The 72,089-nt window shown below is 38.3% G+C and overlaps 1 protein-coding gene across 1 annotated transcript; it reads right to left on the bottom strand.

The window, feature by feature from the left end:
* Window positions 1–27,935: 27,935 nt before the first annotated feature.
* LOC121992371 (ABC transporter C family MRP4-like) lies at window positions 27,936–50,381 on the bottom strand. The gene is made up of 13 exons (XM_042546690.1): window positions 50,084–50,381; window positions 49,837–50,017; window positions 47,454–49,717; window positions 47,057–47,377; window positions 46,899–46,985; window positions 39,617–40,300; window positions 39,358–39,522; window positions 31,780–32,074; window positions 30,633–30,847; window positions 29,749–30,054; window positions 29,584–29,647; window positions 28,805–29,044; window positions 27,936–28,446 (listed from the first exon to the last, which is right to left on the bottom strand). The coding sequence occupies exons 3-13, from the start codon at window positions 49,497–49,499 to the stop codon at window positions 28,334–28,336; spliced, it is 4,536 nt and encodes a 1,511-aa protein (XP_042402624.1). The 5' UTR covers window positions 49,500–49,717; window positions 49,837–50,017; window positions 50,084–50,381; the 3' UTR covers window positions 27,936–28,333.
* Window positions 50,382–72,089: the final 21,708 nt, after the last annotated feature.

Here is a 72,089-nt window from a genome sequence, read left to right as displayed (position 1 = left end):
TTCTTTTCTTTCCTCTAGGTCCGGCACCACACTTCTTTTCTTCTTCCCTTTTCCTCCCCTCTAGGGCCGGCGCCCAATCTTCTCTTGGTGGTCGGAGCTTGGAGGAAAAGAAAACGAAGGGACGAAGCACCTTGGTGGCCGGCGGTTTGGAGGAGAAGAAGAAGAAGGAGGCATTCCTTTCTTTGTATCTTTTGGTGGTAGGCGGCTTGGAAACAAAAGGGGTTCGGGTGTTTTTGTCTTGGTAGATCGTCGACCACACGACGTACAAGAAGAGGAGAGGAATACGGTAGAAGATAAAGAGGTCTTTGCCTACGAAGAAAGGTACAACTAGTTATTTTTTCCGCAGCACAACTAGTTTTGTTTTCTTTGTATAGATCTTGAAATACCAACACAAGAGGCTAGTAATTTCCTATTTTCATTTTTGTGCTTTGATTTTGTGTTTTGATCTTGTGCTTTGATTGAGATTTCTGTAGTTAAACCTAAGGTTACTGTGAGAAGTATAAATATTTAATTTCTTTGAAAGGCTTTGTCTAGGAAGTGGTGGATGATCCCATAACCAAGAAGGTCTAGTGCCTCGCCAACAACCTGGAAGTCAATCCTTGAAATAAATATTTAATCAACTTCTGAATATGGTTTAACTTCTAAAGAACACAAGGGTTGAATTTAGAGTAAAAATGTTAAGTTTCATTTCCAATCCAAGTTTAACATTGAAGAACGAACTTGGAGTAAAAATGTTAAGTTTCGTTTCTAATCTAAGTTTAACTTTTGAAGAGTACATGGGTTGCTAGGAAATGTTCTGTGCTTGTACAAATTTTTGTATAGGCAAAACAGAATGGTATTCCGAGTAGCACCCAATATGACATGCATACAGGGACATGTTACTTTTGGTCTGATGACCTTATTATTTGAACAGAAACTGTACGTCCTAGAGCAGCCTATTCCTGAAGCACCCCTTGCTACTGTCACTAGAGCTGATAAGGATGCTTATAAGAAGTATCAAGATGATGCATTAGATGTGTCATGCCTAATGCTCGCCACCATGAACCCTGAGCTTTAGAAGCAACATAAGAACATGGATGCATATGATATGGTTGAACATCTTAGACAACTATATCAAGGTCAAGCAAGGCATGAGAGATTTAAGATCTCCAAAGCACTGTTTCAAAGCAGAATGCAAGAAGGAAGTCCCGTTGGGCCATATGTGCTCAAAATGATCGGGTATGTGGAGAATCTACAAAGGTTGGGATTTCTACTAGGCCAAGAATTGGCCACTTACCTTATCTTGCAGTCGTTTCCTGACAGTTATAGTCAGTTTGTCATGAACTACAACATGAATGAAATTGACAAACCACTGCTTGAGATGTTAAGCATGTTGAGAACTGCTGAAATCAATCTTAAGAAGGCAAAGCCTAGTTCCATTCTGATGGTATCTAAGGGCAAAGGCAAGTGGAAGCCTAAAGGTAAGGGTAGGACCCAAGCCAAAGGTAAAGGCAAGGCTCATGCACTGAAACCCAAAGGAGGGGTTACTAAGGAAGGGACCTGCTTCCACTGTGGTGAGACCAGACACTGGAAGAGGAACTGTAAAGGGTACCTAGAGGAAATGAAACGGAAGAGAAGTGAGACTTCTGCCTCAGGTATATATGTTATAGAAGCCAATCTATCTATTTCTTCTTCATGGGTATTAGATACCGGATGTGCATCTCACACTTGTACTAATATGCAGGCGCTGAGAAATAGTAGATTATTGACAAAGGGAGAAGTGGACCTACGAGTAGGCAATGGTGCAAGAGTTGCTGTTGTCGCTGTAGGAACCTACTCCTTATGTTTGCCCACTGGGCTTGTTTTAGAACTTGAAGAGTGTTGTTATGTGCCTGCTTTAACCAAAAACATAATCTCTGTTTCTTGTTTAGACAAGAAGAGGTTCTCATTTATAATAAAGGACAAATGTTGTTCTATTTATTTAAATGACATGTTTTATTGTAGTGCACCTCTGATAAATGGACACTATGTTCTAGACTTTGAAAACTCAATCTATAACATTAATACCAAGTGGTTCAAATCTAATGATCTGAACCAAACATATCTCTAGCATTGTCGCTTAGGTCACATAAATGAGAGTCGCATATCTCAACTCCATAAGGATGGACTTTTGGACTCATTTGATTTTTAATCATATGAGGTATGCGAATCTTGTCTTCGAGACAAGATGACAAAGACTCCATTTAGTGGGCATGGCGAAAGGGCTAATGATCTGTTAGAACTCATACATACTGATGTATGTGGCCCTTTCAGAATAGCAGCTAGAGGAGGCTATCATTACATCATTACCTTCATTGATAATTTCAGTAGATACGGCTATGTGTATCTGATGAGACACAAGTCAGAATCCTTTGAAAAGTTCAAAGAATTCAAGAATGAAGTACAAAACCAACTTGGTAAGAGTATTAAGATGCTTCGATTAGATCAAGGTGGGGAATACCTTAGCCAAGAGTTTCATGACCATCTCGTTGAGAGTAGGATCATATCTCTGTTGGTGCGGGAAGCATCCGACGATCGAACCTGAGTTTTGATAATGGCAAAGGATTCAAAGTTAAGGTTTGTAGTGATCTAACATGTTGAATAAGTGTTTCAGGAAAGTCCTAGCTGCGGTTAGGCAAAGGGAAAATCCTAAGGGGTGGTAACCTTGGGTCCTAGGGGACGGTAACCCTAGGTGAGGGAAAACCCTAAGGGGCGGCAACCTTAGGTCTTAGGGGGCGGTAACCCTAGGTAAAGGAAAACCCTAAGGGGCGGCAACCTTAGGTCCTAGGGGGTGGCAACCCTAGGTGGAGAAAAACCCTAGGGGGCGGTAACCCTAGGTCCTAGGGGGTGGTAACCCTAGGCGGAAAGTCCAGTCGGTCTGGAGGACCGGACTGGCATCAGGTAATCTCTCCTGAGGGGAGTAGTGAGGACGCGTTCCCCGTAGAGGGAATAGTAGGCGTCGGGTCGACCTAGGGTTTCCGGTTGGGAATCCGAAGTCAGACTCGGACAGTCCGAAGACTGTCAGTTCTTCTTTACTATGTTTTATCATATTCTAACACTGTCTTGCAGGGTATTTGCTCGGACTAACCTTGTTTTGCAGGAGATGAACCTGCTGGAAAAAGGTGGTCCGGGCGCCCGGAGGTCCAAGCGCCCGGAACAGGTCCGGGCGCCCGGGACCAAGTTTTATCCCTGCCGCGACTTCGCCACGTGGAGCATCCTGGTTGGATGTCCACGTCACACTCCAGGCGCCCGGAAGGGATCCAGGCGCCTAGAATGTCATATAAAAAGATGGTCGAGGGAGCAGCTAACACACAACAACAAATTCTAAGCTTTCTTCTGTGAAGTGTTGCCAACGAGACGACCTTGAAGTGCTACTACTCGACGTCGACGACCCGAAGCTCAGACTCTTCGATCTTTTGTTGTCGGTATCAGTTTACTTATTGCATTAATTGTAATTCAAATTGTAATCTTTCCGATATTATAGTTGTTGCCCACCGAAAGCGGTCAAGGACCGCGGGCCTTCGAGTAGGAGTCGCCAGAGGCTCCGAACGAAGTAAAACATCTGCGTCGTTCTGTTCTTGCTTTACTTTTTCCGCTGCGTTACTTAATTTTTACGATTCCGATATTTCGAAAAACAAAATAGCCACAAGCGCTATTCACCCCCCCCCTCTAGCGCTTTCGATCCATCAATTGGTATCAGAGCGGGGTCATTTTGAATCGGTGCAACCACCATTCAAAATACTTTTCGTGGTATTTTCAGATTTTTCGGAGTCGATTAGAATTTAGCTTCATAGCTATATTCTAATTCTTTTTTTTTTCTCGAATCGGTTTTCTGCTCGGAGTTGGTGCAGCACCACCCGAGTTCGTGATCCATTTTCTTCCTTCCGCACTACTAATCCAGGACCAAGTCTTGGGACATTTTGTCAGTTGTTTTCTTTTTAGATTAATCTGAAACGGCCCTTCAAGAAGGCTACAGTACAGCCCGCCCTCCGCTATTCACCGGAGACGACTTCGGGTACTGGAAGAGTCGGATGGAGGCATATCTCCAGACTCACTTTGAAGTCTGGATGATTGTCAAAACCGGACTCCAACTACCAACTGATAACGCCGGCAAACCTCTACCATACGAGGATTGGGACGCATCTCTGATTAAGAAGGTGGAAGCTAATGCCAAGGCAACCTGCACCCTCTAGTGCGGCCTATCAAAAGAAGAACTCAACCGCGTCGGCCCCTTCAACAGTGCCAAAGAGTTGTGGGAGAAGCTCATTGAACTTCACGAAGGGACATCCGACACCAAAGTAAGTAAAAGAGACTTAATTTTCAATAAATTATTTAACATCAAATTGCAGGAAGGTGAATCAGCTGCCCAACTCCATGCTCGGATTCAAGATCTGCTCAATGGTCTTCATGCATTTAGACAGAAGGTAGACAATCGGGACATCATAAGGTATTCTTTAAATGCTTTTCCAAGGAACACCTTGTGGGCATCTATGGTAGATGCCTACAAGGTCTCCAAGGACTTATCTACCATTAAGTTAGATGAACTTTTTGCAGAATTTGAACTTCACGAACAGACTAATGCACGCCCGACCGAGAAAGGGTTGGCTTTGGTTGCAGGAACAGGGAGAACGCGCGAATCAAAAATCAAGCGCAGAACCGAACCTAAGTCAGAAGAAGAACCAGATTCGGAAGACGACGATGAACTTACAACCGAAATAGTCAACTTGGTAAAGAAGCTCTGCAAAAAGAAGGGCTTCAACAAAAAGGATGTCAGAAAGGTCATCCAGTCTAAAGAAGCCCAACCAATCTCGAAGGTTAAATTCGAAGTGACCTGCTATGGGTGCAATCAGAAAGGTCACATCAAGGCAAACTGCCCGAACCAGAAGGATCCAAAGAAACCAAAGAGAAAGAAGGCATTGAAGGCAACATGGGACAAGTCTTCCTCCGAGGAATCCGACGACGAAGAACTAGAGCAGACTAATTTTCTCGCATTGACAGCCCGGGACTACACCAACGAATCCGGAAGCGAGGACGAATCGGAAGCCAAGTCCGAGAGAAGCCACGGATCCGCATCCGTTTCCGAAGGGCCAAACCCCTCTGTAAGTCAAAATAGGTTATATTGCATAATTAATTATTTAATGCATAAAGTAGCTAAGTCCAAAATTCGAATCAATTCGCTTCTAAAGGAGGTAACACTCCTTAAAGAGACGACTAATAACGAACCTTGACTGATCTAGTTCAGACTGGAACCTCAACTCAAGTTCAAAAACTTGAGGAAGAGAATTCCAACCTGAAAAGTCAAGTCAAGGATTTGAAGACAACCTTAGAACGATTTTCCTTGGGATCCAAGAATCTTAACTTGATTCTTGGAACACAAAGGGCAATCTACAATCGAACTGGACTAGGGTACAAAACGAAAAATAAAAATAGGTCATACCTATCTCTCATACAAAGAACAAATAGAAAAATGGTCCAAGCATGGGTTGCCAAGTCCAACCTGATCAATCAAGTTGGACTTGGACAGTATTGGGTCCCTAAGGATCAAATACATTACCTCAATAGACCTTATCGAGGCTATGATCCAGGGGGAGCTAAAACAATTCAAATTCGAAATTAATTATAAAATTCAAAATTAGAAATTAATTATTAATTATTAAAATTCAAAATTCAAATTCGAAATTAATTATTAAATTCAAAATTAGAAATTAATTATTAATTATTAAAATTCAAAATTAATTATTAAAATTCAAAATTTAAATTCAAAATTAATTATTAAAATTCAAAATTCAAATTCGAAATTAATTATTAAAATTCAAAATTCAAAATTAAAAATTCAAAATTCAAATTCGAAATTAATTATTTAAAATTCAAATTCGAAATTAATTATTAAAATTCAAAATTCAAAATTCAAAATTAATTATTAAAATTCAAAATTCAAAATTCAAAATTCAAAATTCAAAATTCAATTATTCAAAATTCAAATTCGAAATCAATTATTAAAATTCAATTTCAAAAATTCGAAATTAATTCAAAAACTCAAAAATCAAAATAGAAGGAGGGTCCAGAATAGCTGGCAACTCCAAAATCTATTTACCCGAATGGGTAACCGAACTTAATCTACCCGAAATGGGTAAACAAGAGTAGATTGTTGGAGCAATCTAGTGGCCCTAGGTTTTGATGTTTGGGCAAAGGTTTAAGTTAGGTTTATTGTTGTATTTGATATGCATTGTAAGTGTGCAGGATACAGGTACAACAAGGAAAGTCCAAGGGTGAGTATTGGCGGTGTAAGTCCAAGCATGTAGTCTTGGCAACGTAAGTCCAAGTGTGATCTTGGCAAAGGAGGAAAGTCCAAGGATGAGTCTTGGCGGTGTAAGTCCAAGCATGTAGTCTTGGCAACGTAAGTCCAAGTGTGACTTGGCAATGGATGAAGTCCCGGAGGCACGACCTCTTGGCAAAGGAAGACCCGACAACAATGACAAGGCCGATGGAAGCTCCAGAAGGCAAGACGTGAAGGATGGGGAGGCATCCAAGGGACGCAAAGCTGATGGAGGAGGCTAGAAGGCTAGGTCTAGGTTGGTCGGGTGAGAACGAGTGCTGAGTGAATGTACTCGGGGTAAAATCCCAAAAATTAGGGGGGGGGGGTACTGTAGCAGTACTGTAGCGTTACTGTAGCAGTACTGTAGCGTTACTGTAGCACTCGACTGCATGTTTTAGCAGTCGACTGGCAGCGAACAGAATGTGTGAAATCGAGCCGTTGAGGTGTAACGGTCAAATTTCCACAGAGGGCAGTCGACTGCATGTTTTAGCAGTCGACTGGTAGGCGGGGTTTTCAACCCGCGGGCTATAAAACCAAAGCTTGGGAGCTTGGTTTGAGCTTACGAAATTAGACTTGGTTAAGGTCTAATTAGTAGTCTACAAGTGCTCAAGAGTTTTCCTTGTGTCCAAGAGGTCTTGGTGAGTTTGTGGTGAGGTTTCTCCACCCACAAGGAGTTTGAGCTAGCCGGAGGTCTTCCGGGGAGTAATCCACCGACGGATAGGGATCGTCCACCTTACGGACACGCCGTGGAGTAGGAGCTTTATCTCCGAACCACGTAAATGATCGTGTAGCTTGGTTTGCATTCTTTCTTGTCTTGTATTTTGTTTAGCTTGTTTATTTTTGTATTATTCCGCTGCGCAAGCTAACAACGTAGGAAGCGAACGATTTGGGTTAGCCGCTATTCACCCCTCTCTAGCGGGCACATCGGTTCTAACAATTGGTATCAGAGCGAGGGCGCTCTTCTACGGACTAACCGCCAAGAGAGCAAGAAGCTAGAGGAAGAAGAAGATGGAGTCCGAAGGACCACTCGGATGGGATATCCGAATTCCACCTCCGTACGACAAAGAAGACTTCAATTATTGGAGGAAGCGGTTAGAGACATGGTTCCAAATGGATTGGAACCAATGGGTTGTCTTGAGTGACCCATTTGAAGCTCCTACGGACAAGAAGGGTAAACGCCTCCGACCTCGGCATTGGACCGAAGAGCAACGGGAACAAGCGGAGGCCGATAAGAAGGTAACAAAAATCTTGTTAAATATATTACCTTCTAACATCCTTTTGAGTGTAGGTGAATACACAAGTGCATGTGATCTTTGGAAAAAGATCATTGTCCATCATGAGAACCCTACACAAATCCAAGAAGAGGAGAAGCCCAAGGAGAAGGGCTCATTGGTCCAAGAAGAGAAGGACCAATCGAATGTTGACATAAGTTCAACATTCGAGGAGGAGAAGGAAGATGAGGAGGTATCATCCACATCTTCAAGGGAGGAAGAAGTGGAATCATCCACATCTTCAAGTGAAGAGGAAGAAGAGAAATCCGAGGAAGAGGAGATCTTGGAAGCTCAACCCTCCACCTCAACTACCAAGAAGAGCACAAAGGACCGCATCAAATGTTTTGAGTGTGGTAAGATAGGGCACTTCAAGAGTAGGTGTCTTTCACTCAAGAAGGTAAAGGAGGTAAACCCTAAACTCACTAAAGTTAATTTAGAAACTAATGTGAGTTGTAGGAAGAAGAAGAAGGAGAAGAAGCACATTAGGTGCTTTACATGCGGTGAGTGGGGTCACTACCACACAAAGTGCCCAAGGAAAGGAGAGCTCATGAAATTGGCGTACTTGAAGAAGTGGGAGAAGAAGGGAGCTTCCAAGGTAAAAACCAAGGTATCATTTAATGAATTCATTCCGTTGACACATGATAAAAAGCATGCTAGAAACAACTCTTATCATCTTAATGTTATTTATCATGAGAATAGGAGGCATGATAACCTTAAGGATAAATATATTCCTCCTCATGCTAGATTTGTCACACCTAAGGTTAGGAAGGTAAATAACAACTTAGGCAATAACACCAAGGATTTTAGATATATGCCTAAAAATATAAATGCTCAAGGATTCAATGAAAAACCAAAATCTAGGGATTTATGGGGTGAAAATCAAGTCTTGAGGACAAGACTTGATAATTTAGAAATGACCTTAACAAGAATGGAAAATATTCTTAGGGGTCAAAATGAGCATAACCTAGGAAAATCTAGACAAGAGCCATCCAATGGCTATAGAGGTTTGGGATACAAACCTAAAACCAAGAAGGATGTGACTTCCTTTCATAGGGTTCCATATAGTTATAGGACCAACCATAGGTTTAGAGGTCAAGTTAAAGATACTAGGGAAGGAATCCCTAAGAGTATTTTTGGCAAGACCAATGTGACTAAGACTTCTAAGAAGTCCAATAAAGTCACAAAGAAGGTCACAAGGGAGGCCATCCCTAAAGTTGATCTAATAAAGGTGACTAAGGCTCCAAAAAGGACTAATAAAGTCACAAATAAGGTTACAAAGGGAGTTAACCCTAGAAGTGACCTAGTGGAAGTGACCAAGGCTTCTAAGAAGCCAAGAAAGGTCCTTAGGAAGGTATCTAGGGAAGTCATCCCTAGTGAGTACCTAGAGCATCCAAGGAGCACCAATAGGTTTTGGGTTCCTAGGAGCATATTCTCTACACCCTAAATGGGTTTAGAGAGTGTCAACTCCAATTGGAATGGTAGTTAACCCAACCTTGTTAAAGTTGACACTTGAGAGCATTTTCAAGGTTATTGTTAACTTTTGAAAATTAAAAGGATTATGGGGTTACTCTTTGAAAGAGTAATATATGTGTCAAAGTTTGAGGAGTTGAATCTAATTTAAATTGACACACTTGAGAGAAGCAAAGTAATGCCAAATTTGGAATTCGACATTTTATTATGGAATTAAGGGAAATGTAAACCTCAATCCAAATTGTCACTCTTGGAAAGAGTAACACGTGCCAAATCTTAAGGAATTATGTGTGAATTAAATTGGCAAAATTAGGAGAATCATATGAACTACCAAGTTGGGATTTTGGTATGTTCCTAGGGAGCCAAGGGCAAATCCGGGACTCAAAATATAAGGTGATTATCTCTTTGGAAGGATAAATATGCCAAAATTTGAGGAATGTGCTTAATTTTAATTGGCATAAATAAATCAAGAGATCAAAGAAATGTCAAGTTGGGGTTTGGCATTTTCTTGATGAAATTGGGCAATCTAGGGTTAAATTTTGAGTTAGCTAGGATTAAGAATACTTAGATAGGTAATCTAGGTAAATTTTATTTATGCTAACTTGCCATGTTTTGTTTTCCCATCATATGTCATGACATCATATTTATATTTAGTATTCATATTTCATTATGAAAAATATAAAAATACCATGTCATGTCATACATACATCATGTAGCTATAGTTTGCTTTTCATTTTGAAAATTGCTTATTTTGATGTATGCCATGTAACATCATGCATTACTTTAATTTCCTTGTTATTTAAGGACAAATGGCATCTATTATAAATGGTAAATATCCCAACAAGAGGGATTATATCAAGTGGCATCCTAGATGGATGATCATGATTTTTACAATGCCTAGATAGAGATGCATGATCCCTTAGTTTAGGGCAAGACCAAAAATACATCTCACAAAGAACTATAAGGTGACTTGTATGTGTTTTAATACACGTTAGATACAAGTGAGATGTTAAGATGGTGAACTAAACTCAAGATGTTGATCTAGTGCATCTTGTTGAGTTTTAGGTTCATCAAAACACATAGTTATGTGTCTTCCAATCATTGGGAAAGCTAATGTACAAGTCATGTGCATTGAGCCCAAAGAACATGGTTGGATATTGGTTTTGAAAAAGATTTCAAAATACTTTTGAAAAACCTTGGTGAAGACTATCTTTTGATAGTAATCATCATTGGAAAGTTAGACACAAACTAGGAGAAAACATTGAAGTTTTCAAGAGTTTTCAAATTTGTGTCAATCTTTGAAAATAGGAAGTATTTTCATAGAAAATTATTTTTCCTTGATAAAGTATATCCTAAATAATGTCTACATGAGTTTTCATGATGAAAACAAGTATGGTTTGGTTAAGAAAAACCAAAGTGAAGTTTCGGTTGAGATTTAGTTTCATTATTGAACTTTGAACCTCAAAACTTCAAGTTTTGATTTTCCTAATTATTTAGGAACCCCAAGTCATTGTTGGTGCAATGATAGAAGTTTGACCATGTTTTTAGGGGGAGTTACTCTTTGAAAACATAAAAATCTTTTCAAAGACCAAAAGGAGGTCAAATGTTAAGGTAGCACATGACATTGGTATGGGAGGTGTTACCAAGGACAAGGAAGAGTCATCCAAGGCCAATAAGAAGGAATATGCTAGGATAGCATATTATTATAGCAAGGATGAGGTGTCCAAGGTTAAGAAGGTTAGATTTGTAGGCCAAGTGTCACCGGAGGTGTACCGATGTGGCATAGCGATTTTGGATGAGTCGCTTAGGGAGGTGGCTAAGGCTAAGAGCTCTAGGGGGAGCTCTAAGAGTCAATTTGGGACCCATGGACAATGGATCTCAAGTGAGTTTTACTTGGGAGTCTAGGGAAGTCATGGGTTATGCCAAATGGTTTGGAGACGGACTTGAGTCTCAAACCTAGGGATTTGACACAATTGGATTGTGTTTCATGCTTGGAAATATGACATTGGGGTCATATAGCATGATAATTGATTTTGGATGTATAGATGCCATATAAACCAATGCTAGAGATGCATTGTGGGTTAGTATGGGCAAATACATCAAGAGGAAGCCAAAACTAGGACTTTAGGTCAAGGTTCAATTGAACCATTTAGATAGTTTTGGATTTTGTGTCAATCTTGGGATCTGTGATAAATATATTTTTATATATATTTTTCCCAAGTAGACAAGGTTAAAATAGACCTCTCCACAAAATTTGGGAATTTTTGGAGGTCTGTGGAATTTCTGGCGCATTTCTGAAGTTGGCCAGAAAATGCTGATTTTTTCATGAATAGTGTACCAGTCGACTGGTACAGTTACCAGTCGACTGGTAACACTGTTCACGAGCACAGAATGTCTCTGTAAGCTCGTTTTCATGGGGGTAGTCGACTGGTACTTCTTGCAGTCGACTGATACGGTCTAAAAATATTTTTCAGCACTAGAAAATGCCTAAAAGAGAGGTGAACATGTATGTAATCTTATGGGAAATTAATACATGATGTCTATGGTCATTAGATGTCAAATAGTCTGATAATTGGGATATTGTTGGAGCTCTTTTTGATGTATGGCAAAGGGGGAGAAATTTAGGTTTAAGTGGGAAACCTACATACCTTTGCAAGAAATCCTAACTCAAGGGGAAGCTTAGGTGAAGGGGGAGCGATTGCTCATTTATTAGCAAAGGGGGAGAAGTTTACCTTTGCAAGAAATCCTAACTCAAGAGGGAGCTTAGGTGAAGGGGGAGCCTAGGATTAGGTTCCATGATTTATGCATGTGTAGATTGCATGTTTATTTGCATTATTATTGATATATTGTTTCCCTAACTTAAACGGTTTGCCAAATATCAAAAAGGGGGAGATTGTTGGAGCAATCTAGTGGCCCTAGGTTTTGATGTTTGAGCAAAGGTTTAAGTTAGGTTTATTGTTGTATTTGATATGCATTGTAAGTGTGCAGGATACAGGTACAATAAGGAAAGTCCAAGGGTGAGTATTGGCGGTGTAAGTCCAAGCATGTAGTCTTGGCAACGTAAGTCCAAGTGTGATCTTGGCAAAGGAGGAAAGTCCAAGGATGAGTCTTGGCGGTGTAAGTCCAAGCATGTAGTCTTGGCAACGTAAGTCCAAGTGTGACTTGGCAATGGATGAAGTCCCGGAGGCACGACCTCTTGGCAAAGGAAGACCCGACAACAATGACAAGGCCGATGGAAGCTCCAGAAGGCAAGACGTGAAGGATGGGGAGGCATCCGAGGGACGTAAAGCTGATGGAGGAGGCTAGAAGGCTAGGTCTAGGTTGGTCGGGTGAGAACGAGTGCTGAGTGAATGTACTCGGGGTAAAATCCCAAAAATTAGGGGGGTACTGTAGCAGTACTGTAGCGTTACTGTAGCAGTACTATAGCGTTACTGTAGCAGTACTATAGCGTTACTGTAGCAGTCGACTGGCAGCGAACAGAATGTGTGAAATCGAGCCGTTGAGGTGTAACGGTCAAATTTCCACAGAGGGCAGCCGACTGCATGTTTTAGCAGTCGACTGGTAGGCGGGGTTTTCAACCCGCGGGCTATAAAACCAAAGCTTGGGAGCTTGGCTTGAGCTGACGAAATTAGACTTGGTTAAGGTCTAATTAGTAGTCTACAAGTGCTCAAGAGTTTTCCTTGTGTCCAAGAGGTCTTGGTGAGTTTGTGGTGAGGTTTCTCCACCCACAAGGAGTTTGAGCTAGCCGGAGGTCTTCCGGGGAGTAATCCACCGACGGATAGGGATCGTCCACCTTACGGACACGCCGTGGAGTAGGAGCTTTATCTCCGAACCACGTAAATGATCGTGTAGCTTGGTTTGCATTCTTTCTTGTCTTGTATTTTGTTTAGCTTGTTTATTTTTGTATTATTCCGCTGCGCAAGCTAACAACGTAGGAAGCGAACGATTTGGGTGAGCCGCTATTCACCCCCCTCTAGCGGGCACATCGGTCCTAACATAGATTACCCGACAGGGTAAGTAAGGATAGATTAAAAGGGTCAGACTTAACTTGAAACACAGTACTGGTGAAGTTTTTGGATGATAGTACGTTGGGGAAGCTTGGGCATCGCATGTCTAGGAAGATATGGCTTCGACCTGGTGCATTTGGCCAAGTGGAACTAACCGAAGCTACCCTTAAATGGATCCTAACTAGTTAGACCAAGGTTCAGTATTAAGTTCAATGGGTAGAACTATTTAGAAAACCTCAAAGGCATGGTTACTTTAATGAGCTCCTTGTGACTCACCATAGCCCAGAAGTTTATCCAAAGAACGCTTACTTGTTGAACCCAAAGCTAAACCCGAATCTAACATAAAGTTAAAATAAACCCTAAAAATTGAACTATTTCATCTCACAAAATGATAGGATCCCCTGATTGAAAACATAGATCGGGTGAGATGACTAAAATTTAAATATTTTCAAAATTAATTTAACTTAAAATCAAAATCAAACTTAAATATCTCTCAATTAAACATCAAATCACCATACAAACACCAATAGAATTAACTCAGATTGGGTAAGATGCAAAATTAGGGACTTACTTCAATCAAACTGTCTTTTGATCCATCAACTACTTTATGTGTAGGAATTGGATCAATGGATGTTGGACAGTGGATGCTCCAGACATATGACTGGAGATATGTTGAAGTTCACTAAGTTAAAAAGAGCTGAATATATCACAACGAAAAATCTCCTCTAGCAAAATCAATGTTTTGTCTTGAAAAGTTAAGTTTTTTCAAAACTAGCTTATTTTTTATATATGGCAAAGGGAGAGAGTAGAGAAATTCAAAGAGAACAAAAATCCAAAGGGGAGGTCATATTAAGGGGGAGTTTGTAATGCCCATTTTTTCCCTTGTACTTATACCTTACTGCATATTATTACTTAACTTTGAATTTCGATTGTCATAATCAAAAAGGGGGAGATTGTTGGTGCGGGAAGCATCCGACGATCGAACCTGAGTTTTGATAATGGCAAAGGATTCAAAGTTAAGGTTTGTGGTGATCTAACATGTTGAATAAGTGTTTCAGGAAAGTCCTAGCTGCAGTTAGGCAAAGGGAAAATCCTAAGGGGTGGTAACCTTAGGTCCTAGGGGGCGGTAACCCTAGGTGAGGGAAAACCCTAAGGGGCGGCAACCTTAGGTCCTAGGGGGCGGTAACCCTAGGTGAAAGAAAACCCTAAGGGGCGGCAACCTTAGGTCCTAGGGGGTGACAACCCTAGGTGGAGAAAAACCCTAGGGGGCGGTAACCCTAGGTCCTAGGGAGTGGTAACCCTTGGCGGAAAGTACAGTCGGTCTGGAGGACCGGACTGGCATCAGGTAATCTCTCCTGAGGGGAGTAGTGAGGACGCGTTCCCCTTAGAGGGAACAGTAGGCGTCGGGTCGACCTAGAGTTTCCGGTTGGGAATCCGAAGTCAGACTCGGACAGTCTGAAGACTGTCAGTTCTTCTTTACTATGTTTTATCAAATTCTAACACTGTCTTGCAGGGTATTTGCTCGGACTAACCTTATTTTGCAGGAGAGGAACCTGCTGGAAAAAGGTGGTCCGGGCGCCCGGGACCAAGTTTTATCCCTGCCGCGACTTCGCCACGTGGAGCATCCTGGTTGGATGGCCACGTCACACTCCAAGCGTCCGGAAGGGATCCAGGCGGCCGGAATGTCATATAAAAAGAGGGTCGAGGGAGCAGCTAACACACAACAACAAATTCTAAGCTTTTTTTTGTGAAGTGATGCCAACGAGACGACCTTGAAGTGCTACTACTTGACGTCGACGACCCGAAGCTCAGACTCTTCGATCTTTTGTTGTCGATATCAGTTTACTTATTGCATTAATTGTAATTCAAATTGTAATCTTTCCGATATTATAGTTGTTGCCCACCGAAAGCGGTTAAGGACCGCGGGCCTTCGAGTAGGAGTCGCCAGAGGCTCCGAACGAAGTAAAACATCTGCGTCGTTCTATGCTTGCTTTACTTTTTCCGCTGTGTTACTTAATTTTTACGATTCCGATATTTCGAAAAATGAAATAGCCACAAGCGCTATTCACCCCCCCCCTCCCCCCTCTAGCGCTTTCGATCCATCAATCTCAACTCACTCCACCTGGAATGCCACAATGGAATAGTGTATCAAAAAGGAGGAACCATACTTTATTAGATATGGTACGATCGATGATGAGTCATATAGATCTTCTTACTCCCTTCTGGGGACATGCTCTAGAGACAGTCGCTTTCACACTTAACCGAGTTTCATCTAAGTCATCATAAAGACACCATATACGATATGGACAGGGAGGAGTCCCAATATGTCTTTTATGAAGATTTGGGGTTGTGAGACTTACGTTCAACGACAAGTCTCAGATAAACTAGGACCCAAATCCGATAAGTGCTACTTTGTTGGATATCCCAAGGAAACAAAGGGATATTACTTCTATAATCCCACACATGGTAAGGTGTTTGTTGCCAGAACTCGTGTATTTCTAGAAAGGGAATTGATTTCTAGAAAAACTAGTGGGAGTAAAGTCGATCTTAAAGAAGTTTAAGATACTAGCACTGACAATGTGATGGAAATTGAACAGGTATCACAAGATGTTGTGGATCAGGATTTTGTTGCACCACAAGAGGTTATGGAACAACAACCTGTTCAAGTAGCACAAGCTCTATGCAGATCTGATAGGATTCATCGTCAACCTAAGAGATATTCTTTTCTCTTGTCTGACCACGGTGATGTAGAGCTTATTGGTGTTGATTAGCCTACATCTTATCAAGAAGCTGTACAGGGCCCAGATTCTCAGAAATGGCTAGAGGCCATGAGGTCCGAAATAGAATCCATGTACACTAACCAAGTATGGACTTTGGTTGATCCACCTGAAGAGATCAAACCCATTGGGTGTAAGTGGGTCTTCAAGGTGAAGACTGACATGGATGGAAATAAGCATACCTATAAAGGTAGATTGGTGGCTAAAGGATTCAAGCAGATTCATGGTATAGACTATGATGAAATCTTTTCACCAGTTGCGATGTTCAAGTCCATTCGGATCATGCTTGCTATTGCTGCTTACTATGATTATGAGATCTGACATATGGATGTCAAAACCGCATTTCATAACGAAAATTTACTCGAGGATGTGTACATGACACAACCTGAGGGTTTTGTAGATCCAGAGAATGCTGGAAAGGTTTGTAAGTTGCAAAGATCCATTTATAGATTGAAGCAAGTTTCTAGAAGCTGGAATCTTCGATTCGATGATGCGATCAAAATGTTTGGTTTCATTAAGAATGAAGATGAACCTTGTGTCTACAAAAAGGTTAGTGGGAGCACAATTATCTTTCTCATATTGTATGTAGATAACATACTTCTCATTTGAAATAATATCCCTACTCTTCAGTTAGTGAAGACTTGGCTTGGGAATTATTTTTCAATGAAAGATTTAGGTGAAGCAGCCTATATTTTAGGTCTTAAGATCTATAGAGATAAATCTAAGATATTTCTTGGCCTAAGCCAGAGTATGTACATTGACAAGGTGCTTAAACGTTTTGTCATGGAGAATTCCAAGAAGGGATTCCTGCCTATGTCTCATGGTGTGAGTCTTTCGAAGACTCAATGTCCCTCTTCTAAGGTAGAAAGGGACCACATGGATCAGATCCCTTATGCATCTGCTATAGGGTCGATCATGTACTCCATGCTTTGTACTCGCCCAGATGTCTCGTATGCGTTAAGCATGATGAGCAGATACCAGTCAGATCCAGGTGAAGGTCACTGGACAGCAATCAAGAATATTCTTAAGTACTTAAGAAGGACTCAAGATTATTTCTTGATATTTGGAGGCGATGAAGAGCTTGTTGTAAAGGGTTACACCGATGCTAGCTTCCAAACTGATAATGATGATTACATATCACAATCAGGATATGTATTTTACTTAAATGGTGGTGCTGTGAGCTGGAAAAGTTCGAAGCAGGACACAATCGCTGATTCTACAACAGAAGCCGAGTACATTGCTGCATTAGCTGCAACAACGGAGGATGTTTGGATTAGGAAGTTCATTACATAGCTTGGTGTTGTTCCTAGTGTAGCGAACCCAATAGACCTCTATTGTGATAACAATGGGACTATTGCACAGGCTAAAGAACCTCGCCCTCATAAGAGATCCAAACATATACTCAGGCGATTCCATCTCATTCGAGAGATCATCGATAGAGGTGATGTAAGGATATGCAGAGTCCCAACCGATGCTAACATTGCGGATCCTTTGACCAAAGATTTGGCATAGGGAAAGCATGATGGTCACACTAGGTCAATGGGTATTCGATACCTTAGTGATTGGCACTAGTGCTAGTGGATTGTTAGTATTAGCCCTATTACCAATTATGAGATGATTATAAATAGCTCATATTGTATCATATATCACTATTAATTAAGAGGCAAAGGTTATGGTTATTATATTTATTGCAGTTCAGTGTCGATTAAATAAATATAATAATGTCCTTGGGTAGTAGGTTCTTGTCTACAATAATCAATTAGTTAAATTGATAAGTGAGATATTGTAGAGAACACTACTTTTAACTATTCCTAGTCGAGCATTAATATATATGGACAATATTAATGTGTTAAGACTAGCATATAGGTCAACGGATGATTTGATCTCACAAGTCATGGATATGAGATATCAGGTTGACACATGGGTATATATTAGAGAATATATACTGAATGACCCACCATGAGAATGTTTCATGAATCGTCGTATGATGTCATAAACATTCTCATGTGACTATTGGTATAAATAGTCTTTAGATCTGAAGTCACTACGGTTCCCTACATAAAGAGTTGTATACTTTGATATAGTCAAACATCACCCGTAACAGGGTGGACTATAAAGTCGATCACTGGGAATGCAATAAATTATGCGGAGGGATGTGAGTGATGTAGATGGGATCTATCCCTTCCATATGATGGAAATGATATTTGTGGGCCCCTTGATTAGTAGGACACAAGAAAGCATGGTCATGCACAAATGAGTCAATATGAGATATTGAGCTTATTTAATTGAGTATGTCCACTTGGAGATCAAGAAACACAAAGATTGATAAGAGGATGACACGGTCTATGCCTCATTGATCAATCTAGATATCAAGGATAGAGAGACCAAGTCATACAACATGATAGCCACGGAAAGGTTAGGTCGGATCACGACTTTCTCGTCACTTAGGTAGCAATGATGCCTTGCTAGATGTCACTCATTGTTTATGTATCGCAAATGTTGATTTGGATACATTGCCAACGTTACGAGAGCCTACAGAGTCACACACAAAGAACAAGTAGATATGAAGATGGGTATTTTAGTTTGACTAAAATACAAAGGATATTAAGAATAATGGGTAAATCCAAAGTGTTTGTGTCATCTTAGTGGTGATTGGCACTAGTGCTAGTGGGGGATTGTTAGTAATTAGCCCTAAGAGTCAATCATGAGATGATTAGGCTTTTTGGATTAATCATTGAGTTAGACTCGAATGAACCCACTCATTAGATTAAGTGTAATCTGAATTAGACTCATTGAGTTAGACTCAAATAGATCCAATTGTTGGATTGAGTCGAATTGCATGGGAATCAATGGGTTAGACTCATTGGGTGAACTTGAGTTCACCAAGAAAGTTGAATGGTCAAAATTCAACCATTGGATTGAATGGTTGAGTTTGAGCCATTGGATTAGAAGATGAAAGGGTGGAGACTCTTGGTATTCCGTGGGATGACTATAAATATCATTTGGATGATATTTTTCATAAGATTTTCATCACTTGAGAAGGTGAAAGGTCTTTTTGCTTCTTCTTCTTCCTCCTTTCCTTGCTTGGCCGAACACACCCTTGAAAGTTGCTAGCACAACCTTGTGTGTTCTTCTCCATCTTGTTGAGTTTGTGAGACAAACGAAAGCAAGGCTTGTTCGTGTGAATATCATAGAGACATGAACGCTTGATTGTGCTGTGATCCGAGCTGTCGGGAGATCGTGAGCATGCTTCAAAGGTATAACTCTATCATGTCTTTAGATCTAACTTAGTATAAGATTATGTTTCCCTTCGCATGGATCTTCTGGAGGAAATAGGTTTTTCCGCTGCACGTTTGCGTGTTTAAGCAACCTATTCCCTTACAATGCCAACTAGCATGGTTGTGCCATGAATCCAAGTGATTTTTAGAGCCCACCATGGTTGGTTGTGCTAGCCAGCATGGGTCGTACCGAGATTTCAGAATTATTCATAGCGCCAAACATGGGTGACCATGCTAGCCAACACTGCTGTGTTGCCACTCGATGGAGATCACAGTGCCCGCCACGGTCAGCCATGCCAGCCACCACGAAGTCATGTCGGGTGCTTGAAAATCATGTATAGAATGCTAATTTGGATCTCAAGGAGGAGATCTTGATTGGGAGCCAGCCAAGGGCCCCCAAGAAGATTTTAAAGGATGATCACAAGGGGATACGACTTCTTCATGCCTAGAATTTGGTTTGAGGAGCATCGAGAGATGATCTCACGCATCAAGACTAAGCTTTCTTTCTCTTTTTCTGAATTTGAACTTGATTGTAACTTATTAAACTATGATCTTTGTTAGTAGCTACGATTCTATGGAGTAGACTCCTAATTTTAGGATTAGAGATTAACCCTATGATATGTAGACACCTTTTTATTAAATCTATTAAGTTTAATTGTTTGTTATTCAATGATATATGTGTTTATGGTCTGGATCTACTATGTACACATGATCTCGATACTAAAAGTATGAGATTTGTATCCCATACGGATTTAGAGATGAACCAAAAGGAGAACTCAATCCTCTAATCTGTAAAAACCTGAGACATGGAGAGTCAATTATGAAAGTAGATCGATATGCCATGAGAAGAAATAGGTTGTTATAGATCTTAATGGATCAGTTCCAATTTAGCTCCTTAGGAAAGTAATCCCTCGACTCTGTCACTCTGAAAGTAGATGATAAATTAGAACGGATATGCTAGTGTAGTTCCAAAAGTCAACATCGAATACCCTAAGATAGTCTACCCACAAAAACAACCATTGATTAGATGTTTACAATCATTGATTAGATATTTACAATCATTGTGATGAAACTAAAATCCAAAATTTACTTTTCCCATTTAATTCTCTCGAATCACTCTCCTTCCCTTCTCTTCTACTTGTTCAAATATCTTCCCTCACCATATTCTCTATTTTTCTTTCTAAGATCTCTAGTTCTTGAACAACCTCTCTCTCGCGATAAGTCTAGACAATCATATTTGTTTAGTAGACTTAGCCACCAATCCTCGTGAAATCGATATCTATTATTACTTGACAACATTACATGAATCATGCCAAGCAGAGGCATGGACTAGAAGGAGGTGGCTACAAGACAACGTGCGAGCAGCATGTGATGGTCATAAATGAAGATCACTAGTTGGAACATTATGGGCTTCCATAAGCCCCTAAAACACAAGCGGATTCATCACCTCCTTCATCGTTGTATGCTCTCCATTCTAGGATTGATGGAGACTAAATTATCGGAGGAAAACGGCAATAACTCCCTCTGACGATGGTTCCCAGGTATTGAAATTGTGCTTCATAACTTTCAATTTTCTAACCATAGACGCATCTTGTTACTTTGGAAGATAGATCTCATGGACTTGTCCATTTTGAGGAATGAATAACAACTAATTCATTGTCAGGTTAGTTGCAAAATCACCACATGAAACATTTTGGTGACTTTTGTCTATAGACTACATAGTATCGGTGTGAGGAGACCTTTATGGGTGTCACTCACAAATCTAGAGGAGAACATTATTTAGCCTTGGATGGTAATCAGAGACTTCAATTCCTTGAGGATAGCTCAATACAAATAGGGTGGCATGTCGATAACGCACTACGAAATCAACAACCTAGGAGTGCTGGCATAACATTGTAACTTAGTGGATCTTTTGATCAATTGGTTGCTGGTTGACATGGACTAATGGCTCAATTTCTAGCAAACTAGATTGGGCATTGATTAACACGCAGTGGCTTCTGGAGGACTATGAGAGCTATGTAGAATTCCTTCCACTGGGTTGCCTTTCAGATCATTCTTGTTGTGTTGTCTCACTGTTATCTAGAGAATAGCCAAAGTCGCTACCTTCTTGTTCCATAACATGTGGATACTACACGAGGGCTTCCATAAACTTCTTGAGGAATCATAGAAGGAGTGGATTACATTCACAGCTCAATTCCACCTCAAACAGAAGCTAGTCAGACTCAAATCGTAGCTGAGAAACCTCAACAGATTGCATTTCTAGCACAGCTCAGAGAAGGTGAAGTGAGTAGTGGCTAAATTAGAGGTTGTCTAATAGAGAATACTTGCTGGGGAGCTCGCACCAGAGAACTATAGTAGCTTACAGTCAACAGCAACCAAGGTTTGCAAAGGCGGAATGATCATTTGATCAACAAAAGACCAAGTGTGCATATCTCAAGCAATATGATTAGTGCAATAAGTTTTCCCATGATTTGGTCAAGAGGAACAATAAGCAAAATGCTCTGGTAACTATCACTATGGCGTCCAGGGAGCAAACCACCAACATACTTGAAGTTGCAGAGGAATTAGTATCACATTTTGAAAGGCTGCTAGGCACAAGAAATGGTTGCATGCCACTAGATAGCAACCTATAGTTTGGTGGGCCAATTCTTACAAAGGTGCAACAACATGGTTTGGTCACTCTGATTACCTCTAAGGACATACAGGCTGCTCTCTTCGATATTGGTAGTGATCATACCCTAGGATCGGGCAGATATGGCTCTAATTTCTTCAAGGTGGGTTGGACCATAGTTCATTCGAATGTCTATGCAGCAGCTCAGGATTTTTTTAAAAACAGGCAACTTCTCAAGCAGTGGAATCATACTCTCCTCATGCTAGTATCGAAGTTGGATCCTTCACCAAGGGCTATGGACTATTGACTAATAGCTTGATACACTGTTGTGTAGATCATCTCCAAAATCTTGGCATGTAGGTCACGTGTAGTGATGACCAGCATTGTAGATCCAGCACAGTCAACTTATGTTGAGGATTGTTCCATGGTGAGAACATCCATCTTGCCTAAGAGCTCTTGAGGAAGTATGCACGGAAGAGAACTTCAGCACAATGTGTACTCAAGGTCAATCTCCAAATAGGTCAGTCGATTGATCCCACTGATCCATCGACAAAAGCTTGTTGCCTTCTTTGCCAGATTGTGGTCCTTTATTGTTCTTATCCACTTAGATCAATTGACCGATCCTCTAGTTTAGTTGACTGAACCAATCGGTCAACTAACTTTTTTCTATAAAACCAAGTTAGCACAACAAATATACAAATGATAATAATCCTAAAAAATAGAGTTTGGCAATAAAGAATATAGATGCATGAATATGACAATTAGGATTGTCTTGATCTCAACTTAGAAATCTCTATCAGTTTCTTCAGTCGGATCAGCGCCTAAGGCTTGTCTCGACTAGAATAAGACCTCACCACTCCACTCCAGGAGCTTATCTCAACTTGCCCACCAAACATCTGATCCTCCAAACCTATTTGGACTTTCTCTGGTTCCACTTAGTGTCTGATCAACTTGACGACTAAGACTTTCATATAACATTGAGTTAGCATAATAGATATCATAAAGTAAAGCATTGTTAGCAACATTCAAGATTTGATGGTCTAGTCAACTGCGTGCAATGGACTTGAAATCTTTTAGTCACACTTTCTTAGAGTTCACTCTTCCAAGACTTTCCATTACCTAGGGTTACCTCCCCCTAGGATTTTCCTCTTGCCAAACATCTTGTCACCTTGACCTGCTTGGACTTATTAGTCACTTGGTAGACTACACACCCTTGCCTAAACTTCAATTAGGACTTCTTAATTGCCTAACTTTCAATTAGAATTTTTCCTTGCCTAACCGCAGTTAGAACTTCCCCTTGCCAACTAGTAGTTAGGGCTTTTCACTTTCCTAATCTCAATTAGGACTTTCCCTTGCCTTACCTCCAATTAGAACTAATTACTAAGTAGACTTCTTACCCTTGCTAGTCATCCAGTCAACCTTAACATGACTATATTTCATTAAACATATTATCAAATAAATATTAAATTCCTAGAGTTCGATTGCACCAACATCACTCACCTAGCATATATGGATGATCTCTTACTCTTCGCTAGGACTGATGAACTTTAATTTAATTACGAACTATTTGTGGCAGTTTGGACAAGTTGTAGGGCTGCATCAAAACCTCAGCAAATCCAATCTATTCATGGCTGGAATTGATGAACGCACAGCAAGTAGACTGTTAGAAATCACAGGTTTTAAGAGAGGTTTTTTTCGTTCTAATACTTGGGTTTTTCCCTTGTGGCAAAGAATTTAAGGACATGCAATTATGTTCCTTTGACGGAGGCTATCTTGCAGAAACTTGCTTCATGTCCCAAGCAAACTTTATCATATGTCAGCAAGCTTGAATTGGTGAAGACGGTGCTCCAAGGTATCAAATGCTTTTAGCTTTCCATTTTTGTTTAAAAAAACCTCTATTCAAACTTACACTAGGAGATTCCTTCCCCTGTTTCAATTGGTATCAGAGTCTTAGATTCATGGATGATCATCGTAGTTGAGGTCGTGGTCATGAAAGACAAGTTTTGGCTAAGGAAGTCTCGCACCAGGATCGAAGCATATTCTATGAGCCCGTCGAAGATCTACAGAGACAAGTCATAGAGTTATTCCAGCATCTAATGGCGCAAGATCTTGAAGATAGTGAGGTGCATGCTCAAGGTCGTGATAGACAAGGTCTGGCTGAGGAAGTCTCATACTGTGATCGTAGTGTCCGAAATCTTAAAGGTCATAAGTTCTTTTATTTTAATTTGGATACAATTTTTGTTGAGAAAGATATAGACGACAAGATTAAAATAGTTAGTTGTCCAATTTATGACGAAGATGAGATCAAGGTACTTGGTGAACCAGTATTTGATAATGAAGTTGACGAGGTACTTTATGGTAATGATCGTGAGATTTTGGTCTTATTTGAAGATGCAGTTCGTGCCGTATCGGAAGTCATTGTGAAGAAAAGGGAGCTATGGATGATGAAGATGTTATTTTAAGCTTGATGACACGATCTTTTCAACCTGGGGCATCTGATGCAAGAGCATCCAAGGACACAATCATCTCATATCATCCAACATGGCTATATTCCCCTTTGAGCTATTATGAGAAGAAAATGAGGCTACCAACCTTCCTTTTGGATCTAGAAGAAGGACGATTGAGACTACGTACAAGGAAGATGATGAGTTCGTGACCTCCTTACGTAGTTGCACTTTATTCGGAGTCCAGACGAGATGGAATCGGCTAACTAGGTCATCAAAACTCTAGATTTGGTCTTTTTATTTTTCTTTTATTTATTTTAAATTTTTAGAATTAGTTTCCTTTTTTAAAAATTAATATAGATTTTATCTATTTCTTTTTCTAGGATTAATATTTTTTTAAAAAGTTAGTTTAGAATTATTTTTTTTTAAGATTAGTTCTTTTTACTTTTTCTTTTTCTTTTTCTGTTGTCGCTCCTTTGTATGGTCGACCAAGCATCCGCTAATATCTTGGGACACCATGTACTTGGAAAAACATGAAGGGAGATACGGACTACGTAATCTCAAGACATGGAAATTTACACTATTGTCCAAGTCCTCGTGGAACATCCAACGAACGGATTCCCTTTGGGTGTGGTGGGTTCACCACCAATATCTCCACTGCACTAATATGTGGGAGTGGCAAGTGAAATAATCTAACAACCCCCTCATCAAAAAAACTGATCAAAATCTACCAAACAATCTAAGAGGGGGCCAATTCTGAGCAAGCTGTGGCAATGTTGAACTCATGGTTCGATCTAGAATTGTGGCATGGAACTGCTGCATATGACTTCTTTATGCCATGGAGCAGCATAAAGGAGTGGGCAGCAATTGTATGAAAGCCTTATATCATGCCAAAGCACCAGGTCGTCATATGGCAGCTTGCAAAAGCAAAGTGCGCACCAAAGTCAGATTGTCGTATGTAGACTGTAAAACCTATCCACTGTACCAACAGGAGGACGAGATAGCAAACCACCTTTTCTTCATGTATTCCATCATTGAACCTCTATAGGACAGGGCTCAATGTTGCCTACACATTGGGCACAACTTTAGGATGACATCAATCTTGTTGGAGACATTCCAATATCAATATCATGGAGGGAGTATGCCCAACAAAGCTCGCGATTTGGGTGTATCTTGTATGATCTATTGGATTTGACAAATTCGAAATCGATATCAATACAAAGGCAATGTGCCAAACATTGAGAGGTTGTTTAGAAAAGTTCAAATGCATATCTTTAAATTTTTGTGTTCCTCGTGTAAGTCCTTAATCAATTTTAATATAATTTATCTTTATAAAAAAAAAAAGAAGAAGAAGACGGGCTAACCTGTGGCGGGATAGGTCGGCCCATGACAGGCCGACCATTTGACGGGCCGGGCTGGGCCATCCCACGAGCCCATTAAAACATATATATATATATATATATATATATATATATAAGATTAAAATTTTTAAGTTTGAGAGATGGATTAGACGGGCCAAATTACTTTTTCATTATTTGTTTATAAGAACTCTAGCATTTCTCAGAAACCAAGCTGCGAAGCTTTAATGATTCCTTCATTTATTTGCCATAAACATGAAACGAGAGCCCTTGGAATCAGGACAAGAGATCAAATTGGTCTGATGCCAGCCTAATTAAATTGTACTCTAAAGATTTCAATGTCATATTTTTTATGAAGAAGATTTTCATGCCTTAGTTTTATAACAAGTCGAGGTAAAAGGAAAATTCATCGGAGTCGTCCTGGGAAATTGCCATTTTAGTTTTAAGTGTTGGGAGAAATAAAATTTCTCAACCCGTGCTAATCCAAGCCTAACGTGGACCAATCCATTTTTAAATAAATTAATAAAATTTTAATTCAATATACTTAAATTGTTTAATAGATACGGATTGATCCGATAGACCCCATCTAAATTGACGATTCTAAATGATGTCACAAAAAAAAAATAATATAAGAAAGGAAAGTTTGAGGATACTAGGTGAGATTAAAATATTAATAAGTTAGGATTAACTTCTATTAGACATACAAGGAAGTCATCCCACTCTCAACGTGATATAGATCCATTTTTAGTCGGGATGATTTAGTGGCTAGCACATGAGAGTTTGAATCTTGACATAGTTGAGATAGATATCTCCCTTATATGATAGTCACTATTCCCAAGGCTAGTAGTCGTTCGTGATTTATCTCTTCCGTGTTGGTCCTGGAATGAATTGATTGGAGCGCTGGGAGTGAGTATATTTATCTTTTTATCACCATTTTTAGTGTAGTTGGGACCATAATACAAGTCAAAGAGGAGAGTAGTTAACTAATGAATTCAAAATAATGAAGATATGAATTTGTTGAGTTTAAGGTATAAGAGTATTGTTATAGAGTAACTAATGGAGTAATGGATCGATAAATTTGAAACCATAAAGTTATTATTTGAATGTAAATAAAAAAAATTTACAATCAACTAAATCACTCAATTGGTGCATATGCAGTTGACTAGCGCAATCAACTGATATTAAAATAGGAATCTATTAATTACACTAGATCCAAATAAAGCTTCGACATAAATCAAATTCTGACTAGTTATAGTGGAGAGCATCAAACAATCAACTATTTGGAAGATTTTAATCACAAACAGAAACCTTATGAAGATTGTTTTGGGGAGGCTTCATGGACAACTTTTAGAGATATATTCAAGGAGATTCTTAGACAAAGTGTTGTTGCATTCCAAACCCTTCAAAGAGAAATTCAAAGCCAACAAAAGCGACCAAGCAATCAAATTCTTCTTTTGTAATTTATGTTTATGTACTATTGTTGTTGTTGTTTTTTGTAGTTTTATATGTTACTAAGAATAGGACTATGATAAAATATTTCATCTCATAAAGGCATTCAAAAAAGAAAAAGATAGCGATATTACTTGAATGGATCCACTGACAAATTAAACACCATGGAATAGAAATCATGATTCTAAACCACAAAGGGACCGGTTTGTATTTTTTTTGTTGCGTTTGTTCATTTCATTTCCATTGCACAAACTACTGATTTGTAGACAAGTACAAAAGCGAACAAATAAAATTAAACACATCTATTTAGCTCTCCCTCTAATTGTGACAATCTGATCCATTATCTTTGAATTAAAAATTAGGAAGCTAAAACAACATTTTTTTTAAGTTGACGAACATAGTTTTGGTTGCTCAAACCTTGAGCACTACCGGTACTAAACTCCTTAAAACTTCAAACTCACCCAAATAAGCTCTCTACGTATCATTCCCAGCGACACTCTTCACACTTGATTGATCATTTGACGTAGGCGCAACACATGGCACCACACTCGATCAACATAAGTAATCGCATACACTAACAAGCAAACCATCAGGATGCCTTTCACACTTAGGTTGGCTTTGGTATGCATAAATTGAATTGAATAGAATCTGGAATGAAACTAAGACAATGGAACGGAAATATAAATATGATCCATTCCATTCTTTTGATTTCATTAATAGAATTCGATAACTGATTGAATACTTTATTTTTTGTTTTACCCCTTTGTTCGTCCATTTTTTTTCCCCATCAGTTTAACTTGCATGATGCATCTGATTTATTTTGGAGTGTTTAATTTGCCTCGTCAATGTTGGAAAATCAGTAACCTTTGCAATCATGTTTGATTATGGTGTTTGATGTTTAGGATCAAACCTGAGAGCTGAAAGGAAAGCGAGATATCCTGTAAAGTAAACCTACCTCTTTGATGACTGACCTCAGTTTAGTAGTACAGAATCTTTGATGATTACACATCCTAGACTTATCTTAGAAATGAAAATGCGTAAACTATTCTAAAACATAATGTCAAAATTGCCTTATTTTTCTACCTAAGCAGAAAATCGTGGATTCATTTTCCAGCTCCCTTGTTTTGCACTAACCTAGAGTAAATGCATATTTACACGAGATGTATCCTAACTCTGGTCTTACAGGCTTTGAAGGAAGCTTGAATTTGGACTATCCACATTTTTCTATACTTTTCTCCTTATGCTGGTTTGGAAACTACTATGCTGTCTACTAACTGATCAACTGCATCACCCATTAGAAACATTTCTAGCTTGCTCATTGACTTTGCTCATTTTCAATAATCATGGAAGCTGCTGGATCGTGTTGAGTATTCAGAAACTAATCCATGAAACATGGATGACTTCTCTTCCAGTAACCGACGTGGGTTGTTGAACTCAGCAACTCTACCTGGGATGCATCAGCCAATAAAATGTTAAAAAGACAAAATGCCAAATAATGATTGAAACAGTCAAAATGAAGTATAATTAAGAAATCGCGTCTTAAGAAATAAAGTCAATGATCCTCCAAAAAAATGTTCCCACAACAATAAGGATAGTTCACAATGATGTTATAGGAACCATTAGACAAGGATAGTTCAGAATAATGTCAAGGAGTGACTCAGAAACTTAGCACAAAATACTGCCAATATGTCACATATATAAAAATAAATCAACAACAAAAACAAAGAGAAAGCAGTCAACAAAGATTCCATATATATATATCTTCAGATAGAATTGATATTGAAATTAGCTCGATTAGAACTCACCATCGCTAAGGACTAAAACGAGGTCACTGTCAATAACTGTCGGTATACGATGTGCAATGGTGCAGACAGTACACTCTCTGAACTCTCTACGTATTATCTTTTGGATAAGGTTATCTGTGGCAGTGTCAACTGAGGCTGTCGCTTCATCAAGCACTAATATTCTAGCCCGTTTGAGCAAAGCCCTGCCTAGAGAAACAAGTTGGCGTTGTCCGACACTCCAGTTTTCTCCATTCTCGGAGACTGGAGAGTTCAGAAATGACAGTTATTAATCCATAAAACATGATGAAACTGTTTAAACATTGTATGCAAATAATAGAATAAAGCTACAGCAACCAGATGTACTTTTTCTTAGAATTGCATGGTATGCACATTGCAACAAGTAAAATCTGTAGTGAAATTTCTTGTTCTTTTACGGAATATAGATATGAGGAATCTAGGTCGAAAAAAATAGAAATCCACAATGTGGAGGATTCAAACATGCCAATCTATGCTAACATAGGCTAGAATCAAATCTGCATGACATGCATGAAAAATACTGATATGTACTATCTGCTGAATTGTCACCCTTTAAACTGGTTCAGCCATACCAATGGGTACCCAAAGAAAAGGCATAACAGATGCTATTGCAAATTTGCTAGTTTCATTGCTCTTACTTTAATCTTTTCAGAGCATTAGAATTTTTATATGCGAGTATATAGATGAAAAAGAGCACATAGACTATAAACCTGAAGGAAAGTTATTTTTCCCCTTGTTTCTCCATGCAAACAAGTAATATATACCTGGAACATCAAGCTTTTCTCTCTTATGACGGATAACATCTCCAAGCTGACATTTATCAAGTGCCTAGGGACAAAAAGGTACTATTATTATTACTATTACTACTACTATTATTATTACTATTTTAATATACAACAACAAAAACATGTAGTCTATTAAACTAACACCTGCCAGATTTCATGATCAGAATGCTCTTCAAGAGGATCAAGATTGATCCTGATAGTACCCTCAAATAGTGTTGGCTCTTGGGGAATGATGCTAAGCTGAGAACGAAGATCATGAAGGCCAATGGTAGAAATGTCTATACCATCAATGATGATTTTTCCTTCTGCAGGTTCAATTAGGCGGAACAAGGCTTGTATAAGAGTGGATTTACCACTTCCAGTTCGCCCAACAATTCCAATCTTTTTTCCACCAGGAAACTTGCAGCTTATGCCGTTAAGGACCATAGGTAAATTGTCTTTATAACGGGCCTTTTTTGACATTGAGAGGAAAATCAAATTAATCACTATCAGGTAGTAAAAGTGACAACATTCATTATGTAGAAGAAGAGGCTTCTATGCATACAATTCAGCAGCATGTCCAAATTATGTGTTCAATAAAGACAACAATGTAGGTATGCATAAACATGAATTGACTTGCTAACTATCAAATGTCTTCTATGAGAGCAAGTAGGAAGTCATGAACATTTAAACAATATATAACTATGTAGGGATTCAATCATTCTCTAATCAATTATACACATGTTCTCATAAATATGGTTCTTTCTTAATCGATAGCTTTTCTACCACAGAATTCCTTTCCAAGGAAACCAGTAATGAAAATATATACTTCATGTGCATGCTAGATGGAGAATGAACAGATTGTCTTCTGAGATGACTATGTCAGATTTCTTGTTCATGCCAACTACCTAGCAAGGAATGTGATGGATGGGAAATCCTTTGAAGTAATACCTCATGGTTTAGTCAGAGTGACTAAAATATGAATTCAGGATTCCAAAATAAATTTAATTAATTAGTCTCAGAACACCAAAATGAACTTCGAAACAAACCTTGAGATCAATTAGTTCAATAGTTCCAGTCTGAGGCCATGAAGATGCAGGGCGAAAATCCTCAATGATAGTAGGTGCTTCACTTGGGATCTGACAATATTGATGTATGCGCTCAATGGAAATTATTTTATTCTCAAGTTTACAAAAGCTCAATATCCACCGTGATAAACGAGCATTCATATTTAAGCCATAGGTAACTGCTAGACCTGCCATACCTACAGCATTAAAGTAAGTTTGTAAATAGAAAATATCAACCATAGAATCATACAAAGATCATTACAATATCCATTAGAAAGAAGGGGTATAACTTAAGTTGTCAGGTCCAGTGTGCAGCAAAAATCTATTTCATTGTATTCTGGGTATAATAATGCATAAACTATACATCCATTTCAAATAGATGACCATAAATTGTCTCCCAATTTTGTGTGCAAACTTACCAAAATATATCATTCAAGTCAATCTTGATGTGCCTAGGGAAGGTTGTGTGGTTCCTATTCATCATGTTTTTAGTGTAAAAAAAAAACTCCTGATCAAACTTTCTTCATTTCTCTTTTCTCTTTCCTCCCATTCTCCCAATTCCATTATGGTTCCACTTGTTGATGTATGAATTTATGTCATCTTGTCAAAGGCTATTCTTGCTACATAGACTTTTGGGGGGGTTTAAGCTAAGTGGTGCTGGCATCAATCTGTTTTGGAGATGGTGCAGCTTGATAATGGATATGAGGAGGGTTTTTAGTTGGGAAGGGAGGAATAAAGAGGTTGGTAGCAATATCTCTAGGAGCTATGATGACTTTAGAGCAGAGATCAGTAGGGTTAAGCTGAGAGGAGAGAAAATGAAAAGAGAGAGCAGTTGGTGTTACCACGACATTCATTTACTTTGGAGATGCTGGTGACTTAAGAATTTTGTTAGTGTGTTTGATTCAAGGAATGGGAGGGAGGGAGGGAGGAAAGAAGAAGAGAGCTGGAAAAGTTCAGGAAAATAGTTAAAGAAATAAAGTTTTGACTTGAAGCATACTAACTGGGAATCTGAGTCAATTGTACCTCTGCCTCCATCAAGTGTAAGTGCGAGATTCTACCAAGTTCAAATACCACCATGACAAAAATTCATTAATTAATCCTATAATTCATAAAAATGATGTATACATACTAGGGTCGATATATCCATGTGGAAAGCTGACAAGGAGTGCCATGCAGAAAGCAAATACAAATGTTGAGAGCAATTCCATCCGCAAGCAAAGCCATTCAATAGCTGCAATACTGCAGAAAAATGGGCGTGCAAAGCTATCCAGTAAGTATAGATTTCTCTTCATAAAGCGTTTTTCTTGACAAAACCCTCTAATTATAGCAGCTCCAGCAATAGATTCTCCAAAAAGATGAATTACTGGGGATTTTTGTATGCTAAGAATCCGCACTAGTTCCCTTGATGACGCCATGTAATATTTCTGCAAAGACGAAGAGTTTTGAGAAACAATTAAGTAACCAGGGTTGCAATTCAATAAGAAAGAGCTCCCTTATCTATCACACATAGACATAAGTAGAAAAAAGATGAGAGTATAAATAGATTTATTGCTAAATGGTGGCAGGCTGTCTGAAGCTTGCTTTCCCTGATTTTATTGCTTTCAATCAACATTCTTTACGAAAAGTATACATATCCAAGATAGTTCGATATTATATGGAATTGCTTTGTAAGTATCATTTAAAGTGTGGGCCTCCAAAAAGTGTTTGAGTGGATTTGCATAAAGTTTTTGGTCCATTATGTAGAAAATTTCTAGTAGTGATACTGAAAAATTTGGAATTCCTCATGCTATGGTGAGATAGATTGAGCTTGTATTTGTAACCACAAGTTCACTATAAATTTGAATGGAAAGCAAGTGGGAGATTCCAAAAGTGTCATAAGTATTAGATAGTGATGTCATCTCTCAGTTTATTTTTTGTAATTCTTTTTTCTTGCAAGTGCAATGCCCTCCCTTGCCATGTTCCCAACCTACTCTAGTCCAGGGTAACTCTTCTTGGAGGTTCCCCAACCATTAGGTCTATTAGGCGGGGCAAGGGGTTCCGGAATACATTGGGAATATGGCAGAACTCGAGCCCCCACCTAATAGACCAGTTTGATGGGGCGATGACTGCTTTCCTTGATTTTGTTATGCATGACCAAATGTATATACTTCCTCTTTTGGGTGTTTGGGGTTTACTCATGTGTACATTGGCGCTCATATAAGGGCTTTCCCTTACTAGCTCTGGCTTCTTTTTTCATTTGTGCATTTGAAATAGCTGCTCCCACTTAGTGAGATATGACTTAGTTGTTGTTGTAGTAGTTGCAATGGCTAGATGAGGAGGCAAATCAAGAGAGGTTAAAACCCCATATAAAATGCAACGGTTCTATCAATGCCATGATTTGGCTTTTCTCTATAATAGATTCAGCATGTGTGAGGGATATTGGCTGTTAGAGCTATTAGATTGGCGAGATCATTGGTGTAATGGATTTAGCCCCCTACTAGTAGTTCTAGATTTAAATTTTATCATAAGCCTCTGCATAATATTAAAGTTCTTTCATAAAAGATAAGCAATAGAATGCTTTTTCACCAAATTCTACATGCTATAAGAGGTCCTAATCAAGGGTTAAGTTTTTCAAAGTGGTATTACATTAAGTGGAGGTCACTTCTTTGCCCTATCTTTCTCTCTCATGCAGATTTTAGAGGCATAACTTCCTCATGGCCTACATGAGTAGGTTTACTTGAATAGTGAAGATCCTCCTTGCCAATGTCATTTAGGTTGTTTTCGCTTCATTTTCACATCTCCTCACATGTACAAATCTTCTATCATAACAGAGCCTTCAAAAAACTTTGTATCTTCAAGATCCATATCCTCTCCTGTAGACCTTCCCTTCTTAGGTGAATTATGAACAGAGGATAGCCCTAGCCAAAAATTCCCTACTTGTATGACTAGCAACATCACTGTTTGTGCATGATTGATGTTACTGCCACCTCCACAGACCATCTTGTGTGACACCCTTGCCTCCTTGATGAAGGATTTGTATGGAGCCCTCTTGCTTCCGCTCCATCTAGCAAGCTTATTCTCCAAATATAGCCCAACCTTTACTCTTCTTTCATGTCATGTGTGTTGCTCATTCCTGCTCACTCCTATATGTATGGAATTTGTGCAAAGTCCAAGAGAACCCACAAAATAGAGAACAACAACCTCCCTTTAAAGATATGAAACTCACACAAAAGCTTGGAGGCACCACTACTACTGGTGTTTACTTACAACTAAACAAAGATAACTAGCTTTTGGTCTCTAGGACTTCTAGGAGATGAAAGTGTTACCACTACAAATATTTAATTACAATCCAACATCTTATTGATAGTCACACCTTATGTGAATGTTACCACTGCTGATATTACTCTTTGCTCATGACTTACTAGTTTGCTAACAATAACATGTCACGCAGATGCACGCAACATTGCTACCATCTTTTGTTAGCAACTTGACTGGCATGCAAGTGTTGTCCTTGTATGTTTATGAGAGTGTCTTTAGTTTATTTAACAAGCTGGTCATAGATGGTATCTATGCTCCGTAGAGGAGTATTAAAGAATTTATCCAAGAAATTTATTTGATAGGGTTATTGGTCAAGTGGGTTGTGCATTAGTAGTTCCAAGTTTAAGTTTTTGTATGAGCCTCAATATGAACAAAATGATATTAGAAGATATTCTTCATCTAATTCATTGTGAGTCTTGTTGGTTGGCCTCTAAATATTTCCGAATTGCTTTTGATATATATCATTACATATTTTTATTTAGCATCTTACTAAAAATATATTTTCCTTTTATGCATCTCCTTTTCCTTCATGTTTATTTTTATAAAATAAAGTAATCATTGCAATGTATCAATATATTGAACACTAGCATTCCCCTTATGATCATAGTTAGAGATTAAATAACATTATTCTAAAAATGATTTAAGCATAGGCAAAATGGAAGGAACCACTTCACCTAGTGAATAGGTTTCCCTTAGATGAATATTCCAAAAAGCATTCCAAGCTACCCTCCTAGGAGCTCTAGGCAAGCTGTCCAAGCAAGTTAATTAAAAAAAGGTTTATTTTAATTTTCTTGATAGTTTTATTCACCTAGAGAGAGCTAAACTAAATTGTTATGAACTTACACAATTGTAGCATAATCCTAAATTATCCACATTTTTATATTGTAGCATGACAGTAATTTGAACTTATATGTGAGATTCTTATGTGTTTTATTGAGATGTGCCAATTTGGATTTTTGAATTGTATGTTTAGTTATAACTTGTTTTGTAATGTTATGTTTTATTTCATTGCAATGTGAAATATGATGTGTATTATTGTTGTTAAGTGTTTAATTAGCATTTATCACTTGTTTACCTGCGAATATAAACTTGTTTTGTTTTGACTAATAATACACTTTGTAATCGGACCAATTTCAGATATGTTATCTCCCCTGTTCGGGGTCAAACGGTCTTCACTGGTCTCGAACCAGTTTCAGATATTTTATCTCCCCCGTTCGGGGTCGAGCGTTCTTCACTGGTCTCGGACCAGCTTCAAATATTTTATCTCCCCCGTTCGGGGTCGAGCGTTCTTCACTGGTCTCGGACCAGCTTCAGATATTTTATCTCCCCCGTTCAGGGTCGAGCGGTCTTCACTGGTCTCGGACCAGCTTCAGATATTTTATCTCCCCCGTTCAGGGTCGAGCGGTCTTCACTGGTCTCGGACCAGCTTCAGATATTTTATCTCCCCCGTTCGGGGTCGAGCGTTCTTCACTGGTCTCGGACCAGCTTCGAATATTTTATCTCCCCCGTTCGGGGTCGTGCGTTCTTCACTGGTCTCGAACCAGTTTCAGATATGTTATCTCCCCCGTTCGGGGTCGAACGGTCTTCACTGGTCTCGGACCAGCTTCAGTTATTACATCTCCCCCGTTCGGGGTCGAGTGGTCTTCAATGGGACCAGCTTCAGTTATTACATCTCCCCCGTTCGGGGTCGAGTGGTCTTCAATGGTCTCGGACCAGCTTCAGTTATTACATCTCCCCCGTTCGGGGGTCGAGTGGTCTTCACTGGTCTCGGACCAGCTTCGATTATTTCATCTCCCCCGTTCGGGGTCGAGTGGTCTTCACTGGTCTCGGACCAGATTCGGTTATTTCATCTCCCCCGTTCGGGGTTGAGCAGTCTTCACTGGTCTCGGACCAGCTTCAGTTATTACATCTCCCCCGTTCGGGGTCGAGTGGTCTTCACTGGTTTCGGACCAGCTTCTATTATTACATATCTCCCCTGTTCGGGATCGAGCAGTCTTCACTGGTCATAGACCAGAACATCCGAGCATCTACCTCCCCCGTTCGGGGTTGAACGATTTTTAAGGGTTTCGGACCAACTTATCAGAGCATCTATCTCCCCCAGTCGGGGTCAAGCAGTCTTCACTGGTCGCGGACCAGCTTATCGGATCTCATATCTCCCTCGTTCGGGGTCGAGCCAGCTTTAATGACCACGGATCAAAGTGTCCACTGGTTTCAGACCAGGATATCTCACGGGCTCTATGCCCGCTCGGCTAAAGACTTTCGCTTCCGTGCGTCTTTGATTCACGGTCTACACTTCCGATCAGCTCACAGGTGATGCGGCCACTCGGCATCGTCCCATTCAGTACCACTCGATTGCCAGGTCGACATTTCACGATCGTCCGTTCGATATCCTATGGGTTGCTCGGTCAGCACCCTTGCAGTCATCTGACCAGTATCGCTTGACCGTCCGTTCGGCCACACGCTTGAGCTAGGTCACACGCTCGGCATCGTCCGCCCAGCATCTATCCACCCGATCGACATCCTTCCGATCGCCCGTTCGGCATCTTCGCGGTCGCGGGCTAGGCATCGCTTGTCCGCTCGGTCTACTCGTTGTCCAGCGTGTCGCTTGGTCTACTATCCTTGCACTCGTCGCTCGCCTGTTATTTTGCCGCTCGTTTGATGTTTATCGTTCGCTCGGCCTCGAGTCAGTTATCGACTTGATCCGCTTGGCATCGTTGCTATCTCATGCGACACCATTATTATAGCGACCGCTCGCGTGACATTGTACATTGTGTTCAGCAATTTGACTTTGGTATCAAGGGCGGTTCAGCCCTTTGCGATGGACTGTCCAGTCAGTCGGACTTACGCCTCCTTCGACTAGACTTGAAGGGGAGGCTTGTGATGCGGATATATTGAGGGGTTAAAGGGAATTAAGGGAAAGAGGAAGGGCAGTTTCGTCATTGGACAGGAATAGGGTTTTTCTTTTAAGAAGGGCACTGTAGCACCTGCAGGGGGGAGGCTTGGCCCGACGCCAGCCAAGGAGAGGCCTGGGTCTGCCCCTCTCACGCCCTTCGCCGGCAACCGACGAAGCCGCCGGCGTGGTCCTCCTCCTCGCCTCCACCTCCTGTTCACTCCAACGCTGTCACCAAGAAGAAGGGGGGTTTCTTCGTGCCTCTGTTTTTCGCTGCTGCAAAGAGGAGCTAAGCTTATTCGACTGCTCCCTTTCTCGCCGCCACCTCCTCTCCCTCACGCCAATGCTTGTCGCCCTTCTCCCTACCCGTCGCGCCACCACCGGCTACTCCGCCCAGCTCCTCGACGGCCGCGAGGTTGGCTTGGTGGTCATCCTCGTAGCGCTGACCGTGCCAGCGCTGGCAGCGCGGCGACCCGGTCGCACACGTCGCTGCTTTTCCTCAGTTCACTTTCTCCTTCCTCTTAGTCGCCGTCGGCGAATCCAACACCGGCTATTGCAGAGATGCTTGGCGCTTCGAGGTGATCGGTGGTCTCCTCGGTTCCTTGTGACACTCTCGGCACCTAAAAGTAATTGAACCAAGTTCGGGATGCACTTGTGCTCGAGCTACAGCATGCTTGTTTGTAATCTTCTGGAATTAGCTACAGTAGCATATGATTCATCTGAACCGCCAAGTGAGAGGTGTAAGTATCAGGTGAGGTACGCTAATTAAAGGGCCTATTCTATAAATCTGTATAGCTACAAACTGATTGAGTCATTGTATTTCGCTCTCCGCATTGCTACTCCGATTGTGAGCCACACATTGATATCATTCGGCCTACGTGCCGTGTGTCGGCCTGCGAGCCGTTATTATGTCTCGGCTTACATGCCGCCTTCTGGGTCCACGCCGCATTGGATTCAGTGTCACCGTCCTCCGGTCTGGCTCCTCAGCTGACTCACATCCATCTACTCGCCAGGGCTGCGACGACTCGATCAGCGCCTTAACCAGCTCATCCATCCATCTGAGGGCGCCCGAGGCCGGGGTACGTTCCTGTACTCATATCTCGTTTACGTCATTATTCTACTAGGCATTTATTCGACTGCTTATATATTTGTGGAATTCACCTCGAGCACCGAGGTACCAGAGACCGGGGCAACCCGGTCGATGGCTACAGGTATTGTTGACCCGAGGATTCCAGGCGACTTGGTCAACACAGGAGACAAATCACCATCCGGATCATGGGGATGCGGTCAACCTTCCAGACACATCACAACGGCAGGTTCGTCTTCTCAACTTCCCGACAGGATCATATTCCTACAACCCAAGCTTCCTCTAACTCTAACTCTTTGTGTCATCCGTTTATAGCAACCCGCCTTCGCCCGGGGAGTTTCACAACAACAACAATCATAGCTTGATCAATCCATTGTTGCAACTAGTATTTTCGAGACACAACCTAAGTGACTCATCCTCCCTCACTCTATAAAACCCCTTAAGAGATAGTTTTGTACCCTTAACTTTCCCGTAGAATTGCTCGCTTCCCCCTCTCCACCTCTTCCTCCACCCATTGCATGCAATATGACTTCCCCTTGTTGATCGATCCATATCTTGGTAAGTCATTAAAAGGGCTTGGATTTGGTTTAGATTGCTACCCTTACAATTTTATGCCTTTGAAATTATTAGGGGAAGCATCATTAATTTTGATTAGTCAATTTCGACCCCCGGATAAGATTAGTGATAATGTTGGAGGATCAACTTTTTAACCCCTAGTGCCCTCGAGCAAGTTCTATGATCCCATGCATTTGAACAATATAAAAATGGAACAAACAAATTGAAATTTTTTTTTAAAAAAATTCCAAATGGAGAAGGATGGATGATGGTCAAATGTGGTAATGTAGATTGCCAAGAGAAATTTTAATTCACAAATCAAACTATAGAAACGGTTCATTTGCACAAAAGGTCCCAATAAAAATCTAGATTCTATCTAGTTAAAAGCAAAAGAAAACCAACTTCTCAATGCAAAATGGTTAGGAGGAATCATTGTCCTCATCAAGCAAAAACAACGAATAAAAAATCTAGTTTTTCCAAGCTGCATCTATCTATTACTTTTATACCTTTTTTATTCAATGGAGCTCCATTTGTTGTGATATTATACATTTTCATATAAAATTATTTGTCCCAAAATACAACTTTGCTATAGCTGTTAACAAACAAAGGGAAACAGTATTCCACAAAAATATTTCTCATATGGTATTCAAAATGATCAAACAAGATTAGAATAAAGAACCTAATGGAAAAATAATGTAGACATTTTCCCGAATATAAAAAGGGCATGAAGCTCTGGCCAATGCGGGTCCCAGGGTAGGGTTTATCATACATAGCCTTACCCTATTTTGCAGGAGACGATTTCCGAAGACATTTTCTAGAATATATATGGTAAAAAATTAATTATATAGAAAAGTGCTTGCATTCTAGAAATTAATTACCTGCATCCATAAGCATACTATTGCCATTGGAACAAATAGAAGCAGCACTTGCCAAGTGACTTTGGACATAACTCCAACTATACCAAGAAGTTGTATTGTCGTTGCAGCAAACCCACCTAGTCTGAAAGGTATATCAAGATCCATGACGGTTTGATCCACCGAAACCTGATAATTCAAAGAGAAAATTAGAAGAGAGAAATATACCATATAATGCCACAAGTATGTTCAGTATTGCCTAGGAACAAAAAGAGATGCTTACTCGATTAAGGATTCTCCCAGCTGGAGTAGTATCAAAGAATGACATTGGAGCTCGAAATACAGTCCTAAGCATTCTCAGAAACAATTTCTGTGAAGCTGCTAACCCAAATGTAGCTACAAGAACAGCTCTAATAAAAACAAAGAGTGAACTCCCAAAAGCAAGGCTCATATAAACAACTAAAAGAAGCATGCTATCTGCTTTTGGTTTGTCTCCTCTAGTTTGAGGATTTGCCCATGCCATCCACCAGTTGCTTGCTATTTGGAGCACCTGAAATATTACTTGAGCAAGGATGATCAAAGGTATTAGTGTTCCTTTGTATGCTGCAGCCATATATGACAAGTATACTTTCAAGCTAACTCTTCCTCTTTCACGCTCCTCTTCCTGAGACAATAGTTTCTTCCTCATGCTTTTGACTTTCTTTTTCTCTTTTACTGCTTTTTCTTTAGATACTTGTTCATTGTCTGGTATTTCACTTTTCAAATTGTCAATGTTACTTGGACTTTGTGTTAATCTTTTACTTGAGGTGACGGAAGAGTTAATATCAGTGGTTCCACTTGTGTCTTCCAAAATATCCATTGTTTCAATTGCTTCAAGGTGAGCTGAAACTAACGCATTGAAGTCGGTGCCAGAATGCAAGAGCTCTTCATATCTGCCAGCTTGTATAATGCGGCCATTTTTCAGGACCTGCAAAGAAAGTGAGTGACTTTTCTAAACTATCATTTTCAGGATGGAACTCAAACACAGGGATAATTATCAATTCAACAGTACTTTACTAAAATGGTATTAATTTTAGCATAGGGATGAGAATTTTCTAAATAATCCACAGGATCAATAACATTAAGTAATTAAAATATTTCATTAAAAGTTAATAGCATTGAATAACTTATTTATTCAATAGCACCTTACTAACATGGTATTAATTTTAGTATAATAATGGGAATTTGCTTGACATCAGCAAGGGCTAGATCAAAAGATTCCTGAATTGAGAAAATTATAAGAAATAATGGAACAATGAAAGTTTAGTTAAGGGTACATGTGTTGGAACTAAAGATTTTATGATAAGTAGAAGAAAATTTGAAAGTATGAAATGTAGTTTCAGTTTAAAAAAAAAAATTGATTGGATAGTAATAGTTAAAATGGATGAATTTGAAATAATTTTATCATGGATCTATTATAAAAAGGGGATCTTTTTGAAGACGCCATTAATAGGATTAAAAAATGAGAGGGGGAAAAGGAGAGGAGCTTTTAGAGTCTTTTATGTGCTCCTCTTAGGTAAAAAGAAAAATTTTATGACTTTGGTGCCGCCATACCTTATTGATTCAAGGGTTGGACTATTAAGACGCAAGCCACATAAAAGCCTAATGTACTAGAGACAAGAATGTTAAGATGAATATATGGAGTTATAAGAAACAATATCCAAGAGTAATTAGGTATATTAAAGAGTAGGAAGTGATGATAGGATTAAAAAAAATCTTAATCTCACATCTCATTTTCATATATCATTTCCAAATGATAATTATTAAAATAAACTTCAATACCAAGAGGTTCCATGCCTAAGCATCTTGGCATTTTTGTTTTGATTAGACTAACACTTAGGACTTAACATGATATTAGAGCAAGTCCCTTCACTCCAGCAACATTTGGCCAGAAAGAAGAAATATTAAAGTATAAGTCACAATCCGAAGGGTTTCGTTCCAATGTAAGGGGGGATGGACTCCTCGCTGACAATAATATCAATTGTTGCATCATAACCACAACATGATAGCACATAACCATGAAATGATAATAAATGTTAATTTTTATTTATATTAATCAAAAGTCAAACTGACATAATATAAATGGACTCATGCAACAGAAAAGTATCATACTCCAATAAAATTCCATATGACAAAAAACAATAATGTGAATATGCTAAATAGTAAAAAAGGCATTTACTACAACTCATCTCCAAAGCGATCGTCGGGGATCTTTGAATATGACCTAATTAGAAGATAAGATCCACCTTAAATGATCGTCTCAACTCAACAAAACTGGAGGAGGCCAAAGAAAGTGGAGCGCGAGCATACAAGTGCTAAGTGTGGCACAAAGGGATGTACATGATATAATATCTCGTAGAGGAAAATAAATAGGAGACAAAAAAAAGAGACCATATATTTGAATTGTTGCTTTAGGCCTTTAATCCATTAGTGTGTGATGTGGGACTACAAATCATTAGTATATAAAGAGATGTCCTCTCATTGTAGCATTTCCCAGCGCCCCCGCCAACCCATCCCAAGGTCAACACGGAGGAGGTAAATCACGGGCGGCTACTAACCTTTGAAATAGTGACTAGCACATAAGGGAGGTATTTACCTTGGCTTTGCCGAGATTCGAACCCCAGACCTCATTGTGATATGAATAGGGGGCCACATCCTCCTACATTATGCGGACATCAAACATACTTGGTGATTGCAACACTTTTGTTGTTTTATGAGATATATATTCATATAAAATAAAGATGGATAATCTTAAAGAATATAAAAGAGAACATGAGATAAAAGGTGAACTTACCTAAGAGAAAATAAATAATAAATAACAAAAATTGGTCGATTATATTTAGTAATAAGGAAACAAAAGTATTTAATACGCTAAATACTTTATTTTCCTCTATGAGATATTATATCATGTACATCCATTCTTACCTCACTTAGCACTCATGTGCTCCTCTTCCTTTAAACTTAAATTCACAAAGTTGAGGCAATAACTTGAGGTTAGTCTTATTCTTCGAGTTAGGTCATGCTCAGAGATGCTCGACAACTACTTTTAGAGATAGGTTCTAGTGTCATGTCTTTTCACCATTTTGTATATTCACATTATTGTTTTTACCATCATATGCCTTTTTACTTGAGTTTTTTTATTGCAGGAATCCATTTGCATTATGTCAACTTGAGCTTTCAGATTTATATGAACAAAATTCAACATTTATTACTATTTTGTTATTGTCTATTTCCTACTATGTGCTATCTTATGGTTATGATGAAATGATTGACACTATTATAAGAGAGGAGTTCATCCCATATATAGGAACTAAGCTCTCTGAACAAGGTTGACAATTTGAGTTTGAGAGTTTGTGCCATACTGTATTCTTGTGTTTTCTCAATTTTTGATTTGCATGGATAGTGGTGTTGTAACTCCGCCCATGATGACCGGTCATGGTCGGTCCCAAGTCCGGATAAAGGAGGAGGGTTGCGTTAGGTTACCAATCAATGTCAAAATTATGACAAATATTCAATGAATGGATCCATTAAACTATTGTGCTAATGTTAGGTTGTTCCCCGGAAGGAACGCGTTGCAAGGTCCGACTGTAACGTCTCGGCAAGGATCGCTACATCTCCAGAACTCGAGTGTAGTGCTAAATATGCAAGAGTTCGCGTTATAGGTCTAACTGTAACGTCTCAGCAAGGACCGCTACATCTCCATGAGAACTTGAGTGTAGTGTTAAATAAGCAAGAGTTCTCACACCATATGTTGGATAAGAACAAATATGATAGGAAAACTAATAATCTAAGATTTGGAACATGGAATATAGGAACTCTCACTGGTAAATCAATGGAGGTAGTAGATATGATGATTAGGAGAAGAATTAGTATTTTGTGTGTGCAAGAGACAAAATGGGTAGGCGAGAAGGCAAAGATGATAGAGAACTTGAGTTTTAAGTTATGGTACACTGGACAGAATAAAGCAAGAAATAGAGTGAGTATTATTGTGGATAGTTTGTTAAAGGATGAAGTTGTAGGAGTAGTTAGAAAAGGGGATAGAATTATAGCCCTTAAGATAATAGTGGCGAAAGAAACTATGAACATAATTAATGTATATGCACCACAGGTAGGATTAGATAAAGCTACCAAATCAAGATTTTGGGAGGACTTAGATGAAATATTACAAAATATTCCACCAAATAAAATGATTTTAATAGGGTGATTTAAATGGGGCATGGTGAAAGATGAGGAATATGAGAGAGTACATGGGAGTTATGGGTTTGGAATGAGGAAGGGAAAACTATATTAGATTTTGCGATAGCATATGACCTTATATTAGCTAATACGTTTTTTAAGAAAAGAGAAGAACACTTAGTCACATTCAAAAGTGGGAATAATAAATCACAAATTGACTTTCTTATGATTAGGAAGAAGGATAGAAAGATTTGTAAAGATTGCAAAATCATCCCTGGAGAAAGCTTAACTACCCAACATAGGTTAATAGTGTTGGATATACGCCTCAAACATGGTATCAATAAAAAAAAAATATATACGATTCCTAAAATTAAGTGGTGGAAGTTAAAGGATGAGAAGCAAAATATATTTAAGGAGAAGGTAGAAGTACAAGCATTAGGTGAAATGTAAGATGACTCTAATATAACATGAGATAAGATGGTATCAAAGTTGAAAATAGTAGTTAAGAGGGTACTCGGTGAGTCAAAGGGACATGCACCACTAGGTAAAGAATCTTGGTGGTGGAATGAGAAAGTACAAGAGAAAGTGAAGGAAAAACGAATAGCTTATAAGGAATTATATATTTGTAAGAACAAGAAAAACTTAAAAAAATATACAATAGCCAAGAAAGAAGCTAAAAAAGTAGTGAGTGAAGCAAAAAATGAAACATTTGAACGATTATATCAAAAATTGGATACAAAAGAAAGGGAAAGAGACATTTATAGAATAACTAAAGTGAGGGAAAGGAAACAAGAGATCTTAGTCGAATAAAATGTATTAAAGATGAATGTAATAGGGTACTAGTAAACGATGGAGAAATAAAAGAACGGTGGAAGAGGTATTTTCATCAACTTTTTAATGAAGGTTTAGGTGACCAATTTATGTAATTTAAGTAGGTGAGCATAGAAATTTTAATTTTTATCGTAAAATTCAAACTGAAGTAAAACAAACTTTAAATGAGATGCAGAATGGAAAAGTCGTTGGACCAGATGATATTCCGATAGAGGTATGGAAGTGCTTAGGGAAAGAAGGGATTGAATGGCTTACAAATTATTTAACATGATATTGAAAACAAAAAAAATGTCTGATCAATGGAGGATAAGTACTCTAGTTCCCTTATATAAGAACAAGGGAGACGTACAAAATTGTGCAAACTATAGGGGTATTAAACTAATGAGTCATACTATGAAACTTTGGGAAAAAGTAATAGAAAAAAGATTAAAGAAGGAGATCACAGTGACAGAAAATCAATTTTGGTTCATGCCTGGAAGATCGACAATAGAAGCTATACATCTTCTTAGACAATTAATTGAAAATTATCGGGAGCAAAAACAAGATCTACACATGGTATTCATTGACTTAGAAAAAGCTTATGATAGAGTCCCAAGAGAAATTATATGGAGAATTTTAGAAAAGAGAGGTGTTATTGTAACATATATTGAACTAATTAAGGATATGTATGAGGATGTAACGACCAGAGTAAAGACTTCAGGCAGAGTAACTGAAGCATTTCCAATAAAAATAGGATTACATCAAGGATCAGCTCTAAGTCCCTATCTTTTTACACTAATTATGAATGAACTCACTATGCACATTCAAGACACAGTACCGTGGTGCATGTTGTTTGTAGATAATATTATTTTGGTTAATGAAACACGTGAAGGCGTAAATGCTAAACTAGAATCTTGAAAGGAAATACTAGAAGGGAAAAGTTTTAAGCTTAATAGATTAAAGACAAAATATATGGAATTTAAGTTTAGCAATATTAGAAGTAATGAAACAATTGTTAATATACGAGAGGAGGAGTTGCCCGGAACCGAGAGATTTAAATATTTAAGATCATTTTTACAAAACAATGGAGAGATTGAGAGAAATGTCTTACATAGAATACGAGCAGGATGGTTGAAATGGAGGGGAGCATCGAGTGTTTTAGGTGACCGTAAAGTAGCTCTTAAACTTAAAAGTAAGTTCTATAAAACCGCAGTTAGGCCTGCTATATTATATGGAGCTGAATGTTGGGCTATGACTCGAGCACATGAGCATAAGATGAGAGTTGCAGAGATGAGGATGTTAAGGTGGATGTGTCGACATACGAGGATGGACAAAATAAGAAATAAGAGCATTAGAGAGAAAGTCGGAGTTGCATCTATTGAGGAAAAACTCCGAGAGACACGTTTAAGATGGTACGGACATGTACTTAGACTATCAATAAATGCTCCTGTTATGCGATGTGAAACTATAATAAACATGTATATCAAACGAGGAAGAGGAAGACCAAAAAAGACTTGGTTAACAATAATAAAACAAGATAAAATTTATTTAAATATAAATGATGATATAATAGGAGATAGAGCTCAATGGCGTAAAAGGATTCATACAACCAACCCCACCTAGTGGGAAAAGGCTTGGTTGTTGTTATTGTATGGATAGTGATGTCGTCTTTAAATATGATAAATGTGTATCTTTGAGCAATAAGTTTTAAAATAGTTATGTAACATAGGCTAATGGGTCAATTCTCTTCCAAAACAAGTTGTGACAAAGTAGGAAGAAAGGAGAGAGAATTCTACCTCGTATCTCCAAATAAGTTTTTTTTAAGTATTTTCAAATACCAAAAGGTCTACCATCTTTGTGCCTGGATATTTTAGATTAGACTGGACTCCTTATTAGATTTTACAAATTGTAACTACAACAGATTATAAAATGAGAAAAAATAACTTGAAATCATGATTATATTTGAAGGCAATTAATAGATTCTATAATAAGAATATAGATATGATATTCTTAGAATATGTAAGAGATTGCGAATAGTTTATGAAAACATCAACCACCGTAATAAAATTATAATTTAATTGATCTGAATATTAATAATGGTATACATTGTGTAAAGTTTAATGGACAAATAAGATTCATATAGACGACCCCAAATCATTGAAACAAATGCAATTTCATGAGGATAGGTGTTGGAACTTACTTAATTGACAAGAGGGTGAAACATTTGGTTGTCGTTGATCTCAAGACAAATAGAGAATCCTAACAATTGAACATAAGGATGAAGAAGACAAAAAAAAACAAAAAGATAATTAAGTGAAATGTATGCCAGAAATTTATTAAAGCAAAGAAGGTGTTGTTTAGTGTAACAGATGGGATAGTGATGAAGCTACATAAATGAATACATTGGTAGTTTTTCTATCAAAATTAACTTGCAAATATTTTAAAAGAACAAAAAGAAGTTATTATCCAAATTTTTATAAAAAAAACACTGAAATCAGATACATAAAATAAGCTATTAGTATATCCAAAGCATTGCATACCACTATTTTATCAGCAGCAGGTAGAAACTCAACTTGATGAGTAATGTAGATGACAGTCTTGCTAGCTAATGCTGTTAATATGTATTCCTGTATGAGAGCATAAGTTGTCAATCATCATGCTAGAAGAAACGAAAAATATAAGGATAGCAAATTCTAACCGTAAATAGTTCGCTCCCAGTGTGAGCATCAAGTGCACTAAAAGGATCATCAAGTAAATAAATATCTGCATCTTGATAAAGTGCTCTAGCAAGCTGCACCCTTTGTTTCTGGCCGCCACTCAGGTTAATGCCTCTATCTCCTATCATGGTTTGATCTCCATGTGCTAGCAATTCCAAGTCCTTCTTTAGGCAGCAAGCATTAAGAACACTTTTGTACCTTGGTTTATCCATTGGGCTACCAAAGAGAATATTCTCCTCTATATTTCCAGATTGAATCCAAGCTGACTGAGGTACATAAGCTGTAGAACCACTTATCCTAACCTGGAATTTATGGTCAATCAGGTAGTAAAAAAAGATTTACAATTAATAAAAGATTGAGGTTTGAAAGATTACACACCTCGCCAAAGGTTTTTGGTATCTCACCCAGAATACAGGATAGGAAACTTGACTTTCCAGAACCGACTGCACCACAGATTGCAATAAGCATGCCTCTTGCAACCTCTAGTTGTATATCAGTAAGTGTGGGTGTGGCAGAGGAGGTATCCCAACAAAATTCTCCATCTTTAATTTCAATTGCATTGCTTGTAATACTCAGTGGAACATTTATAGTAGCATCTTCTGATAATTCTTCCTCCTGCAAGAACCCAGCTATGCGGTCCAATGAAACCTTTGTCTGAGCCATCATAGAAACCAAATCAGGAAAACTCCTAAGAGGGTCTTGAAGAATCCTGAAGGTAGCTAATGCTGAAAGAACCCCACCAGCTGTAAGATGATGACCTAACAATATAGAAGTAGCAAAAGTAATAACTGAGATGAATATAGGAGATCCCCAAAAAATAAATGTAATAAAAGACTGTGCATAAAGGGCCTTCCGAAGCCACTTGAATTCAACATTCCTCATCTCCTCTAACTTCAACCGGTAGAGGTCTTCCCAAGCCTGAAGCTTCAAGATTCTCATGGTCTTCAAACATTCAAATGTCTTCCTCATTCGTTCATCCTTAGCAGCCATTAAATTGTCCTGATACTGTTCTTGTACCTTGGCAAGAGGAATTGTAACAATAATAGAAAATATGGTAGCTAACAGTGTTGCAATTGTTTCAATCCCCACATTTTTATACAGGATTGTTAAAGCAAGGATGATTTGCAGTGGAAGCATCCATATGTCGTGGAGGTACCATGAATAATCACCCACTCTCTGCACATCTACTGCCATATAATTTATTATCTCACCACTTGTGTGACTTTGCCTTGCTGAGCTGGATAGTCTAAGCCCTTTCCTATAAACCATCGGCGTTAATGCTAATCTAACATGCATGCCCAATATGTCTACTCCTATGTACCACTGCCGAGCAGTTATAGTCTCTGTCAATTTAGCAGCAAAGAACACTGAAGCCAAAATGTAACCCTCATTGCGAAATACTATATTGCCACTCAAGTAATCAACAAAGTAACTAATAAGATAAGGACCCACAAAAGAAACTGCAGTATTCAAACCGGCAAAAACAGCATTTAAGGCTGCTTCTTTCCAGAATGATCGGAAGATCGACAATGCCAGTGACTGTGGCTTGTTAGGGTTCTCCAGTTTCAATTTTTGCCAACTTGCATTTAATATTTTGTAGCAAGTTTTAGAACGATCTTGTTTAGCTAGCAGAGGTATGTCCTTCAGCTCTAGTGGCCTTTTTGCACCCAATGACAGGAGTGGGTCAAGCCAGGACAGAGTGGCTAGGCTCAAAAGGCCTGCCTCACTGTAAGGGGTGACTCTAAGGTAGCCCACCTCTTCAGCAAGCAATGGTTCCCTGAGGTCTTGATGATCCCTGAGTGGTTCTACAGCAGTGATACCCCTAAGAGAGGCAACAAAAAGAAAGGCAAGAGCAGGGAATGAAGCATAGTTAGACAGCATGTGCGACTGTAAACTAATTGAATTAGCTAAGAATTGCTGGGTATCAAGGTAAGCAATGTAGAAACAGAGGATGAATGAGAAGAACCACCATAGCCTAATCCAGAATGGAAATTTAGCCACTGCCTTGAATTTACAGTGGAATACCGATGCAACCAGCACAATCCAAGCTAATGCTTGAACAAAAGGAAGGTACAGAAGACTATAGTCTCTGGATTGGGAGTCTCCCCAAATCAAGTTAACTGTTAGATACCCCAGCACAAGAATCTGAAGGAAGAAAATAAAGCAGCAGCAGAAAGCCGTGACCTCGAACCAATAACCGACCCTTGCAATTGCAAACCGACCGAAACCTGAATCCCCATGAACAGGGACTGGGTTCTGGCTATCATGTTTGAGAGTAGGGAGGTGCCGGATGGTGCAGGCGAGGACTCGCCGTGCGGAGGCAAAGAGCAGGAAGAAGAGGAGCAGCGACGTATGTACGGCGACAGCAATTTGATCGGGGAAAGGGAGGCGTCGGAGTGAGCTGATGAAGCCTAAAGAAATCATTGTCCGCCCGAAGATTGGATTTCGACGAGAGAACTCAAACCGGAACGAGCGCAAGAAAGGATTTCGGCAACAGGCATTTCACCATCAAGCTCTCCAACATCAAAAAGCGATGACACGAACCCAGAAGCGGCAACAGGTTGCAAGGAGATCGATGCCTACTCTACAGCAGGGCACGACACATTGCACATGGGAACAAAAACATCACCCCCCAAGCTAGTCTGTCAAAGAAGGGGAAAAAACAAAAAACAAAATTGAAAAGTGGCGCATAGGGGAGCAAGGTAAAAGAAGGGAAAACCCCCTATAAAGAAAAATGAAACAAAAAAATTTCAATCTTTACCGTCTTAAACTGAATCCCTTCTCACCGCTCTCCGTTTGATGATTCCAGGGAAAGTGATTTTAGGAGTCGTGAGGCGTGGCAGGGACGCAGAGCCGGGGAGTGGGGCTTGGTTCGGCGCTCCAAACTCCAATTCCTTCGCTTGTCGTCGTTTTCCAGCTCTCTTCGCAACGCAAAGGCAAAGCTGATGGGATGCCGCGGTTAGGCCAAAGCGTGGGTAAAGGAGGAGGAGCAGGGGCAGCGGCATTACCTGGTCCCGGAACAAATCAAGTGGCGGAAGAAGTGGGTGTTGTCGCCATGGCAAGTCTTGAATAGGCAAGACGGAGAGGTGATCACGGTACCAGATTCGCTTGGGGCTTCACAGCTTGCAGGCTAATGTAATAATCAGGAACCGTGCGGATATTTAACAACGAGATCAAGAATTTAGCACACAGAATATTTAATGATAGTTGGCAAATTCTTCATGGATTATGCTTCAGAATATGTAAAATACAAAAGATTCTGGCCAGTGGGCGTTCGCATGAGCATGTCGAAGAATCTTGCATGGAACAAACCTGAAGGCTTAGAGTCTTGTGATTATCCACATTATTAGGGCATCGTGCGAAAAGCTCCAGTAGTGCATCCAATTAATCAGTTATTATTTTAGATCTCAAACAACTGCTCTCCGTGCATAATAATGTGGTTCAAACTTGAAGAATTATTTCAATCATAATGCCTCTGCTGTTCGGATTATATCTTCACTGACAGAGAATGAATATCGATAAGTTGTTTTTATATTTAAGAAAATGCGCATTTGAATGATCGAATAACATCTCCATTAATTTATTTAGAAAAACTTGTTCTAGAGATTATTCCCCGGCCGGCTAAGGCATTTCTATGCCTAGGCCCCCAATAATATTGGGATTAAATGATTAAGTAAGATATTAAAAAAATTAAATTAAATTATTAATATTAATTAATGATAGTATACATATTAATATTAATAGCATCTTATTAATTAATTCATTATTCCTATTTACACATTAAATATATTCTTATTTCCTCATAATTATAATTAGTCAAAATTTTATTTTATTTAATATTATTTTCTCATAATTACACTTAGCCAAGATTTTATTTTATTTAATTATATATCTTATAAAACTAATAAACTCTTTCCTTCTCAATATCTTCAATATCTTGACAAAAACTTAATTATTCTTTCACCCATATTTCGTGACTATTTTTTTCTCCTCAATTTTGTATGTTTATATTCTATGTCTTTTTTCTTTTCTCATCAATAATTTTATACTTTTATGCTCTCTCGTCGATGATACTTTCAAAGAACGTTCTTTTCACTCTTTCTTTTTCTTCCTCGATAATAATATGAATCATAGATTTTTTTTATCCATACAATGTAAAATAAAATGTTTCATAAAAAATTTAAAATTAAAATTAATAAAGTTTTATTTATGTCTCAAAAAGATTAAATAATTTAACCGTGTTTAAAAAAATTATCTAAATATTAACGAAAAAACTAAACTTTATATAAAAATAATATTTTATTTTTAAAAAAAAACAATCTCAAATTCAAATGAAAAAAAACTTGAGGAAAAATTTTAAAATATATTGAAGGATTTTTAAAATTTATGTTTACCTAGATCCTCGGGAAATGTTGAGACGGTCCTAATTATCCCAATATTATTTACAGTCTGATATTGTAAAAATCTCGAAATATTTTGCAATATAGATAATTATGAACAGACAGTTTTTGTTTATGATTTATTAACTTATCTGTCCTTACGATGATGAAATTGAATGATCGATCAAGAGCGTCAGCAATTGTGTGGTCTGTGGAAGAAATAAGTTGTGTAAATCTATTTCAATCCTCACGCAGGACTGAAGCAGAAAACGGTAAGCCCGATTAATCTCTTTTTTTTTCAAATTTGAAAAAATAAATATATAAACTTTCAATCACTTACATAACACAAGTTTAGATTATAACATTTCAAACACTGCTTTTAATTATTTTTTTTAATTATAGTTATCCAACTTTCAAATCAACCAATTATGAAGGTGATGAATTTGACCCACATAAATTTTTTATTAATCATCAGATAATTCGACGATTACTTTTAATTATATTAATTATAATAAAAGATAATCTATCCTCATATTATATGAATGAATGTAAATTATGACATCATTCAATTGACACCAAAAAAAATTTATTTAAATAAAAATCATCCTTAATTATTAGTATCCTTTAAAAAAACTGTTCTTTTGCCAAATAGTTAAATGGGCGTCCAGTTCATTACATTTGACTCGAAGATCCTTATACTCGTCCGATCCAAATTCTATAGCCCATATCTCCCTCTTAAATCAATAATTAAGGTTTAACAACTAGCTAATTTTTTAAAGTAAAACAAATCCTATCCGCAGCCACTTTTTACTTCGCTTAGAGAGTATTTTATTACTTTATCTTCCATTTTAATTTTTTTTATGTGTTTCAATTCTCTCTGAGCCTACCCTTCAAAAAAAAATTTCCTCTCTTTTATGGTTTGAGGTATATATATTTTTTATTCAAATATCTTTCTGTTTTTTTTGGGATTTCTTCCGGTCTTTTGTATTAACAGTGTCTTTTTTAATCACTATTTTCATTTCTTTTTATAATTCAATTGTCTGATCATCTATCCAATTACTTTTAGAGGTGGACAGTCTGATCTTAGATTAGCCATTAAATAAATCTAAACACATGAATGGTTCCTTATCTTGTTGTCAATGTTATAGATTTTTCATCCTATTAGATTTAAATATTCTATAGTACGTCGTAATTAAGATTCAAAGTATGAATACTTGAGAAACATGAATATCTTGTCGTTGTACCGTGACCTAGAGGCTCATCTTCCCCTCTTGAGTTAAGAGAACATGTGCCATTTTTACAAGCAAATCGGTTCATGTGTCTCCATGACACTGGGTGTGCAGCTTAGCCTAATACCTTATTCATTTCAATAATTTACCAAAAGACGCACGTCAAATTCAGCATTTACTAAAAGGCGCACTACAGTTTGTATTTACCAAATGGCGTAATCAAATGTGTGTTATTCCCCTTCTACCCCTCCCACCAACCCCCCTTTCTATATACCTTTTTCCAAAGCATCTTAACAACATTTGAATCATTTTGATTTGAAAATAATATTAATGGTTCGAATGTTGATAGCGTCAATATTTTTCTCCCTCCCTCTCTCAGCACGTGCAAACCTAATATATTTTCTTAAGTCTTCGATTGTAAAAGTCTAGCACTCTGTTTTAGTCACGAGATCGTCCCCCCACCGAAAGCCTCCTTAAGTATCTTCTTGTAGCCCTTAGGTGGTGTCAAGGGAAAGTGTCAAGGGTTTCCGATGAAATCCACACTGATTGACTCTCTACAGTCAAGGGTTTTGGGTATTGTTTACCATCAATACTCTCCTTTCAGAATGGCGCAACGAGGTGTGGCGGTTGATTCAGCCTCTTCTTTTCAATTATCTACAAAGATATCTATCATGGTCATGTTCACCTTAGAAACTCATAGGATTTGAGTTGGTCAAAAGGGCACTACTGTTGGATATATTCAGAACAATGTGCATCTATCTAGATTTTGAAAAGTTCAACAAGTCTAGGTTTAGTGGTTAATAATTTTAATTTTTAAAAATTATAGGCTTCAATTGATGTTGGGCAGAAAATGCATTGGAACAGTATGTTAGGTCACTTTAATAATTTTTTTTCGAGCATTCACAATGAAAGGAAGACATCATGGATCTATTATTTTACATAATCGACACATGGCGAAGATTAAACAGTCCCCCTTTAGTATTTTATTGAACATATAAGATATACAATATATTCGTGGTATATTAGTCAATATATTTTAAAATTAGGATTCAACTTCTCAGACCTTTAGGTTCTCAAGTACAGCTTATAGTTGTGAATTTTAAGCGCAAATTAGTAGGTAGCATAGTAAAATAAAAGTTTAAAAACTTAATATTTTTTTTTCATTTTGGTCAGCAGATGGCCCTGCTATCGAGATATCATGCCCAACAAGGGCTGAAATGATCCTATATCAGGTCCAATATGGGTCTGATATGATCTCATATCAAGCCCAACGTGGGCCTGATATAATCTCATATCAGACCCAATATGGAAAAGATATCTTGGGTCTGATATTATCCTATATCAAATCCATCGTGTTGTAGAAGATAACTAATCATTTAAGTTTTTCAGATGTACCGAGTACCTTCACTAGAAGAGACATTTCTTTGTTGCTTGGTATTGTAGACCGAGGTGCTTCGGTTCCTATTAATTCAACTAAATATCGGGTGATCTCTTTCTTTTTTAATTCTCAAATAAAAAAGAATCTACCGGATCAAAAATTGAGGAATTGTTTAAATTTTATGCCAATAGAGTTGAAATAGATAATGATGTTTTATTATTTTACAAATTTTACATTTTATCTATATTTGTTTTTGTCTTATTTTCTTCTAGTACATATAAGGTATCTTTAGGTCTTGTAAATATAGTAGATGATTTTAACAATCTTTTTAGATTCAATTGGGTTGTAGCCATCCACCAATTTATGACTCCACAATTACCTAAGATTAGAGACATATTTTCATCGACTCAGACATATCACTCCAACATCACCCTCCCTTACCTAAAAAGATTTGCTAGTCTTTGGCTGTGAATTTATTTTTTATGTTAAATTTGATAATATTTTATAGACATTTATAAATATGTAACACTTGATATAATGAATCAAACATGATTTTTGAAGCATGTTCCAATCCAAAAATAATACAATATTGAAGGAGCACAATTAAACAAGTGGAGGAATATTCCTTCACATATTAGTAAGGTGAAGGTCTTGTTCGACTGAGTCTCACCTTAAGGGGTAAATATTGAAGATTGTCACCTAACTTTGGTTAGTATACAGTTTTTAATATTTATTTTTGTAATTTGATAGGTTATAATTGGACTAATTCCCATCCAATAATATGAGAAAAACATTGACCCAGCTATGCTTGATATCTCGATACTATAGCCACTTTATTCATTGATCACATCCAAGGTCTTTATAGAAAACTTCACACTATATCTATGATCTGTAAACTAAAACTTTCCTAGAAGTTATGATTTTTAAGAAATTCAATAAGGCTACGTCCAATAGTGGGTTTCAAGTCTATAGGTTGTGCTTGGAGACACTACAACAAAAACTGCAAACGACAACGGATATTATCCGTTGTCGTAGGATCAAAAAACCGTTGTAACTGAGGGTGTTGTAGAATGTATTGCCCTACGACAACGGTTTTGAATCCGTTGTCTTTGTAGACATTTGACAACGGTTTTTATCCGTTGTTGTTTATATGCTCAAAATTTGTTTACGAAGGATACGACAACGTTTTAAAACCGTTGTGGTAGATAATTTCAACAACAGAATAAAACCGTTGTGGTAGATAATATTTACTCATTTTACTTTTTTTACAACAGTTATAAACTATTGTGGTATATAATTTTAATATATTTTACAACGGATAAAACCGTTGTCTTTTATCACTTTTTACAAAAAAATTCCGTTGTGGTTTACATAGTTTTTACAACATTTTTAACTATTGTCTTTAATGTTCATTAATACCAAACAACCAATCTTATTTTTATATAAGCAAACCACCAATACAAAACTAAATATTTACTACATTAAATCCAAAATAAACATTCATATATAATTCATCTTGTAGCCACACATATACAAGATAAGTAGTATCAAACCATGCATAAATCACATGTTTTCTAGTATTGTTCTTCATATGACTTTTACACATTAGCAAGGCAATTTACAACCTAACAAAGCTCACTCCTTGCATCAAAAGTCTCAAGCTACACGAATTGACTGAGTTACGTACCTGCAACAGAAAAATTAAACAAAACTTATCAATTCCATATTTAGATTTATTCATATAAATCTACATAAAAAACAAGCAATATAACCAACTTATGGTCTAAGAAATAAAACTTATGCAATACAAACTTATGCAATACAAGCAATTCTAGGATTTCACATAGCTCTAATATAAAACAATTCCATGACAATAGGCAATACCAGAATTCCAGAATTCTGATTTAGACTTATTCATATAAATCTACATAAAATACAAGCAATATAACCAAATTATAGTCTCAGAATTTAACTTATACAATACAAGCAATTCCAGGATTTCACATAGCTCTAATATAAAGCAATTCAATGACAACGGTCAATACCAGAATTCCAGAATTTTGATTTAAATTTATTCATATAAATCTACATAAAATACAAGCAATATAACCAACTTATAGTCTCAGAATTTAACTTATGAAATACAAACTTATGCAATACAAGCAATTCCATGATTTTGCATAGGTCTAATATAAAGCAATTCCAGGACAACACTTATTTCTAGAATTCCAGAATTAGATTTATTCACATAAATCTACATAAAATACAAGCAATGTAACCAACTTATAGTCTCAGAATGTAACTTATGCAATACAAACTAATACAATACAAGCAATTTAACCAACTTAGAGTTGTCTTGGTAACTTCAATTTCATTGGAAAACTTATGCACATAGATTTAAATTCGCAGAATAAGTTTACTCTGCCTGTGCCTGTCTATTAGATCAATGAATGTCATTGACCTTGCCATTGAGTTTCTAAATAATCAGTCAAAAATATTCTTAAAAGATACTCATGGCAATAAGAAATTAACTAAACCTACGGAAAATGCATCTAAACATTGATTTAGGATGCAAACTTGTTGAGTTATAGGCAGGATTGACAAAATGACAAGAACTTGTCTAGGCAAATGTTGAAAACAGACAAGGAATTTGATATATGCTTTGTTCCTAGAAAAATGTCTTTATATACAAAACATGCTCATAATTCCAGTCAGTCAACATGCTATAAACTCCATCTACTAACTCAACCGAATTTAATCACTAAATGACGAGCTTATTTCCCAGAGGCAAAGTTTAATAGACAAAACAAAAACAAAATTATAAGGACACCACGACAATACCTGTAACTAAATTCATAAAATGTTCAATCAGCAAGATAACACATGGGTGTATATTAGGTATTGACATATCAAAGCAAAAGATGATAACAAATTTGTTATCATCTTGGATAATGACACTCAAACAGTGACACTAAGAGTGAACAATCACTAATCCTATTGAACACATGTACAATTTGTAAAAATAGCCATGTCAGAGATTGCGATCATACTCATGTTGAACACTATATCAAGTCTAAGTAACATAGACATGGAACAGTGCAGCATTGACATCATATTCAACTACACAAGCATTATCATACTAGAGATTTGAATGAACATTAGTTATCAAATTTCGTAAATAGTAAGCAGTAGAGTACTAGCCTTGTATGTTAAACTTGTTGAATATACAATATCTCATAAGAAAGTTTACCTTTAATGCTATCACAATAATCACATCAGAGAGAATACATAAATCAATGAACTGATCCATAGTGAGTCTTAGCTCTTCAAGAACCTGAAAAATAAGGATGAGAATAAATACAATAATTCAATTAGCAATAAGCAGAATAAATATACCTTTGAAACTTCAAATTCCATCACAGAGATTTTTTTGGAACTAGGATCCATTAAATGACGGAGAAACCTCGGTGCCTCAAAAGTTAAAGTATCCATGTCTTCTGAGGCAACCGCAAACACCTAGAGATTGATAATAAACAAATATGTTTAGGATATTAAAATTACAAAAATAAAACAGATTGTGTTACATTGTATCATTTTACTTTGTCACTTTTGCAAAGAGTTGTGCATTGCATGCTAACTTCATGCTGATTGCACCATAATCAATAAGATCCTCATTTTACCTTATCACTTTTGAAAGTTCAAAATATATTTAAAGAAACTCTATGTTACATATGAAGAAAATAGATAATCAACATGCTGACTTCATGCTGATTGCATCATAATCAATAAGATCCTCATGGTAATTTCCAATAAAATAGCAATATCAAAGATTACCTTGACAGTCCTTTTGCTGTACTTTTCAGTTCCCTCCAGATCACCAGTTTGCAAACAACAAATGTAACCAACTAAGACAGCAAAGAAATTCTAGCACACTAAAGAGTCCCAATAAAGGTACTTGTTATGCATAAGCAATTACCTCAATTGTTGTGTTCAGGTCATTAGTTGCATCTTCCCTCTTTGAATATCTAAAGAATAAAATAAGCTTAAACATTATCATTATCTTGCAACAAAAAAAAAAAGAAGGGGGACAATGACAAAACTATAAAGACTAACTTTTTAGCAAGTTCTTGTTTCTTCAGCTCTGGAGGTTGACCGTTAAATGCATATCTGGCATCAAAAAGATAATAAAATATGGTGGATGAATGAGAAATAAAATGATATTTAGACATGCAAATGGACTTACATTGGCTCGATACCTGCTTCTAATAATCTGATAGTTCGATTGAACATCCCTTGCAAATGACTTATCAGCCATACAAAATGTCGAGAGTTAGAAGAAGAAATAAAGAAGCCCAAGTCAAGCATGGATTTTTCTCAAAATTAGAGCACTTTTAACATTTATCATCAACAACAAGATGGAATAGAAGTGTAAGATCACCTTGTAACTTCGCCAATTTGGTTAGTGAGAGTATTCATGCCAGTTCTTCCGACAATGATCTGGGCGCGAGAAAATGGCATCAAGTTATAAATTTGAGGGAGGGAAGTGTGGGTACAAATAGGAGCTAAAAGCTCAACATCCACTATCTAAAACCTTAAACCTTAACTCGAGAAGAGGATGGCATATCCAAAAGCATAATTTAAAAAATAAGAAGAAAAAAAAGACTAAACATAAGTCACGGACAAGGAACTGGTACCGCCGACTTGTTTTGAGTCTATGATATTAACAGCTAACAATAGCAATAAAAGAAACCATCACAAATCTACCTAGACAAGATAACATGTTATTACGATATTAATAGACATCAACTTATGCCCTTGAGAAACATAGGATCACATTATTACCTTAAAGAAAATCCAATTATATGCACATCTTATTAAAATTCTAGTTTTTTTTTAAAATCAGGAGAGCTGGTTAATGGTATACAGGACCATGATTAATGAATTAAAATCAGAACTTCTTATCTTAATACTGACTAAACAACAAAAGGAGTATAGAAGAGGTCACATGCTAATTTTATGGTGGAAAGTAGATCAAACTTGGATCATTTGTCATCTTTTCATAATCTTCCTAATGTAAGACCGACTTGGACATCAAAGATTCTGCTGCCTTCTCCAGGCATGGAAAAATTAGCCTATTTTGACTGAAACTTGTTGACTCTCTTTGTTAGAAAATGGACAATCTTCTTGGAGCATATAATGTAGAAATATGCATCTCCGACTCTACTATAGTTCTATAGACATGAACAGAAACAACAATAAACAAGGATGCCATAGCTAAGAAAGCTCCAATCCATCATCAAGCTGTAAATTTTGCAAACAAGATGTAGCCAGATAAGAAACATGCCATTTTTTTACAGTAAACAAAAAGAGAGAATATATATTGATTTAAGTACATTTTAACAGGAAAACAAAATCAACTCATAACACCATGGTCACCTGTTCAATATGGAATTGTCCTTAAAAAATCAAAATGAAAAAGCATCCATCGATACAAGTAGACCCCTCAGTGGATCGTGGTGCCAAAACCATGCAGCAACACAGAATGACCCTATGCCTTAGATAAAATCAATCATACTAGAAACTGGAATTCTAGTTTTTTTTGTTGCATTTTCAATGGCATGGTTTTCCTATATATATATATATATATATATTTCTTTTTTGAATGAACAAATTAACAATACCTACTGAAAATTACTTAATATTTGTATTGATAGTGGATTATATCTTAGTTGATCAGAAAGTTATCAAGCAAGTCCGTATGTTTTGCTATAACAATTTGTTAGAGCACATTGAGTTAATATGGATTGGTAAACGACTTTGTACTGAAGTTGACATGGGTATATCAATTTTAGTTTTAAGAAGTATATATACCAATCAAGTCAAATAATATCACTTCAAAGGCTTGTCAAAAATTTCTTCTCTTTACAGACAAGAATTTAATGAGCATCCCAGTTCTAGTTCAGTTGTTTGTCGATGAAGACACTGACGTAACACAGTTAAGCAACACAAAATTATCTTAATGAGGTTGCAGAAGTTCAGAGCGCTCTACTTTACACAAAATAAGAATTACATCTTCGTTTAACTACTCGCATAAAGCAAAAGAGAGAATGCACAGAATAATCAGGGTAGGAGGAAAATGATGGAGAGGAAGAAGTCATACTTTAAGCAACACTTTAGAGTTTTGAAGGCCATTCATCCGCATCGCTTACCGCAGACCTAAATGCAACAAAGAAGACTAAAGTAATAACAACTTCAAACTTCGTCGCTGCTTAGATATGATGATCCAGATGCGAGGAAAAAAGTAAAACCTTTTATACTTTGTCAGCGTCATGCCTTTAATGTAGATAGCCCCTGCCATACCTAGAATCGAACAAAGCACACCACTAAAGTTGGTGTAATGATCTAAAGGGCAAATATTTTAGCGTGACGAAATACCGACCGAACTGGAATGTAGGGAAGGGCGGGGAATCGAGGCGGAGCCATAGGTTATTTCCCATGCGGAGGGCTAGGACGATGGTCTTGCCAACGAGGGCGGATTCTAGATCCGAGGGCGTGACACCGTCAATGACCTTAGGGTTGTCGGCAACTGAGCATTAGACGATCCTCTTCCCTACACAATGCTCCTCAATCGCCCTCCATGCCACCTCCACCTCCGGCAACTCTGGCATCCTTGGAGATCTACCTTCCCCGTCGTAGAGGAAGATCCCGTGGTCGACAGGATGGCGTGAAGAGATTGTATGGGGAGAGGGAAAGAAAAATGGCTTAGGGTTTGGGAATGCGAAGGGGAAAACACGGCACCGAAAAAATATTCAGAGAGAAGGAAAGCAAAACTGCGCGCGAGGGGAAAAAAAGACCAAAATCAAATGCGTAGCCCCTAAAAACGCGCTTAAAGACAACGGTTTAGAAAACCGTTGTAAAAAGTGTTGTTGATTTAAAAAGAAGTCGCTCAATGACAACAGTTTTGACAAAACCGTTGTCTTTTATATTTAATGGGGGGTTCAAAGACAACGGTTTTGGCAAAAACCGTTGTCTTTGAGCAAATACGCAACGCTTTCTCTTAAAACCGTTGTCGTAGGGGTGTTGTCTTTTACCATTTTTGTTGTAGTGAGATTTCAAATAATCTTGTAAATTGGGTTTCAATTCTAAGTTATAACTAAATAAAATGGGTATTATTGTGTTTAAATTTAAACTTGATAAGGTGTGCTGTGTTAGTATTAGCCCTAGTACCAATTATGAGATGATTGACAAGGGCACCTTTTGTATCATATTTCATTAATTAATAAAAGGTAAAATTTTGGTTATTATATTTATTTCAATTCAGTGTCAAATGAATAAGTTTAATAATGTCTTAGGATAGTAGGTTATAGTCTATAACATATCAATTGGTTGAATTGATAGTTGGATATTATAGATATGCATAGAATGATACTCTTAACTATTTCTAGTCAAGTATTAATATACAAGGACAATATTAATGCATTGAGACTAGCATGTAGGTCAACAGATGACTTAATCTCACAAGTCATGGATATGAGATGTCAGATTAACACATTGATATATATTAGAGAATATGTACTGAATGTAACGCCCGCCCTTCTCCTACTGATAGCAAGGGTGGCGCTACGCGGACATACATACATGCATATGCAATCATTGCAGCGGAAGAAGAAAAATTATTAACTTAATCATATAAACAAGACATATGAACATGCTAGCATTCATGCATATAAAAATTTATTTACTATCTATTACTTGAAATATGATACATGCTTGTTTAACTAAAGCATAAAGCGTACTAAATAAGAAGGAAACTAAACATGTATACTGTTCTCTAGAGTTCATGATAACTAACAATTCTCTACATAAACAAGTACTTAACATTTCAAGGTGTCATGGAAGCAAGAGCAAGTATAGTTCACCTTAAGTATAAATCATCCAAACAAGTTCAAACTAATATCATCAAAAGTAGCAAGAAAGAAATAGTTCACATGCAAAAACTTAAAACATATATAAGTCTTGAAACACAAAACAGATCTCTTCCACCATGTCACTGCCACACACATCCTTTGCCCCTCCTGCTACTCCCTTCAGTTTAGCCATTCTTTACCCTTTTCTGCAGTACAAGGAAATTTAAAACTATAAGCACATAGGCTTAGTAAGATCATTTCCTACTCACAAAAGTCATAAATCATGAATTAAACATGGAGTAGTGATATATTCATTTAACCAACATCTAGATTTAACATTTCATGTTAGTATGAGGTAGTGTCATATTCATTTCGGCAAATCATAACATAGTATAAGAGAGCATAAGCATAAAGTAGTAGCATGTTCTTCTATGTATCATAGACATATCTCAAGAGAGCATCCTCCTAAAGCATAATAATCATATAACATGAAATAAGTATATGAAAGATGTTCTCTTGAAAACATGTATCAAAATAATATAGCATGAAACAAGTATATGCAAGATGTTCTTTTGAAAGCATATATCATATAGGTATTTAAACATAAATCTCAACATGAGGGCCCGGCATTGTACCACATACATGAATTGCGCGCATCCTAAATAAATCCGAGGTAGCTAATCTCGAACCTACTAGGAACTAGGCCCATGCTTCGACCTAGGGGCAACTTAGGAGCCCATCCCATAGACCATTCTTAGGGTCCGATACAAGCCATACAAAAGTAAAATAGCATATCATGTTTCTTGTCATATCATGAAGAGTGCTCTTAGTCCCAACTTATAGGGAAGAGTTTCACATATCAAATAGCATATCATAGAGAATCATAATCATGCATAGTTGGGGTTTCGAACTTTCTACAAACTCTAATTCCATGTCTTGGTCGAAACCTATGAAGCATGATTCTAGGTTTCTTTTAAGCAACTTTAAGCATGAAACTTTAAACTAACATCACATGATACATGGCATAGTAAGTGAGACTTTTAGCAAGCATGAATGAGTTTTCAACCCTAATTTCAAGTCTTGGCCGAAACCTATAGAGCATGAATCTAGGTTTCTTTTAAGCACATTAAGCATGAAACTTTGAACTAGTATCACATGGTACATGGCATAGCATAGAAGAAAACATAAGCAAGTCTAGTTGGAATTTAAACTTCCCTAGGCCCTTTTTCATTTCCTTCTTGGCCGAAACTTACAAGGCATGTCTCTAGGGCTTTAAGCTACATAAATCATGAATAACATCTTAATAACATCATATCACATATTAGGTATCATGAAGGAAAACATAAGCTAGACAAATTTGAGTTTAAACTTCTCTAGGCCTTTTTATTCATCTTGGCCGAAACTTTTAGGCATGTCTCTAGGGTTTTGAGCTACATAAATCATGAATAACATTTTAATAACATCATATCACATATTAGGTATCATGAGAGAAAATATAAGCTAGACAAATTTGAGTTTAAACTTCTCTAGGCCTTTTAATCCTTCTTGGCCGAAACTTCAAGGCATGTTTCTAGGGTTTTAAGCTACATAAATCATGAATAATATTTTGATAACATCACATCACATATTAGGTATCATGAGAGAAAACATAAGCTAGACAAATTTGAGTTTAAATTTTTCTAAGCCTTGTATTTCATTTTGGCCGAAACTTCAAGGCATATCTCTAACGGTTTAAGCTACATAAATCATGAATAACATTTTGATAACATCACATCACATATTAGGTATCATGAGAGAAAACATAAGCTAGATAAATTTGAGTTTAAACTTCTCTAGGCCTTTTAATCCTTCTTGGCCGAAACTTCAAGGCATGTTTCTAGGGTTTTAAGCTACATAAATCATGAATAACATTTTGATAACATCACATCACATATTAGGTATCATGAGAGAAAACATAAGCTAGACAAATTTGAGTTTAAACTTCTCTAGGTCTTTTAATCCTTCTTGGCCGAAATTTCAAGGCATGTTTCTAGGGTTTTAAGCTACATAAATCATGAATAACATTTTGATAACATCACATCACATATTAGGTATAACGAGAGAAAACATAAGCTCGACAAATTTGAGTTTAAACTTCCCTAGGTCTTTTAATCCTTCTTGGCCGAAACTTCAAGAGTAGGTTCCTAGGTTTTTGTTAAGCAACATAAAAACCACAACAAAGAAAAACTACTTGTACTGCAGGTGAGGGGAATACTTACATCCTCTTGCTTGGTTTACTAAGAGAATACCCTTGGTGAAGAAGAAGAAACCCTTTTTCGCTTCTAGAACTCCCCTTTTCATTATTTTTCTTACAAGAAGAAGTGTGTTTTAAGGACCTCTCTTTGTGAAGTTTTCCTAGGAAGAAAACCTTTAGCTTGGGTTCGAAAATGGGAGAGAGGAAATTCGGTGAAGGAAGAAGAGGGAGGAAGAAGGAAAAGAATAACTTTTCTTTCCCTTTCTTCTATTTATTCTCCATGAAAGGGAGAAGGGAAAACACCTTTTCATTCTTCCCTTCATTTATTCTAATGAAGGGAGAAGGGAAGATGAACTCTTCATGCTAAGTGAAGAAGAGAAAGAAAAGATAAACTTTTCTTCTAAGTGAAGGGAGAAAGGTGTCCCTTCACCATCCCTACCCTTAACTATAATTTCCCTTTCCTTCCTACCAATACTTTCTCCTGGGCTATTGGTTATCCCATACTACTTAAAACTTGCCACTTGTTAAGAGGTTCAAGGTTCAAGCCTTGACTACTCTTCTTTTTTTTTTCTTTTCTTTTTGGTTCCATTTTCTCTTATTCTTAAAAGAAATCCGTATGAAATTGTTGGGTGTTACAATCCCCATATCTTCTAAAAAGTTCGTCCTCGAACTTAGAATAGCTTTAGGTATCTTTGTTTCTTTTAGCACATAGTTTCCCTTCCTAGGGTTGGGACAATGCCGACAGCGACATTGAGGTGGCACGGGACTTCCTGCTGAGTGCATCGGCCACTTTGTTCGCCTTCCCAGGATGATAAAAGATCTCGCAGTCATAGTCCTTGACTAACTCAAGCCATCTGCGTTGTCTCATGTTTAAGTCTTTCTGTGTGAAGAAGTATTTCAGACTCTGGTGGTCTGTATAGATCCTACACTGAGCTCCATATAGATAATGCCTCCATATTTTGAAAGCAAAGGCCACAGCTGCTAGCTCTAGATCGTGAGTGGGATAATTTCTTTCATGTTCCTTGACTTGCCTAGAGGCATAGGCAATGACCTTGCCGTCCTGCATGAGTACAGCTCCGAGTCCTAATCTGGAAGCGTCACTGTACATATCGAAACTTTCGTTACCTTCCGGAAGAGTGAGGATTGGAACACTGGTCAATCTCTTTTTCAATTTTGTGAAACTCTTCTCGCAGTCGTCTGCCCATTCGTACTTCTTGTTCTTCTTGGTGAGAGCTGTCATAGGGGCTGCAATTCTAGAGAAGCCCTCTACGAACTTCCTGTAATAGCCTGCTAGTCCGAGAAAACTTCTGATCTCATTGGCATTCTTTGGCCTATTCCAGTTACTCACAACTTCAATCTTTATTGGGTCTACCATCACTCCATCCTTGGAGATAATATGACCCAAGAATGATACTCGATCATGCCAGAACTCGCATTTGGAGAATTTCGCATACAGCTTATTCTCCCGAAGAATCTGTAATACAATGTTCAGGTGTTCGACATGCTCTACTTGGTTTCTCGAATAGATGAGGATATCGTCGATGAAGACGATCACAAATTTATCGAGGTATGCCGAGAATACTCGATTCATCAGGTCCATAAACATAGCAGGAGCATTCGTCACTCCGAAGGGCATAACTATGAACTCATAGTGTATGTATCTTATTCAGAAAGTCATCTTCGGTATATCATCCTGTTTCACTTTTACTTGATGATAGCCTGGCGTCATGTCAATCTTAGAGAAGACGGTGGCACCTTTTCACTGGTCAAATAGGTCGTCAATCCGTGGTAGAGGGTATATGTTCTTCATCGTCACCTTATCTAGCGCTCGGTAGTCTATGCACATTCGCATAGACCCATCTTTCTTCTTTACGAACAGTACTGGAGCTCCCCATGGAGAATGACTAGGGCGGATAAGTCCCTTGTCGAGTAACTCTCATAACTATCCCTGAAGTTCCTTCAATTCAGTCGGCGTCATACGGTAAGGTGCTTTAGAGATCGGTTTAGTACCAGACATCAATTTGATCTCAAATTCAATTTATCTATCGGGGGCTAGCCCTAGTAGTTCATCGGGGAATACCTCTGGGTAGTTGCAGACAAATCTAACATCTTCCAGCTTCTGGTCATCTGCTTGGCTGGTATCGACCACATGTGCTAGGAACCCAGTGCATCCGTTGTCCAACATCTTTTGTGCCCTTAAGGCTGATAAGAATTTCTTAGTTCCTTTCCTTGGTTCTCCAATAAATTCAAACATCGGTTCTGCCTCTGGCCGAAAGACCACTTTTCTTTTACGACACTCAATCAAAGCACCGTACTTGCTCAGGAAATCCATGCCTAAAATAATGTCATAGTCCTGCATGTCGAGCACTATCAGATCACAATAGAGTTCTCTGTCTGCGATTCTGATAGGAGCGGCTCGCAGCATATGGGTGGATGGCATCACTTCTCCCGAGGGCAAAGTCGTTAAGAACTTGCAATCTAAAGCTTGTGGTGACATGTCTATCTTCCTTGTGAAAGGCGTGGAGACGAACGAGTGTGTTGCCCCAGTATCAAATAATATTGTAGCATGCTGACTGAAAATAAATATCTGACCTGTGACAACCGTAGAAGCATTCGCCACGTCTTCCTTGGCGAGGGAGAAAATCCTGGTATTTGTCGTAACTGGCGGGGCTTCCAATCTCCCTTGGCTTATCTGGGTACCTTCTATTGCAGCTTGCATCTGGTGTAGCTGTGAGGGAGCACCCCTGTTCTGAATATACTGCTGAGGAGTGTCTGAACCTGGGTAGGGCAGTCCCTGGCTCGATGTCCTTCCAGTCCACAGTTGAAGCACCTATTTGTGCCCTTGTGGCACACCCCGGAATGCTTCTTCCCACATATAGTGCACTGAGGGTACGTGGGTTGTTTGTTTGCTGGACCGCCCTTAGGATTGTTCCATTGTTTTCTCTTACCATTGGGGTTTCCTTTCCAGCCGGCTTTGGTACTTTGAGGTTTCTGTCCTCCCAACTGGGCTAGACCCTTGCCTTCGTTCAGCGCCTTCAGGTAGTGTTCGGTGATCAGGGCACTACTGATCAGCTCTTCGGCGGTCTGCGGTCTATTAACTCCGCCGCCCACATTTAGAGCTATCTCGGGTCTGAGCATCTTCAGCATGAGTCTGACTCTTTCTCTTTCTGTGCTGACCAACTCTGGGCATAGCTGTACTAGTCGGTTGAATCTTTTCACAGCTTCATTAACTGATAGGTCACCTTGCCGGAACTCGGTGAACTCATCATAGTGCTTGTTTGTCACACGCATATGGAAGAATTCCTCGAAAAATTCAACTTCAAAATTCGTCCATCTCATTTAGTTCACTTACCTCTTTGCTTTAACCCTGTCCCACCACATTCTGGCATCTCCCGAAAGGTAGAATGATGCACACTTGACCTTTTCATGTTCAGGCCAGTCCAGCAGCTCTACTATACTTTCTACAGTCTTGAACCAGGCTTGAACATCCCATGGTTCACAAGTACCAGAGAAATTTTCCGGCTTCAGCCTCTTCCACTGAATTAGATACGTCTCTTGTCGAACTACTAGGGTTGGGCCTATCGATGGTACTGGTGCAGCTGTAGGTACGACTGACATCTGATTCTGATTCACTGGTGGGGTGGTAGGGTTCCCTTGCTGATTCATTAGAGCATTAATTACTTGTTGCTGCTCTGTAACCTGACGCTGAAGTTCAGTAACTACATGCATCAGATCAGGTGGGGTATTGTCTCATCTACTCGGTTATTGCGTCTCCTAGCCATGCTTATCTTCATATACGACAACAAAGCTAGTATAAGTTATCATCATTCCTAACAAGGCTAGCATAAGATTATTATCACTCCTACTTACATTCATGAATACTTAGACTAAAAACATTTCTTTATCATACATAGAAGAAATAAAGTAGGCATAGAACTTCTTACTTGGAGCGGCAGGATGGAGGCTTGATGTGTGTGTGTAGTGGAAAGGTAGACCTGCTCTGATACCAAACTGTAATGCCCGCCCTTCCCCTACTGATAGCAAGGGCGGTGCTACGCGGACATACATGTTGGGTTTTTCGGGCCGCGAAAACCGCTTTTCGCGTCGCGAAAACCCCGAATCACCCAAAGCCGTAGATCCGTGCAAGGAAAAATTTCGAAAACACAAATACGAGTTTTATACTACGATCTACAGTAGATCTACAAAGGAAAAACCATTTTACCTTCGATGCGTGCCCTTCGTTTAGTCCCGCTCGTCCAAGGAAGCGTTAGATCTCGAGAGTGTCAATGTAGACACTCCTCTAGTGATATCCACACGAACAAGGAGTGGTCTTCTACCACTCAAAGATGGAGAAGAGAGCCCCAAGTGTGCTAGCACTTTTCTAGAGCTCTCGGATGGGAACAAAAAGGAGAAAAGAGAGAAATAGAAGAGAGAATCACATACACTCCTTTAGTACCCTCCTTTGTGACCTTCACTTTCCCTTGTGCTCTTGGAAACAACTCAACATCTTCTCCTCACCATGATAGCCACGACCACAGCAACTCAAGAGGAGAGGGGAACCCAAGGAAGAAGAAGGAATAATGACACCACATCAATTCACAAAACAAAAACCTCCACACCATCTAATGTGTGGCCAGCCACACCATAAAGCCCCTCATTAATGTGGCCGGCCACATTAAAACCAATTGGATGTGTAACCTCCAATGAGGTGGCATACCATTATGAGGTGGTGATGTGGCTAATGATGTGGCTAGGTTGGTCATGCCAAGTAGGATGAGTCAACCTTCATGATGATGTGGCAAGACATCAAGTCAAACTTGATGTTTCAACTTCCATTTGGTCAAGTCAAACTTGACCAATTCTCTTCCTTGTTGAGTTAAATCCAACCTTTGATTCAAGTCAATTTTAATTTAATGAATCTAATTCATTAATATAAATTGACCCAATGAATCAAATTTAAATTAGACTCATTCAACATTTGAATCTAATTGAGTCTAACTCAATAAGTCTAATTTTGAATCCAATCTTTGGTGCATCATATGAACCTAATCCAATTGGTTCATCATATGAACCTAATCTCCATCCACATGTTCTTTGTGTGTGACCCAATAGGTTCTTGTAACGTTGGCAATGTTTCTAAACTCTTTTAGAAACATAAGCAATGAGCGGCATCTAGCAATACATCATTGCTACCCAAGTTACAAGAAATGTTAAGATCCAACATCACCTTGTGACTACTAATTGTGACTCCTCACAATATGTGACATTGTCCTTCTATCCTAGACATCTAGATTGATCAATGTGAGGCATAGACCGTGTCATCCTCTAATCAATCTAAATCTTGAACTCCAAGTAGACTCACTCGATCAAATGAGCTCAACATCTAATGTTGACTCATTTGGGCATGACCATGCGCTTAATGGTCTCATTCTATCAAGAATAGCGATGTCGCTCCCGTCATATGGGAGGGATAGATCACATCTACATCACTCACATCCCTCTGCATAATTCGTTACATACCCAATAATCGCCTTTATAGTCCACCCAGTTACGGGTAACGTTTGACGAAACTAAAGTACATAACTCCTTATGTAGGGATCCATGGTGACTTCAGGTCTAAGGACTAATAGTCATACTAATAGCCACATGAGAAAGTATATGACACTCATATAACGATCCATGATACTTTCTCATGGCGGGTCATTCAGTATACATTCCCTAATGCATACCCATGTGTCAGCTTGATATCTCTATATCCATGACTTGTGAGATCAAGTCATCGAGCTGACCTACATGCTAGTCTTATTGTATTAACATTGTCCCTGAATGCTAATACTCGACTAGGAATGATTTAGAGTAGTGTTCCCTATATCATCTCACTATCGATTCAACTAATCGATTGATATAGGTATGAACCTTCTACTCAAGGACGCTATTATACTTAGTCTATTTGGCACTAATATAAATAAGTATAATAACCAAACAAATGCCTTTATTAATATACAAGAATATGATATACATGAGTCCATACAATCATCAAATGATTGGCTCTAGGGCTCTAACTAACAATCTCCCACTAGCACTAGTGCTAATCAATATAGGCTCTAAAGCCTAAAGACCTAGTGTGACCATCATGCTTCCTCTGTGCCAAAGCCTTGGTCAAGGGATCTGCGATGTTAGCCTCTGTAGGTACTGCAAATCTTCACATCTCCTCTATCGATAATCTCTCGAATGATATGGAAGCGCCGTAGTATATGCTTGGTCCACTGGTGTGAGCGAGGTTCCTTCGTGCTATAGCTCCATTGTTGTCACAATAGAGCTCAACGGGTCCGATGTTAGGAACCACCCCAAGTTCAAGAATGAACTATGGATCCAAATCGCCTCCTTTCCCGCCTCGATGCAAGAATATACTCGTTGTAGAATCACCATCAGATCCCGCTCGAACTCTTCCAATGACAGACCACCATTAATGCAAAATACGAACCCCGATCTGCGATCGGTAATCATCCCGATCGGTCTGAAGCTGGCATCACTGTAACCCTTTACAGTTAGCTCATCATTGCCTCCATATATCAAGAAATATTCTTTAGTCCTTCGTAAGTACTTAAGAATATTCTTGACCGCTATCCAGTGACTTTCACCTGGATCTGACTGGTATCTGCTCGTCATGCTCAAAGCATACGAGATATCAGGTCGAGTACACAGCATGGTGTACATGATCGATCCTATGGCTGAGGCATAAGGGATCTGATCCATGCGGTCTCTCTCCTCTCTAGAAGAGGGACCTTGAGTCTTCGAAAGACTCACGCCATGTGACATCGGCAGAAATCCCTTCTTGGAGTTCTGCATGGCAAACCGAAGGAGTACCTTGTCAATATATGTACTCTGACTTAGGCCAAGCAATCTCTTAGATCTATCTCTATAGATCTGTATCCCTAGAATGCGGGATGCCTCACCTAAGTCCTTCATTGAGAATCAACTCCCTAGCCAGGTCTTGACAGACTGAAGCATAGGGATGTCCTTCCCAATGAGTAGTATGCCATCCACATATAATATGAGGAAGATAACTATGTCCCCTACAACCTTCTTGTAGACACAAGGCTCATCTTCATTCTTGATGAAACCAAACTGTTTGATCACATCATCAAATCGAAGATTCCAGCTCCGAGAAGCTTGCTTTAGTCCATAAATGGACCTATGCAGCTTGCATACTCTGCTAGTATGCTGTGGATCTACAAAACCCTCAGGTTGTGTCATGTACACATCCTCGAGTAGGTTTCCATTCAGAAACGCGGTTTTGACATCCATCTGCCATATCTCATAGTCATGGTAGGATGCAATAGCAAGCATGATCCGAATGAACTTAAACATCGCTACTGGAGAAAAGGTTTCATCATAGTCAATACCATGAATCTGCTTGAAACCTTTAGCTACCAAGCGACCCTTATAGATAAGTCCATCCATGTCAGTCTTTCTCTTAAAGACCCACTTGCACCCAATGGGTTTTACCCCTTCAGGTGGATCAACCAAAGTCCATACTTGGTTGGTGTACATGGATTCTATCTCGGATCTCATGGCTTCTAGCCATTTCTCAGAATCTGGTCTCATCACAGCTTCTTGATAGGTGGTAGGCTCATCCTCTATGAGCACAATGTCATCATGGTCAGACAAGAGAAATGAGTATCTCTCAGGCTGACGACGTACCCTATCAGACCTGCGAAGAGGTATGTCTACTTGAACTGGTTGTTGTTCCTCAACTCTTTGTGGAACAACATCATCCACAACACTTTGTGGTTCCAGTTCAACTTCCATCGAGGCATCAGTGCTATTGTTCGCATCTTGAACTTCTTCAAGATTGAACGCGCTCCCACTAGTCTTTCTAGAAACA

Source organism: Zingiber officinale, chromosome 6B (genome assembly GCF_018446385.1).
Source record: "Zingiber officinale cultivar Zhangliang chromosome 6B, Zo_v1.1, whole genome shotgun sequence".
In the NCBI taxonomy this organism is placed as follows: domain Eukaryota; kingdom Viridiplantae; phylum Streptophyta; class Magnoliopsida; order Zingiberales; family Zingiberaceae; genus Zingiber; species Zingiber officinale.
The sequence above is the reverse complement of the archived record's forward strand: the minus strand, read 5'-3'. Positions and strand labels throughout refer to the sequence as shown.

What these genes read in the sequence shown, in the direction of transcription:
- LOC121992371 (XM_042546690.1), bottom strand. Translation starts at nt 49,499, where the DNA reads ATGATTTCTTTAGGCTTCATCAGCTCACTCCGACGCCTCCCTTTCCCC. An exon ending in CTGGGAGCGAACTATTTACG is followed by an intron (nt 46,986 to 47,056) that starts GTTAGAATTTGC and finishes GCTCTCATACAG; the next exon opens with GAATACATATTAACAGCATT. An exon ending in CTGCTGCTGATAAAATAGTG is followed by an intron (nt 40,301 to 46,898) that starts GTATGCAATGCT and finishes CTTTCTTTGCAG; the next exon opens with GTCCTGAAAAATGGCCGCAT.